General features: G+C 45.0%; 7 protein-coding genes across 7 annotated transcripts; 4 read left to right on the top strand and 3 right to left on the bottom strand.

Annotated features, from left to right (window-relative positions):
• Nucleotides 1–16,674: 16,674 nt before the first annotated feature.
• LOC311321820 (histone H3.2) lies at nucleotides 16,675–17,085 on the bottom strand (the record flags this gene model as incomplete). The annotated part of the gene is made up of 1 exon (XM_084453835.1): nucleotides 16,675–17,085. One exon carries the CDS (start codon nucleotides 17,083–17,085, stop codon nucleotides 16,675–16,677), a length of 411 nt encoding a protein of 136 aa, XP_084309961.1.
• A 271-nt stretch (nucleotides 17,086–17,356) lies between these two features.
• Nucleotides 17,357–17,743, top strand: LOC311321846 (histone H2A-like; the record flags this gene model as incomplete). Its single annotated transcript, XM_084453861.1, has 1 exon — nucleotides 17,357–17,743. One exon carries the CDS (start codon nucleotides 17,357–17,359, stop codon nucleotides 17,741–17,743), a length of 387 nt encoding a protein of 128 aa, XP_084309987.1.
• A 1,283-nt stretch (nucleotides 17,744–19,026) lies between these two features.
• LOC311321803 (histone H1-like) lies at nucleotides 19,027–19,641 on the bottom strand (the record flags this gene model as incomplete). Its single annotated transcript, XM_084453818.1, has 1 exon — nucleotides 19,027–19,641. One exon carries the CDS (start codon nucleotides 19,639–19,641, stop codon nucleotides 19,027–19,029), a length of 615 nt encoding a protein of 204 aa, XP_084309944.1.
• Nucleotides 19,642–22,724: 3,083 nt separating this feature from the next.
• Nucleotides 22,725–23,102, top strand: LOC311321881 (histone H2B-like; the record flags this gene model as incomplete). The annotated part of the gene is made up of 1 exon (XM_084453896.1): nucleotides 22,725–23,102. One exon carries the CDS (start codon nucleotides 22,725–22,727, stop codon nucleotides 23,100–23,102), a length of 378 nt encoding a protein of 125 aa, XP_084310022.1.
• Nucleotides 23,103–24,069: 967 nt separating this feature from the next.
• LOC311321905 (histone H4) lies at nucleotides 24,070–24,381 on the bottom strand (the record flags this gene model as incomplete). The annotated part of the gene is made up of 1 exon (XM_084453919.1): nucleotides 24,070–24,381. The coding sequence occupies one exon, from the start codon at nucleotides 24,379–24,381 to the stop codon at nucleotides 24,070–24,072; it is 312 nt and encodes a 103-aa protein (XP_084310045.1).
• Nucleotides 24,382–36,630: 12,249 nt separating this feature from the next.
• On the top strand, nucleotides 36,631–37,245 carry LOC311321802 (histone H1-like; the record flags this gene model as incomplete). Its single annotated transcript, XM_084453817.1, has 1 exon — nucleotides 36,631–37,245. One exon carries the CDS (start codon nucleotides 36,631–36,633, stop codon nucleotides 37,243–37,245), a length of 615 nt encoding a protein of 204 aa, XP_084309943.1.
• A 1,006-nt stretch (nucleotides 37,246–38,251) lies between these two features.
• Nucleotides 38,252–38,662, top strand: LOC311321582 (histone H3.2-like; the record flags this gene model as incomplete). Its single annotated transcript, XM_084453576.1, has 1 exon — nucleotides 38,252–38,662. The coding sequence occupies one exon, from the start codon at nucleotides 38,252–38,254 to the stop codon at nucleotides 38,660–38,662; it is 411 nt and encodes a 136-aa protein (XP_084309702.1).
• Nucleotides 38,663–60,948: the final 22,286 nt, after the last annotated feature.

The raw sequence follows: 60,948 nt of genomic DNA, 5'->3' as shown, positions 1-60,948 counted from the left end.
AATAAACAACGAAATGAAGAATATAAGGAATTAATGAAATTGTTTGTTGACATTTAATGTAGACATAAGAGCATAGGCGATTTTACCCTCTGAGAGTAGGGGGGGCAACATTTTGACGTGAGAAAAAAACAACAGTTCTGCCGTCTCGTCCCATCTATTTACAAAGAATGCCAGTTGTGAACAGTATGCTAATAAGAAATCCGTATGACAATTCAATATGCACAATGCAGCGAACTTCATCTAGACACCATGAGCATGTCTAGACTTTATGACCGAGCACTAGGCCATACTCAACATCACAACATCAAACTGCAACTGCCTGCTGGTGCTAGCTTCCTCGCCGATGGTGATGTTGCTAGTGCTAGTGCTAGCTTCGATAGACTCTGGAGCACTTCTGCATTCGATTGCACCTGCTGCAGTGTCATTTCGAGTGGTAGCTTCTTCATTAGCATTGGCAGTTTTATTTTATTTTTTATGAAGAAGTGGTCAATTGTTTTTATTGCTCTTTTCTCCATTGTGAGCAGGTTGGCTAGTTGTAGGTTGTTGAGCACTGAGCAGTACAGTCAGATCTCATTTTTTTGCGGTAACAGATCAAACCGGAAATAGTTGAGGTCGACGGACGAGTTGTGCCATTGGTGGATTATGAATATATATATATATTTTTTTTTAAAGGTAGCCTAGTTTAAGTAATAAATACACTTTTAAAATGAATGGTGACCTAACACAAACTGGTACAACCCACAATTATGTATTTAATAATTGTGTTAATTAGTAAAAAAAAAAAAAAAAAACTTCTTTTTTTTTTTAAGAATTTGAGCAGAGTTGGACAGGCCAATCAGGGGGGGCAAGCCCCCCCTACCCCACCTATAAAATCGCCCATGCTGAGACCTGCACCCTCCCTGTGCCAGGGCGAGGGCCACAGCTACTTCACCTGCCCGTCCTCCTACAGTAACCGGGCGAGAGCAGCGGGAGGTGCCGCAGCATCAGAGAACCAGCAGCGACCAACACCAGCAGCAGCAGAGAGGGCAACACTCGGCACCCGGCGAGTTCCCTGATTTGCGGGTCTGTCCATGAACGTGAGGGGAGGAAGGAGGGGCAGAGTGTAGCCTAGCTCCCAGGCAGACAGAAGGTGAGGAAGGCCCACCTCCTTTACAAGCAGCAGCAACTAATTTCCTCAACCAAATGGGAAAGAGAGAGAGAATGTCCCCTGAGGATACTAAAAATAAGAAAAAGAGTAGACAGGAAAAAATAAATAAATAAACAATCCTCCTAAATGATGGGTAAACTTGGATTGTATTTTACTGTGACTGTACACCTTCTTATGAGCCTGAACATCACTACGATCAACCTCAAAAGTATACAGTCAGCAAAGCTTGGACAAAACAAATTACAAGTTCTTAAAAACATAAAAGCTGACATAATCTTTGCTCAGGAACTTTGGCTGCAAACGACAGACGATTTAAGACACGTGAAAGCATGCTGGCTGAATGGATGCTCTGAGTTTTCTGCCGGTGCAGATAGACACGATGGTGAGTGCTTTTCAATACGAAAGATGGAGAGATTATAAAAAAAACGTGAGCTGATACCTGGGCGGCTGCTTGTACTAGACTGTATACTGAAAAAGCAAAGTCTACGGCTAATCAATATATACGCAAGTCAGAAACACAAGGAAAAAACACAATTATTTAAGAGACTCAAAGAGGTCCTGTGTGGACGACTTGATATTATTCTAGCAGGAGACTTCAACACCATCACTGAAGCTAATGACCGAATATCAGCGGTACCTTTTAAGCCTAACAAAGCTAGTAAAACACTCAAAGACATGTGAGGTGCTTAAAATGAAGGATGTTTTAAGAGTTATCGACCCAAACGGGGTCGGCTTTACCCGCTTCAAATCTAGATCTAGATCAAAATGGCTGGAAGCTAAATATTAACTGCCTGAAGGACACAGATGTGCTACACAGCGTGCCGAAAGAAGTCAGGAGAGTTAAGGAGCTGAGAATCATCACTGGCTCAAAGGTAGAGCTATGGGAGGAGATGAAGAGATGCCTTAAAAGACTTTTGATTCTACAGTGTAAACTCTTAAACGGAAAACGAAATATGGACTATGGAGTTAATGAAATTATATGTAGATCTTAAATGTATAAAAAAATGTCTTTTAACAGCACAAGACAAAAGTAAATTGGAGGAAGTGGAGAAAAGGCTTGCAAGCTAGTATAATGAATATTTAAACACGGCTAAAATGAATGCAGGAATAGAGGCAGATGACCCATCAAATATTAACAAAATAATTCAGACATATAAAGAAAGAAAAGATCATAAGAGCATGAAAGCACTGAGAAACAAAGAAGGAAACATTGTTACTGAGGATGAGCACATTAAGAAAGTCCTAGTGGACAACTTTAAGGATGTGTACGGTGCTGTCTACTGCTCCTCTGTGTCCCGAGGCCTTGTGTCCGAGGCTAAGCTGACACCTGTGTGCGAGACCAGAGGCCTCCTGTGCCCCATCACCAGAGAGGAGATCATCACCGCCATCTCACAGTTAAAGAGGGGCAAATCCCCAGGGCCCGATGGCCTCCCTGCAGAACTGTATCAGACATTTGCCAACGAGGTCGCTGACAACTTGGCCTCAGCCTTCAATGAAGGGATCGCAAGCTCACTAATGCATGACAGTTTCTACCAAGGAATCATCTCTCTCATCTTCAAAAAAGGAGATGAAAGTGACATTAACAACTGGAGACAAATAACCCTGACAAACATGGATTATATGATATGTGCTGAAGTTATTATGATAAGAATGTGTACAGTTTTAGACCAACAGACATGTGCAATCAAAGGTCGTAATATGTGTCAAACGGACGAGTCCCATGTGTCAAAAATGATTCTCAAGTGTTCCCCATTCAAATGCAATGGGGATTCCCATTTGTCAAAAGAGTCCCAAATGGACAGCGGAGGATTCCCAAATGTCAAAAGAGTCCCAAATGGACGATTCCCAAATGTAAAAAAGGTACCCCAGTGGACAAGATGCCCAAATGTCAAAAGGATCCCAAATGTCAGTGAATCCCATGTGTTAAAATGATTCCCAAGTGTTCCCCATTCAAATCCAATGGGGATTCCCAAATGACCAAATGATACCCCAATGTCAGATTCCCAAGTGTCAGAAAGATTCCCAAGTGGCCGAGTCCGGTAGTAAAGATTCCCAAGTGTCAGAAAACGGGTTCCGTCTCTGAAATCGTAACCCAAAGGAATAGTAAAGGGAAAATGCATGTTTAGCCCTGTTTTAAGGTTACTTAAGATTGTATACAATGGTTCAGATCAAAACGTTGACCAACGTTCTAGGTGGCGCGCACACACATGGATGGATGGACGGATGGTTGGCTGGATAGATAGATAGATACACAATTTGTATTCTTGCAATTTGTATTCTTGCCTTTTCATCGTGTCATGTGTTGTCAGTTAGTTGATTTTATTGTTATATGTTTCAGATGGAATGTAGCTCTGAGCTAAATCTGATGTATCCATTTTAATGTTCTTGAACATTTTATGTACGTGCACATTGTCCCGTCCAAATAAACTTTTGAATGAATGAATGAAAACTAGCATTTTCGAGAAAGTTGATAATTGTCATATATATATTGTCATACAATGGATGTGGATGGGTATCTTGAAAAATCATTCAAAAACATGTTAAACCCTCGATTTCAAAGTCAGTAGAACTGTGTTGTCGTCAGTAGACAATGGTCAGTAGAACGGCGTCATATCCTACACTCCTACACCTTCATAGAGCTACCCTCCAGGAGAGACTTTGAACTCAGTTTCCACACTGATCGCTCACTGCGGAAATTCCTCTGCCTGTTCGCAGATAGAGCAGACAGGGAATGGAAGGACTTTGAGGCGCACTCCTCCGTCCCAGCTGACATAGTGTCCATCATTGTTAAGTTCTGGACTGCGAGGGTGGCTGACCACGATGTAGAACAGTATCTCCACCGGTATTGTACCATCCTGCGGCCGGTAGAGAAACTGTTAGACAACCTTGGGCTGTGGTTTGGTGTGCGGCGCTACCGTGTCAAACTCAACCGTGACAGTGAGGGGCGGCTCGCGTCCCTGCCAAACTCCATCTCTCTCGGCCCATATAACGGCAAGATTACTTACCCAGGACAGATCCAGCGGTGTTACATTTACACCAGTAGCGCCGGAGGGTGCACAATGCACAGCGAGAGCAGAGGCAGAACCAGAGGCACGTGAGCGCACGCAGAGACACATGCGCAAGGCGAGCGCATCAGCGGCAGCGGAGAGAGACCCAGCGGCAGCGGAGGGAGACCCCGCGGCAGCGGCTGGAGACCAAGCGCCAGTGCAGCAGGACCATCAGCCTCCAGAGGTGGCTGCATCAACCAAGGCGGTAGCAGCACCGACTGCGGCAATGGACGGAGCAGGCGTGATGCCATTGCCTCCATCAATGGAATCATCAGCGGCAGAGCAGCTTCCGGAGGATAACAGCAGCGTTGGAATCCAACCATTACAGGGAACCAACCAGGACAGCCTTCCCAGCCACCCGGTGCCATGCATGGTACCTGACACAGCCAGCCTACACGCTGAGTTGGACAATGCCGTGGCTCGACTGTGCGGCCCAGCAGAGGAAGCCAGTGGACTATGTAGTCAGGAAGCCCAGAAAGAATAGAGATCCCAGGAAGAAGCAAAATTCATGAATAATGTGTAGACTTGGCCTGTATCTAGCTGTAACTATATACCTCATGAGCCTAAACATTGCTACTATCAAGCTCAGAGGTATACTATCAGCAAAGCCTAGGAGAGAGAAGCTAGGGGTCCTCAAAAACATCAAAGCTGATGTCATCTTTGCACAAGAGCTATGGCTCCAAACAACAGACGATGTTAGAAATGTGAAAGCATGTTGGTTGAATGGACACTTCTCCACCGGCACTGATAGATCAGATGGTATAGGCATTTTCTTCAACACAAAAAAAGTGAGCTCATACCTGGTCGCCTGCTAGTATTAGATTGTTTAATGAAAAAGCAAAAACTCAGATTGATGAATGTCTATACAAGTCAGAAGGACAAAGAAAAAGCACAATTATTTGACAGAATCAGAGGTTTTGTGTGGGCAACTTGATATCATTCTAGCAGGAGATTTCAATACCATTACTGAAATCAACGATCGTATCCCAGCGAGACCTTTCAAGCTTAGCCGAGCTAGCAAAATACTTAAAACTACATGTGAAATGTTCAAAATTAAGGATGTTTTTAGAGTTCTCCACCCTAATGGAACTGGTTTCACTCGTTTCAAAGCTATTTACAAAACGAGGATAGACAGGATTTATGTATCTGACAAGTTCAACGTACAAACGCATAGAACAGAGGCCTGGGTCAGCTCTGACCATTTGGCTGTAAGGACCACGGTCAGCCTCCCAAGAGCAGGCCCCCGGCAGAACAGCTGGAAATTAAATGTGCACTGTCTGAAAAACACAAATGTGTTACATAGTGTGAGAAATGAAATTCGAAGAGTCAAAGAATTAAGAGTTCTCACCGGCTCGGCTGTAGAGCTATGGGAGGAGATGAAGAGAAGCCTTAAAAGGCACATCTTCAAAGTAAACTTTTAAATGAAAATCGAAATAAGGAGTATGATTTAATGAAAACATATGTAGATATTACATGTATAAGGAAATGCCTATTGACTGAACATGATGAAAAGAAGCTTGAATATGTTGAGAGAAAGCTTGCAGTTTTTAATGATGAAGTGCATGCAGGAGTAGAAGCTGATGATCCTTCAAACATTAATACAATTATACAGAAATATAAAGAAAGAGTAGACCATAAATGTATTGTTGTGAACGTAGGGAGGTTGTACCAATTACAGACTGATGTCATTCACCTGCTTTCAGCTGTTGCCGCCGACTGAGGTGCCGTTTACACGACAACGATCCCTGCAACTTTTGTTGCGGTGTGGCCTTTCGTTTACATGACAACGGCGTTTTGCGAGCTTGAATCCGCAAACTTTTGACACCGGGTCCCAGAGTGGAATCTTTTAAAATGCCACCGTAATTCTCGCCATGTAAACTGGCAATACGCAATTCTTGCGAAAAAGGTGACGACACGGCCCCACTTCGTGCCTAATAGGCATGCGCTAATAGAAGAATATGAGGGATATAGACTACTTTACTGTTTACAGCTCAGTGCAGCTAGATAATGAAAGAAAACAAATACATATAGGCTTAGATAATACAAATAAAAGGAGGACAAAGGAAATATTAAGCCAATTGATCTAGTGACTAGTGGGTACAAGGATTTGTCTCTAATCATGCCGGTCAATTTTACAGCTAAACCTAGGCCTAACAGCTATAATGGATTGTGAAGATGTGAGCCCATCATTCTTATTGCCGTAGGGCGGGAACAAAAACATATCAAAGAAAAGTCACCAGCGAGAAAAGGCCAAGATTAGAAGGGAAACCTTCAACAGTTAACCGTGGTCACCATGGAGCATCTAATCCAGTTGTGTCATGCCAACCAGCATTTCCTTAATATCGGTGTCGGTCCATATGTCCGGGAACATTTCAATGTCCCGGAAAAACGGGAGAGATTCTGGTCATTTATTTATTTTTACTTGTCGGCCTGTTGGCCTTCTTCAGAATCTATCAGACCAACAGGCCCAAACGTCCAAATAAAATAACTGCATATGGAGCCAGAGTGTGCAACACTTTTCCTTATGTTTTATGACCAGTTCTTCCAGTGATCGGCACCTCACAAGATTACCTTGGTATGCGATACCTTTTTGTTATCTATAAACTTAGGCTTTCATGATTCGCATGCTCTATAGATGTCCAGGACTGCACAAGCACCACTGGACAGCCTTTCACTTTATTTTGTCACCTTACTTTGAATTACGGCTGTAGGCTAGTGTAATGGATTATTAACTGATCTAGTCAAAAAGGATTTACCAAGATTAGCTCAAACAGGTTAAGTCTGGTTTATTGAGAAAACAATACGAGCGCAAAGACTTCCGGACAACTCACATGAGTGCTTCATCCAAAGAAGTGAATTCAAAGCTTGTCATGCGCAGCCTTATATTCAAGCAAAACACAGGTACGGCGCTTTGAGGATGTGATTGGCTAACCCATTGTACGTCATATGAAATGGCAGGCGTGGTCAAGCATACAGACACGTGACATGAGAAAAGGCGACAATCTCTTGGAGACCACGGATGGTTATTCTGGAGTAGACAGATTTCTAGGTGTGTGGACCTCCTGGAGGTCATCCTGTCATGAATTAGGTTAGCACAGCTATGTGAAAAGTTGAGGGAGGTGGTGAATTACAAAAGGAGATGATGAAACTATAATTTCTATGACACTGGTCAGGATGGATAAGATGGGGGAGGACCTTATCAACCCTCCTGGCCAGGACTGATGTGTATAGCTTGTAATCAGTATTAAGGACCGAAATCGGTCTATACGACCCACAATCTAGCTTGTCTTTTCCCTCCTTCGGAATAACAGAGATAGTAGTCTCCCTCCAAGTTGGTGGTATTCTCCCATCCTTTAAAGCAGTGTTAAATGTCCGAAGGAGGGGCGGCACCAACTCAGACCGGAAAGTCTTGTACCATTCTGTAGAATAGCCATCTGAGCCTGGTGACTTATTGGGCTTCAGTCTTGATATGGCATTATTCAATTCTTCTTCCGTTATTTTTGCTATTAATTTTGTATTCTGGTCTTCTGATAGGGTGGGTAGATTAAGGGATTCTAAAAATTATCTAGTCTGTTGTTCATCTTCTAAATTTGGCTGTGTGTATAGTTCTGTATAATAATTTTGAAAGGTCATTTGTATTTATTTTTGCTTATACAGAAGGGTCTTGTTCAGTGGGTCCCTAATTTTGTAGACTGTACTATCCACCTGTTTCTTTTGTAATTTCCTGGCCAGGAGTTTTGAAAATCTCGCTCCTCACTCATAATATTTTTGTTTTGTAAAGATCATCTTTTTTTCAATTTCAGTTGAGTACAGAGTATTTATCTCTTCCCTAATCTCCTTTAATTGAATTTAATTAATTTCTCAATTGCCTTTCTTTTTTCTTATAAGCACAGACAGATATGATAGCTTTTAGCGTGTCACATGATCTCTGGGCCAGTCGCCTCGTTATTATTTATTTCAAGAAATAGCTTTATTTCTTCTTGTATCATAGTTTTAAAGTGTATATCATTTAAGATACTTGAGTTTAGTCTCCATAATGTGTTTCTTGGGTTATTACTGATCTGCAGTGATAACAGGAGAGGGGCGTGATCAGAGAGATCTATATTACCTATTTCACAGTAATGTACTCTATTGCGATCCCTTTTTAAAATAAAAAAGTAGTCAATTCTGGAGTAGACACCGTGTGGATTACAATAATGTTTGTAATCACGTTTTAATTTCCTATGGAGGGGGGTTTGAACTGATTCTTTTGAACAATCGATTTCAGGATTAAGGCGTACATTACAATCCCCCCCCACATAAGTATTCTTGTCGCTCCCGTCATCAGATCAAAAACTGTATCATAAAAAGAGACATCGTTTCACGGGGGGGTGTGTACACATTCAATAACGTTATTTGGACGCCCTCTATCTTCCCTGAAACTAATAAATACCTTCCCTCTTTATCCTTTATTTCTGTGCACTTTTCAAAATGGACCATGCGAGATATCAGAATCGCGACCCCTCTCCTGTGACCCGATTTGTAAGATGAATAATACACTCTCGAAAATCCCATCCTTGTCAATTTTTCATTTTCAGTAGAGTTAAGGTGCGTTTCCTGCAATAATACTATTTGTGCACCATCCTTTTTCATCTTACTAAAAATTTTACTTCTCTTAGCTGGGTTTAAGACCCTATTTACGTTAAATGAAATAATTTTAAGGTTATTGGCCATTATCCCTGAACTGTGGTACGCATATCCAAATTCTCCATGCGCAAATACCAGCACTCAAAGTACATCAAAAAAACTCCCGTGAACATCGAGAGGTAGACATAACAAAATAATAAACACAGTAACAAAATGGTTTGAATCGGACAAACTTTGCTTCCGATAGCGAGGCTCTTTCTAGGTGAGCCTTTGAAGCGCTCGAGATGTCAGAGCGCCTATAAAGGATAACCTGCTCGTTTTAAAAAGCAGGGCCCTTTGAGACGGCTGCCTAGCAGTTGTCATAACTGGTTTCCTCGCGTCCCGACATCGTTACAGCTTATAGTTTACAAAGGAGTCAGCGTCACTGTCAAACTCGGCTCTGTCGTATCCCACCCTTGACAAGGCTATAACCAGAGAAAATCTAAATTATGACAGGTTTATGATCTGTATGACGCCACAATGGAAAAAAAAAGGATTAACTAAGATAAGAGAGACTTATCTGCATTGGTAGGCCCTTTGTGGATTCCATGTAGCTAGCACAATCAGGGCCGCTTGAATTGCCTCAGCTGTTCTCTGATCCGCGACCGTGAGGCTCGTCCAGTTCGTGCTGGCTCTGTCAGTCCCGCTCGAGGCTTCGGTACGTCGGCTGCGGCTTTCTGCTGCCAACTGCCACTCGGATAAGTGTTGAATCTCCCGCTGGTCTGAGCTGGTCGTGGCAGTACGATGTTGACTGAGAAGACGCGTGAAGCCATGTCCCTCGTCGCCTCTGCTGCGCTCTCGTACAGACGAGTGCCATCACTGTAGAAGACTCGTAGTCTCGCCGGGTAGGGTGTCTGGAACTCAACCTTCTTTTCCTTTAGAATGTTCCTCGCTTCAGCATATTCCATACGCCTCTTCAGGATTGTGGGAGGGTAGTCGTGGTCCAGGTAAAATGTAGCAAGTGTCTTTCTTCTGCCACGCTTTACGGATCACCTCTTCCTTCTCTTTATAGCTGGCTAGCTTGGCTACGATAGACCGGGGCTTCGCCTGTGGGCCCGTGGGTTTGGGTCCAAGGCCTCTATGTGCTCTCTCGATTCTCAGCTCCATATCCTGAGGGAAATCAAGCGTCTCTTTCAGTAGGCCTTCCAAGAAGCTGGACATGTTAGTTCCCTCTGCCTCTTCAGGTATGCCGTAAATCCAAATGTTATCTCTACGGGCTCGTGCTTCCTGGTCAATAAGCTTGGACTCCATGTCGGCCTGGCGCTGCGAGAGGCGTTGAATTAGCGTAGATGTTGCCTGTAGGACCGATTCTGCTTCATCAATCCACCCCTCAGCTTCATCTAGTCTGGTGTTCGTTCTGCCCAGTTCTTGTTTGATTTCTGTGAGCTGTTCTTTATTATCCTGTCGAAAATCTTTGAGTTAATTCAGTATGTTTCCTAGGTTCTTCCATATCGTCTCCATTCCCCTCGTGGGCCGGCGAGTTGCTACGGTTCGTTCAAGCATCGTTTTTAACTGTCAGTTCATCGAAGTTATCAGTTGTTGACAAATCTTTTCTCCTTTTAGAGCTTGCCCTGCTTTCCATTCTTTACATAAATAACCTTCCTAAGATTATCATACACATTTACAGGGCGAAATTATAAAATTGTCGGAGAGCGCGGAAATCAAGCTGCCTTCTCCATGCGTGTGGAACCGGAAGTCCTCTTATGATGTGTCTTAAATAAATATGGTTTTCCTCAAGAATTTATTCAAATTATTAAACTATTATATGCAAAATCCCAGGTAGCCGTAAAAGTCAACGGAAGTCTACCTGAGTATATAGACATTCAGAAAGGAGTGAAGCAGGGTTGTCCGCTGAGTGCAGCGCTTTATGTTTTGGCCATCAGCCCTTTACTGAACAGAATAAAAAATGACTACAGAATAGAGGGTGTTTTAGTTTATGACACGAGAGTTAAATTGTCTGCATATGCAGACGACTTGACCGTGTTTTTAAAAAAACAGCAAGAATTGGATGTTGTTAGAGAGCACTTTCACTTCTGCGAGCAAGCTGCAGGAGAAAAACTAAACCATGAGAAAACCAAGTGTGTTTGGATAGGAGAAGAAGAGGAATAGTCAACCCTGACAATGGAGGTGGAAGAGGAAATCAAAATCCTCAGAATATATTTTAACAACAAAGACTGCGCTCAGACAAACTGGGACAGAAAGGAAAAGGAGATCCAGTAAGAGGCAGACAAGTGGAAAGTCAGGGACACTAATTATAAATCAAGAATAGGGATAGTGAAGACCTTTATTATCTCCAAACTGCTTTTCCTAGCGAATATCTTCCCGCCACCTGGGAAAAGTATCTCCAGAATAAATAAAACGTATGTAAAACTGATCTGGGGAAACAACAGAGAGGTCACAAAAAGAAATTTGATGTATAAAAGTGTTGTAAATGGAGGACTTGGTGCTGCCCATGTTGGCAATAAGTTAATGATAGCTTTCTGTAAAAATATAACGAGAGGCATCTCAAGCAGAGCAGCCTGGGTGGGAGATGTGAACTCATGGTAGAAGCGAAGAGGCGGAGACAGAGCAGCGGTACCATTCCCCAAGCGGGGTCATCCCTGTATTCCCCGGGTCCTATGTTCCCCGGGTCCTATGTTCCCCCCAAAAAAGGGTTCTTTGTTCCCCGGGTCCTATGTTCCCCCCCAAGACAACCTTGTTTTTCGCTGGCCGTGCAGGCCGTGGCTGCCTCCTCCTCTATTGCTATGCTGGCCATTTACATCGGCCAGCTGGCTATGGAGAAAACCCCCACCTCTATGGATGAAGACAGGATAGCGGAGATGGCCGAAGCCGCCGGAGCCGTTGCTCAGCTTGTGAGAATCTCCGCCTCCTGTCTGGGTGGAGTGATGGCCATGTCGGTGGTGCAGCAGCGCCACCTATGGCTCTCCCTGACTCGTCTGCGTGAGGAAAACAAAGGTGTCCTCCTCAACTCACCGGTCAGTAGGGAGGGGTTGTTTGGGGTGGCTGTGTCTAACATCCTGGAGCAGTGTCGCAGCCAGGAGCAGGACCGGCTCCTCCTCGCTCGCCACCTCGCTGCTCCGGGGGAGCGCAGTGTGCCGGCACGTCAAGGTTAAACAACCTGCCACGGGGTCCCGCCCCGCTACGGCCCATGGACCGGTTCGCCCGGGCTCCTGGACTGCAGGCGCGGCTCCTCCCCCGCGACCTCCCCCTGCCTACCCCGCCCAGGGTGCCGGGACCAGACCGGCGTCTTCAAGCGCGCCCACCGCTCCGCTTCCGGCTTGGGTTAAGAAGAGACGCACCTATTGATGGTGGTGGTGTGCCCACACCACGCTGTGTTAAGAGCGGTGGTGATCAAGTTTCCCTGTTGAGGAATGAAGTAAATGGTAATGGTAAATGGTAAATGGACTGCACTTATATAGCGCTTTTATCCAAAGCGCTTTACAATGGCCTCTCATTCACCCACTCACACACACATTCACACACCAATGGCGGCAGCTGCTATGCAAGGTGCTAGCCTGCTCATTGGGAGCAATTTGCTGATCAGTGTTCACTTTGCCCAAGGACACTTCGACATGTCCGATGATCATTGTACGACATGCTCTACCTCCTGAGCTACAGCCGCCCCGGGGGGGGGGGGGGTGGGGGGGTGTAGGCATATCACCCACTGCCCATAAAGCAAACACAATGCAACGTTATCCTGGTTGTCATGTACAGTCCGCATCTCCTCCTGTTTCAGCTACTGTAATGTTCTCAGCTAGAGCCGCTGGGTCTTCTGTGAAAGAGTCAGAATTGACCACGGCAGGTCTCGCTGCAGCTAAAAGAACGGCTCGAGCCGCAGTCTTTTCCAGCTAAAGCAGATGTGACTCACGCTGCCCAGCAAGCAAAATACGTGTAATAGAAGTCTAGGCTAAACATATACCAGATATAGCCGGTTTACCTTAGCCCACTTTGAGCCGGATTATTTTTTTTAAAGGAGTAGTAAAGGGAAAATGCATGTTTAGCCCTGTTTTAAGGTTACTTATGATAATATACAATGGTTCAGCTCAAAACATTGACAAAATTAGCACTTTTGAGAAAGCCTGATAATTGCTCTACCACCGTTTAGGTCATACAATGGATGTGGGTGGGTACCTTGAAAAATCATTCAAAAACATGTTAAACTCATTGTGTCGCCTTGGCCCCAGGTAGCTGCGCTGTCCTGCTGGACGCCCATGAGGCCCCCGGGACCAGGTGGGATGCCAGCGAGTGCTCGAGGGGCGGGGTTCCCTGAGAAATATCCCTCTCCAGCCCGAGCATTTGGCTGTCTTTGAAATTGAGAGTTTAACATGTTTTTTGAATGATTTTTCACGGTGCCCACCCACATCCATTGTCTGACCAAAACGGTGGTAGAGCAATCATCACTTTCTCAAACGTGCTAGTTTTCTCAACTTTGTCATCTGAACCATTGTATATGATGATAAGTAACCTTAAAACAGGGCTAAACATGATTTTTTCCTTTACTACTCCTTTAATGCTAAGGGTAATGAGGGATGAGGTGCAGGTGATACAGGATACGGGAAGGTGAGTAGGCAACAACCAAGCAGGAACTGGAACCGGACCACTGGCTCTTCCTTCCCACACTGTGTCGTCAGCTGTCCCTACCCACCCAACCCTACCCATGTTTTACCTTTGGCTCTCCGCTTTTCCCACCTCTGCCTTGCAGCATTCTCTATGAGCCTGTTATGCTAAGTGCTTATTGTGCTTTGTTATATGATTCACTCAAATATCATATTATAGACTACAGTGATAGCTAACACATAATGGCCTACCATGTAGGCAACTTCTCTGTAACTATTTGTGCACTCTCCTGTTAGTCATGTCTCTCTTATGAAGTATCTAACCCATGTTTACTGCTCTGTATAAGTTTAATAGACAAACATTTTCCAGGAGCTTGCTCGATCGTCTCGTTGAGAGAGGTCAGGGAATAATTGTTACGGCTCACTTTTCTGGCCCCCGGGTTAAACTGTTTTTTTTTTTTTGTTGCTTCCCTCTGGAATATGTAGGGGTGGGAACTATGCCCACCCTCCCATTGGTCTCGGTAAAGTGAGTAGCATTTAGGTAACACACACACACACACGTACACACAGACATACACCAGTCCACTTTAGGCCTGGACCTGGGCCCAGTCTCCCTTCCCCTCACCCTAACCTGGATCCGTATCCTTTTCCCACCCCCACCCTACCCCCGACCTCTGCCTCTATCTGGACCCAGGCACACTCACGCTCACACAGACATACACCAGTGTTTACCATGTCTCTCCTATGATCTTTTTAGCCCCTTTTGCTCTGAAAATGTAATTTAATGTAATTTATTGCTCTATAAATGTTCTTAACCGTTGGACAAACATACTCCAGTAGCTTGCTCGATCATCTCGTTGAGAGGGGTCAGGGAAGAATTTTTACAGCTCACTTTTCTCTCCCTGGGTGATACTGTTTTGTTTTTATTGCTTCCCTCTGGAATATGTAGGGGTGGGGCCTATGCCCACCTCCCTTGTTCTCTGTAAAGCGCATTGTGTTGCCTCTGTGTATGAAATACGCTATACAAATAAAGCTTTGATTGATTGATTGCTTGATTGATCATGTCGCCACAATATCTCTCACATGAGGTGTGTTTGGTCCTGTAGGTAAGATGCACTGATAGTTTTTTTTTATATACACTATATGGACAAAAGTATTGGGATGTCTACACATTACACTTAGAGGAGCTTTTATGACATCCCTTTCTAAATTCATAGGCATTCATAAGGAGTTGGTCCCCCGTTTGCAGCTATAACAGCTTTTGTCCATATAGGGTATGATAGGCCATCTTTATAGAATCTCTCCAACCATGTTGCCATTTGTTGTGTGATGTAATTTGATAATGCCCTGCATATGGCATGAATCTGCCTCTAGCAATGTCCTTCTAAATAAATCATTTATTGAGCATTATAAAAAGTAAAGTTTTCTTGCGTCATCTGTATGGTACTTTATGTGAAATGTTAGGTGATGTGAAATGTTAGGTGATGCATGCATTGTTATTCTTATAGGTTGCCCTGGTTTGTAAACGACACACCCTTGTAGCTGAAGTATACTAGCTGCTAAAACCTAATTCTAGCAACCACGTCAACAGACATCTCCTTTAGAGAAGAGCAGTGGTGAACCTGATTTGGCTCCTGTGCTGCATCCCCCCTCTCAGGTCATAGGGGGTACTGCTGGAGCGTAGGCAGGGTGGGCTCTGGGAAAGACTGTTAGAAGCTAAAGACAAATCTCCTCACCTGCCTAAACTATCTATTAGAAACCAACACGAACGAGAAGTCGCTGGGCTGGTAAGTTCCCGTTACAGGAGGGCAGGACTCGGACCCCTGTACAGGGGTACTGCAGAGACAAGTGATTTAACATGTAGTACAGTAGTCCATTTTCCAAATGATTCAAAATATATGTGATTGATATTGGTAGGTTTATCATTTGGTTTGTGTAGCCAATGCACTACAACCCCCATACAAAAGACATGGACCCAATTGAGGCTTTTCTCCTTTTTCAATTAGTGAGGCTGACTAACTACATATTGTGGCCTCTAAATGTGAATCAGGGTGAAATGGGATCCGGAGGGTGAGAGGAAACAAGTAACAATATTGGTGCACTTATCATCCACGTTGGTGTTGGAGGTGTTTACCTAATAGCCTCTGCTCATATCAACTGGAACTGAATATCGGCCCTACTGCTGTTTCTGGACCTTCAGCAGGCAGGCAGTTACTTCATTCATTCCAGGGGGGAAATTGCACTGTTACAACAGCCACATTGAAGCGATATGAAATAGGTTTAGGTCAATATAATATGCAATACAATATATGGGTTCCATGTAAATACACAGGTGAACTGTATGTATGGATTAAAAATGTGTGTGCCACTGGTGTTGTGGTGCTGCAGCTGAACCTACTGGGCTGGGGACTGGGGACCATCAACATCCACCTCCTTCAGCTCCCAATTGACCTGAGGGAACCGTGGAGGGATACAGTACTATCTCACACTGACTGACAGGATGGAGGTCTGTCTTAGCTGTGCTACAATCTGTTCTCAACTATCCAAATGAGAAGACATACGGGTTGCCAAAAGACAGGTAAAGACAGGCACCACAGTCAAAAGATATAGAGTTGATGGAAATCCATATCTGTACCAGAATGTAATTTAGAACTATAGCCACTAGAGGGAGCTAAAGGGCTTTTTTGTTAGTTGTGACTGTTTTTTCCCGCTTTGTGGTATTGTTTAGGTATGATACTTAAATAGTCCACCTGTAACATACCACAAAGCAGGAGGAAAAAGAAACAAGACAAAAAAAACATGATAGTTTTCCCATCACGTTAAAATAGATTGAACGGCTATTCACTTGTTTAAACCACCTCATACACTAAACAAAGCATGTTACTAGTGTTTGAATAAACCATTTTGAAACTATGTTCATACTTTCTCTGAGGCTGTAATCAAATGCTGGAAGGGACTAAAGTCTGACTTTCATTCCGTTCCAAGTTCTCTTCGTGGATGCCAAAAAAGGCGGTACAGGCTGAAATCCATGGCTGGGCGTAAGTTCAATGTACAAAAAGAATTGCATTGTATACGTGGATGTCACGACGGTGGTGAATGGACAGTGTAGTAGAATTAGCAGTCCAAACTACTCCTATTAGGACACACTAGAATGTGCAGGTAACAATAGGAACACATTGGCTTTATTATTAGAAATAATGAGGTGGCTCTTAAAAGAGCCTTTGGGGGATGTTGAAATGATAAAGCAACTCAGACCATTTTAGGCGCGTTCTCCGCGAATGCGGCGGGCCAACTGGATGTCCTTGGGCATGATGGTCACCCTCTTCGCGTGAATGGCGCACAGGTTGGTGTCCTCGAAGAGGCCGACCAGGTATGCCTCGCTGGCCTCCTGCAGTGCCATCACAGCAGAGCTCTGGAAGCGCAAGTCGGTCTTGAAGTCTTGAGCAATTTCCCTCACCAGGCGCTGGAAGGGCAACTTACGAATCAACAGCTCGGTTGACTTCTGGTAACGACGGATCTCTCTCAGGGCTACTGTGCCGGGCCTGTAACGATGAGGCTTCTTCACACCGCCGGTGGCGGGTGCGCTCTTACGAGCCGCCTTTGTGGCGAGCTGCTTCCTCGGGGCTTTGCCACCGGTGGATTTGCGGGCGGTCTGCTTGGTTCTGGCCATGATCTCAGCTTTCTTCTCCGTGAGTCGTAGTTAAAGCTTTCAAGAACGTAATGTGCCTTTTTTATAACGCCAGCTGCCGTGCGCTGATTGGACAGCCTCTCTGGGCTACTTCATTGGCTGGCTATCGCCTCCTCTCCCCATTGGCTATTAACACGGAGACTGGGATTGGATAAAGCGACAAAAGCAAAAGGGCGCCACTTTACGGAAGGTATAAAAATCCGACCGCCGTTGTATCACACCACTGAGTTACTAAACTACTTCTATACTGAAAATGAGCGGAAGGGGGAAAACAGGAGGCAAAGCAAGGGCAAAGGCCAAGACCCGATCATCTCGCGCCGGTCTCCAGTTCCCAGTGGGTCGTGTTCACAGACTCCTCCGTAAGGGCAACTATGCCCAGCGTGTGGGAGCCGGTGCACCGGTCTACCTGGCCGCTGTGCTCGAGTACCTGACTGCTGAAATCCTGGAATTGGCCGGCAACGCTGCCCGCGACAACAAGAAGACTCGTATCATCCCCCGTCACCTCCAGCTGGCTGTCCGCAACGACGAGGAGCTCAACAAACTTCTCGGAGGCGTGACGATCGCCCAGGGCGGCGTGCTGCCCAACATCCAGGCAGTGCTTCTCCCCAAGAAGACCGAGAAGGCTGTCAAAGCCAAGTGAAGTCGCCACTGACGTGAATTCTCCCAATAATCCCAAAGGCTCTTTTAAGAGCCACCCACTTCTATCCTTAAAAGCGCAAAGTGTATTTCCATTGTCCTCTGGAATGCGTTTCCATCATCCTCGTGTTCTCCGTTACTTGCGACTACGTGGGCCACCTCCCGAGTTGAGGCACATTCGCCCACATGAGACTCCTGCAAGAAGGAGTCTCGCTTGAAATCTAGCTAATTCAGTCTGATTTGAAGTTGTTGAAGACGTGTTTGGATTGTTAGTTAAAGTTATTCGACGGACGTTGCCGGCTGCAGGTTTTACAGCATGTTATACCGTTATTTGGCATAGTTGTATTACTCTCGACTTATCTTGTGATAGTTTTAATTTAAAACGTGTTTAATTGAAACGCTTCGTGTTGCCTGTGTATGAAGTGTGCTGCATGAATGACCTAGTTTGTCCTCCCTAATAAATAGACGTCCCTGTATAAATGGCTTGATCTCCTCGTAGACTTATACAATAATGGACAGAAAAGAGCACCAGGGCTATTAACCTACTCACTCCTTTCCCTGGTTTCATGCACACCATCAAACTACAATGATTCTGTTTGATCTGTAAAGACCAACAAATTTTAAAAAAAGATTACCTACCGCTGTGCCACTTAACCCCAACTCAAAACATTGTACGTCGCTTTAGACTTAGAGAGAATGCATGCATGCCTATGGGCGTTTCTCAAAATACAGTTTTACTAATTATTTTAGTTTGTAATTTCAATAATGTATAACCCTACAAAGTAGGCCTACGTATCACGTTGAAGCGAGTCGGGACGGAATTTGGCCACAATGCAAAGGGTCACAGCATGGCGGCGATCAGCTCTGATCATCGACTGCGCAGTCCTGATCCCTACGAACGCGCCCACGGCCTGCGCTGCTCCGCCGCTCTCTCACTACTCCTCTCATTTCAGGCGCCAAAAAGACAATGTTGAATAAACTACGCGTCGATCTGATCCCAGTGCACGCCAGTTGACCATGAACATGCATCAGAAAATGAGTTTTACCCTACAGTTGAAATTCATAGCCTCCCATTACCAGTGCTGTGGAAGTGTATTATAATGAAACACCAGCGTGTACAGCACGTTTTCAGTACCATTAGATTAAGTGCTTTATATCGGAATTATTACTGTTGGCAGTGCGCCCGCGTGAATTCGGTGGCCATACATGGAGATGCGCTTTTATGGAGTTGGTTGGGTGGCTCTTAAAAGAGCCTTTGTAATAGTAAAGAGGACAGAAAAAAGACGTTTACTTCTTCTTGGGGGCTGCCTTCTTCGCCTTGGCAGCCCTGGGCTTGGCAGCTTTGGGCTTGACGGCCTTCTTGGGGCTCTTGGCTGGGGCTTTTTTGGGTGTCGCGGGCTTCTTGGCCTTTTTGGGGCTCTTTGCCACCTTCTTAGCTGCGGGCTTCTTGGCTTTCTTGGGAGATTTCTTGGCAGCTGCAGGCTTCTTAGCCACGACCTTTTTGGGCTTCTTCGCTGCAGCGGGCTTCTTGGCGGCTACCTTCTTGACCTTCGGGGCGGCGGGCTTCTTAGCTGGCTTCTTTACCTTCGCCTCGGCTGCTTTGTTGATCTTGAAAGAACCGGAGGCGCCAGTTCCTTTGGTCTGTACCAAAGTGCCCTTGGTGACGAGGCTCTTGACGGCGATCTTGACGCGGGAGTTGTTCTTCTCCACGTCGTAGCCGCCGGCAGCCAGTGCCTTCTTGACCGCTGCCAGGGAGACACCGCTCCTCTCCTTGGAGGCGGAAACAGCCGTGACGATCAGCTCGGCGACGCTGGGTCCCACTTTCTTGGGCTTGGCTGCTGCCTTCTTCTTGGGTGCCTTGGCCGGTGCGGCGGCTGCGGGAGCTGGGGCGACTTCTGCCATATCTATCTTGAGTTTGCTCTGCGGCATCACACACGTACTGTATGTCGGTCCTGCTGACTGTGAGTCCTCGACGCTGCGAGGGGTTGGCCTTAAACGCGCCATGAGAACCGTGTGGACTCAGCTCCACCACCGAGGAGCTCTCGGTTACCAAAATGATGTTCCTCCTGTGTTTTCTCCTGGTGTATAAAGGGCTAAAAATCAAAGTTGGAGTGGAGCACAAGTCCGAAAGCGAATGTGACAGCGAGCAGCCTATTTGTCGTTCGAAATAAAGTTGTTTGGGTGGCGGCGGCCTCGTCTGTTTATTCGCTACCGGGTAAAAACACCGCCGTTGATCTCTCGGATGGAGCCGTGCGCACTAGGTTTCCAGTGGCATTTGACTCCTAAAATGTCTAAAAGTGCATGCGATTATGGACAGAAATCGTTGCCCAGTGAGCCAAGTTGTCTGGCAAGGGGCTAAAATGATTTAGGGTACACAGAAGTGGTGCCGATGTTTTTAAACGGGGTCTCTTTTGGGGTGCGTAAAGCACAGCATTGAAACTGGGGCGGAGACCTGGTCCCTATCTTGCTGGTGTCTGCCCGTGTGTATAGGCTACCTTTCGCCCTCCCTGGGTGATTCACATTTGGATTCCCAGCAGAATGACTCCGCCTGGTCTTTTTGGACTGTCTGTCGCCTATTACACCCCTCGTCTGGGGCAATGTCCTCGTTTGGTTGGTAGCCTATGCAGTGAAGTGACCTGAGGCGCACCTGCTGCGTTACATAGGATTGCAAAAAGTGACAAGCAACCATCACAACACACACGCGTCGTTTTCTTTTTACTGAATTTGATGACCTTGCTATAAAAATGTCTGAATCGCATCTTGAGTGGCTAGGCTATTGTGCCATGAGAATTATAGAGAACGCAGGAGCCCAGTCGCCTAGCCGATCCTATCGCAGCCCATGTAGTGAAGGTAGGCCTATAGCCTACATGGAAGGACATGTAGGCGCTTATTGTTGAGTGATATGAGCAATTAGCTCTTTCTGGGCTGTGTGATTTGGGATTCTGAACGAGACTACCTGATGTGAATAGGCGTAGTCGAGGCAGAATGAAATAAATTTTGCTTAATTTCTAGAAATGTTTATCTCAAGCAAGATTGTGTTCTTGAGCACAGTATTTACACCTACAGGGAATAACAAGATAAGTGACTAAGCGCGAACTGCTAAGAATCAATCTCCTATAGCCTACCATGTTAGACTATTGCTAACAACATGAGTAGAAACTCGAGAATCCAGAGGCGATCAACAGAAGGTGTTTGCTTCAACAAGAGCATACAGTCTCATACAGAGAATACAGTCTCAGTGAGTGTCCTGCAGGAGAGATGCCCTTCGCACATAGGCCTAACAGTTGTATAATATATCTGTTTCTATCAGTTGTCACAGGCTGCTTCTATCAGTTGTCACAGGTGGCTTTTCAGATTGATGGTTCATCTTATTATAAGTTAGGGCAGTGCCTTCTGTCCAATACAGTTGATTCAGCTGTCTGGTGCCGATTTACACCTTATTGGGACCACTTTCTGTGGGCCACGGTCATCCCTCCCTGTCCACTCTTCAAAGACTGTTCATTACAAACTTTAGTTTTAATATCCTTTGTTCAAGTCCTAATGTATATGCCTGTCATATGGTCCCTCAATTCCTAGTCCTTACGCACTAGGCTACCTTAGCACCCTAGTCTGGTGTCCAGCTTCTGATTTGCACACACAGGGCCTACTCTGCCAGTGTTGACTCGTCCATCATTGAGATACACAGAGTGCATAGGCTATAGTTAATTTCTAAGGCATGTGAAGACTACTTAAACCTTCTAAATTCACCACTGTAGCCTATAGGCAGCTGCAAATAAATCGCTACACTCAGTCAAGCAGATACAGCTATCTACGATGCAATAGTGAATGATGTCTACTGTGGAATAGTTTTATTTTCTAGGCTATGCAGCCAATTTTGAGATTTATGACTGCGAACAAGTCATTAAAAGAATATGGGGAACACGCCTGTCAGAACAACTGGCTGCTGATATCAGTGAGGAGGGAAAGCGGTGAGAGCGACAGTGTGCAGTGGAGTTCTTATGGAAATACCCCAAAATGCCCAATGGCAACATGGTGCCCTGGGCTCAATGCTGACAGGACTTTTAGGGGGCTGGAATTTCAGAGGAAACAAGGGAGGCCAAAAACAACCTGGCGAAGAACTGTGAGCTCGGAACTTAAAATGCCTACCTAACTTGGGACAAGGTACAACATGCTGCACAGGACAGGACCAGATGGAAGCAGAGAGTCACAGCCTTATGTTCCTCAACCAACCAAGAGGATTAAAAGTAAGTTGAGTAAGGAATAACAATCCAACTGCAGACCGTGTCCTTTTGTTAGTGTGACCATATCTAGGCTACCTAGCAACCTGCTTTGGTGTCCTTGTGGACATATCAGGGTTTGTCGTTTGCCAGATTTTGAGAAAGCCGTCCTGTGATGTGTCATGCTAGGTTCAACACTGACCTGAGAATCAACTAGGCTAAGGGCTTCAAAATTCACAAAACTCATCTCCAATGATGTATTTCAACTCAACAATGTATTTTAAATTCAACGGAGTCATTATTAATCATTGACTTTATTTTCTGCAAATGCCATCAATTTGCTTACAAAGACTTCACGCGCCACTCGCCCATTATATGCCAATGGGTGGAAGGTGCAAACAAATGTGGGTGGGAGGTGTAAACAAAATGCTTCAACAATGGATGACCATGGAGAAAATGTCCATATGTGTGTCTCAAATAATTAATTTTCTCCATAGGGATTTTGGACTACAGTCCACAATGTTGGCACTGCTACATCCAATAAAGTGACGTCAGACCACACGCCCCACAGCAGGGAAAGTGGGCTGGGGGCGAGGGAGTTCCTGAGCATGCGCGGTCAATTTGGTTCGTTGGGGAAACGAGGACGTCAGAGTTCAACGCAGACAATGACGGGAGCCTTGCCTAAACATTTGCATACTCCCCCTACATATACCGGGTGACTACACGCCGCTTTTGATTCTTTCCTGAGAAGAAACGACAATTAGAAAAATGCCCGAACCGGCTGCTAACTCCGCGCCCAAGAAGGGTTCTAAGAAAGCCGTCTCCAAGACCGCTGTCAAAGGCGGCAAGAAGCGCAGAAAGTCGAGGAAGGAGAGCTACGCTATCTACGTGTACAAAGTCCTGAAGCAGGTGCACCCCGACACCGGCATTTCCTCCAAGGCCATGGGGATCATGAATTCCTTTGTGAACGATATCTTCGAGCGCATTGCCGGAGAGTCCTCTCGCCTGGCGCACTACAACAAGCGTAGAACCATCACCTCCAGGGAGATCCAGACCGCCGTGCGCCTGCTGCTCCCCGGTGAGCTGGCCAAGCACGCCGTGTCCGAGGGCACCAAGGCAGTGACCAAGTACACCAGCTCCAAGTAAAGGGGTGGCTTTTCACGTTTCCAATCTACCCAAAGGCTCTTTTAAGAGCCACCCACATATTCTATAAAATAATGCAATTCCATGGTGGTAGAGACTAGATTTGTATGTTTAATGTTCGTATACATTGTATGCTCGGGATGCGTGCTGTAATTAATTGATCCCCGAGTGGGTAATTTGTTGACTATCTCTGGGGATCAATGCAGTGGTCTCCAATCCTGGGGCATTGCGCGCCTTTTCTTATTCTTCTAAGCCCCCCGGAAACGTTAGAGTAAACGGATCGCAGGCTTGGTCGACGGCGAGGATATTTGCGATTGATATAGTGTAGCTACGAGTTAGCCCCGTCGGTAGCCGATCACGAAATATGACTAAGTAGACTGATTCTAGCCTATTAGTAGCCCATTACGGTGGGTGACAGTTGAGTGGGATTCAACCCTCTTCTACAGGAAAACAATGCCAGCAGTGTTGGGGGGAGCAGCGATTCTTGCATTGCCTCGCAGCCAGACTCGACGCGAAAACAAATATTTCACAATAGAAACTGGACTTCCAAACCGTCCGGGACGATTTGAGTGGGAGACCTAGGCTAGGCTACTTGCCCTGCGGACTACAACAAGCTACAATTCGTTGTAACACTTCCAGTCGGAATAACGGCGAAAACGTCTTTCCCGCTTAGTAACTCACCTAGCGGTTACTCGTTCTTTAATTGTTCACCTAGTTCAATAACGGCACTCGTCTGATTTTATTCTAACGCTGCCGCTCGTGAGCTGTAATTGGGTACAGCACTTAGAATATCTTCTTACAGTTCAATATTTAATCTGGAGCTTTTATATAAAATGTATTGTTCATTCACTATGAGCATCAATTATGCATGACCTGAGCATTCGACAGAGACATGGCTTTTTAACTGTAGATGTGGGTGGCTCTTAAAAGAGCCGTTGGGTCGGTATGCCACAAATTATCCAGAAAACGCTTATCCGCCGAAGCCGTACAGGGTGCGTCCCTGGCGCTTCAGAGCGTAGACCACATCCATGGCGGTGACGGTCTTTCTCTTGGCGTGCTCGGTGTAGGTCACGGCATCACGGATGACGTTCTCCAGGAACACCTTCAGCACACCGCGGGTTTCTTCGTAGATCAGGCCAGAAATACGCTTCACGCCACCACGACGAGCCAGACGACGGATCGCAGGCTTGGTGATGCCCTGGATGTTGTCACGAAGAACCTTGCGATGGCGTTTGGCGCCTCCCTTTCCGAGTCCTTTTCCTCCCTTACCGCGGCCTGACATTTTTAATACTTCGTCTATCAAGTAGTTCGCTTGACTGCTGCATTCCAGAAGTGTAGCTTGTTTATTATGTCGTGAATGCGGATGTGATTGAACACAGTGGGCGCATTTTTCTGCCTGGGTGGAGCCCCACTAGATAGAACCTCCTACCTCAGCCCAACCCTTCAAGCAGCACGTCCTCAACCAGGCCAGGTCCAGCCTGGCCTATGTGCGTGGCTGGCTTGTTTTTGTTAAGGACGGGTAGGACGGAAGCTAGTCATGCCACTTAAATAGCTGTGAATTGAAATGACATGAAGTAATGTCTGATAAATGAAGATAGGTCTTGTCGCCTGGACACATCAGTTCCAATACTAATCCAGCACAATAAGAGTGGGATAGCCAGTTACCTCACAATAACTAGCAGCAGCATATAACATTAATGGTAGTGGTCAGTGGCTAAAGAAGTTACACTGATGATTCCTGTAACGTTAACTATTTTGCTGCAATTGGTTCAACTTCTGTTTCTGGACAAAGGTAAGGGATAAACCCAGATAACACAAGGCTAGCGGACCTACAGCGTGAACCAATGAACGAGTTGGCGGACCTCAGGCGGAATATAACACAAGGCTTGCGGACCTACAGCGGGTACCCAAAGGATGAGCTGGCTGCCTTGAAAATGCATGTTTATCATAGTTTTTAAGCAGAGGCCCATAAACCTCCATTATAAAGGGGGTGCGCACACAGAGGAAAAAGGAGCTAGCTTACTACTGCACGGATCGGTTAAATGTTGGTGTGTACGGTTCATTAGGACTTGAACAAAGGATATTAAAACTAAAGTTTGTAATGAACAGTCTTTGAAGAGTGGACAGGGAGGGATGACCGTGGCCCACAGAAAGTGGCCCCAATAAGGTGTAAATCGGCACCAGACAGCTGAATCAACAGTATTGGACAGAAGGCACTGCCCTAACTTATAATAAAATGAACCATCAATCTGAAAAGCCACCTGTGACAACTGATAGATGCAGCCTGTGACAACTGATAGAAACAGATATATTATACAACTGTTAGGCCTATGTGCGAATGGCATCTCTCCTGCAGGACACTCACTGAGACTGTATTCTCTGTATGAGACTGTATGCTCTTGTTGAAGCAAACACCTTCTGTTGATTGCCTCTGGATTCTCGAGTTTCTACTCATGTTGTTAGCAATACACTGTAAATACTAACATTCAATTTAATCAGAAATAGTAAGTGGCTTTAACTTAGTTTTGATCAATCTTTCAAGAACACTTACTTAATATGAGTTACCAGTAATATGGGATCGAAAATACAAACCAACTAAGTAATTTTAAATTCAGGTCACTAACAAAACACTAGTACAACACTTGGGCATGCGCAGTAGCTTCTCTGATATTCACGCGCTCGACCATTTTCAACAAGCCACATTTTGGAGGGATTGGATCGGAGGTTCACACAGTTGCAGCTGCGTTCCTGTGACACGCTACACATTGATTTTGGTAAGTAAGCGTTTAAAACGGATTGATTTATTGTTAATTGAGCACAAGTTTGAGTTTTGTTCGAAATAGACTAAGGCTGTGTGTCCACTGGCGAGCTGTGTGTAGCTGAACAGCACCAAGATTACAGCTGCTTAGAGAGCGGGAGTTTAGAGTTGGCTAGGCTAACGTTACCGATGTGTTACAGCTAACCCTATGTTAGCAACTAGCATCGTGTTTTGCAGACTGTAGATCAACTAGCTAAATTAAGATGGCTAGCTTATATTAGCTAGGGCTAACGTTAGCTGTCTATGCATGTAAAGTAAGTTAGGCTACCTAACTGGCTACCTAACTGGTGTAACGTTAGCATCTAGCTAACCACCTCGTATTAGCACTAGCCTGGCTAGATTCACAAGGCACAAAATGCACATTTCGTTCTGAGTAATTATTTGAACTGTTCCGATTAAAAACTGACCATGTAAATGAACGTCTATAATCCATATGATTTATTAAGTGCCCTTGTGGGTTTACTGTTTTTTCCTGTCTAGTTACATGTATTTAATTATTATTAATTATGTTGATTTGCTCAATCATCTTTTCCAAGGCATTTTCAGTGACATTGAGAACTCATGAGATTTCCAGAAATAGAGCAGCTACATTATTTGTATATATAATGATGTAGCTGCTCTCTATATATTTAAGACTACATTGAGGTCTTTTAAAATTATTACTATTGTCTAATGTTTACATGTACATTACATAACACGTACATGTATTACATTTAGTCATTTATCCCAGTGTGCTTTGCTGTACACCACGGTGGGCGCCAGAGGCGACTGAGGATCCACAACCTGGGTCTGAATTGCAGCAGTCAGCTGTCCGAACTCTACAAGAGCTGCAAGACGGACGCGCTCACGAGCTACTTCGGGTACTTCAGCCAAATCAGGTACACACACACACACACACACACACAGACACACACACAGACAGACACACACACACATACAATTATTACCATTGTCTAATGTTTACATGTACACTACATAACATGTACATGTATTACATTTAGTCATTTATCCCAGTGTGCTTTGCTGTACACCACGGTGGGCGCCAGAGGCGACTGAGGATCCACAACCTGGGTCTGAATTGCAGCAGTCAGCTGTCCGAACTCTACAAGAGCTGCGAGACGGACGCGCTCACGAGCTACTTCGGGTACTTCAGCCAAATCACGTACACACACAGACACACACACACACACAGAAACAGACACACTCACACCCAACACAGCTGCTATATCGCTGCTCTCTATATATTGACAACTCCATTGAGCTATCTTTTAAAATTATTACTATTGTCTGTTTACATTTTTATTGCATAACATTTACATACATTACATTTAGTCATTTAACAATTTCTTGGATTGGGGAAATGTTGGGAAAATGTTTAATTCTATTCCTATTATAATTGAGAGATAACATTGTGCTTGTTGCTAAAATGATCCTTTCTCCTTTCCTAGATTTTGTCAAGGAGACCAAATCCTTGAATGCAGTGGACCTGTAAGTACTGCACTTTTTGTGCAGATAAGAGAGGCTATTTGCTAAAGCATTACCGCCTGAAACATGGGTCCCACGCTCATACATCAGCTATGCCATGCCTTCATAGGGAATGTCCGTGTACATTTAAAACGTTTAATTCACTCAAAGTACATCTAGCAAAATGTCACACTCAGAAAGATCCAGAGAAAGTAGGTCGACTTGTATTTCAGTGTCAGCTGTGTGACTTTGTGGAGCCTTGCATTGGGAACGACTTTTTTACACATTTGCGAAGACATTTAAAGCTAAATCAAATAGTTGATTGTCCACATCTAGACTGTCACTTTCGGAGCAATGTTTATTCCACCTTTAATGCGCACAGAAGCAAAGAGCATCAAAATGAGAGTCGATTCAAACCCGAAATTGTTTCTGTAATTAGAGACGGTGTACTTTCTGAACCTTCTGGTAATTTGGATGTTCAACCTGTAAATGATGTTGCTGAAGCTGATGTTGAGTTGGAGGTTCCTGAGGTTGGTGAAGATGTAGATGACTTGGAAAGGCAGTTAAAACATAATGTAGCTGCCCTATTTCTGAAAATGTCATCAATTCTCAATGTCACTGAAAATGCATTGCAAGAGATGATTGAGCAAATCAACCAAATGCATTTGCTGTCACTGCCCTTGTTGAAATCTTCAGTTCAAGGAATAATACAGCAGCATTGTGGAGATGTGAATGACTCTTTAGCCAGTGAGATAGTTAAAGCAGTTACTGAGAGAAATGTATTCCTCAAATACACTACTTCTGGAGGCTCACTATCAACTGCTAGCAAGCGTGCATCATTCATTTTAAGGGAGTTCTCTGTAGTAATGCCTGAGGAGCGTCTCCTAAAAAACAAGGAAACCTTTGTGTATGTTCCCATTCTCAAAATGCTTCAGACGTTGCTTAACAATGGTGAGGTTTTAGACAAAGCTATGTCAGCAGAGACAAACGCGTCAGAGGGATACAGGTGTCACAGGGATGGTTCCCTATTCAAAGAGAATTCTCTTTTGTCAGAGGAAGAATTCAGAATTTCTCTATTCTTGTACATCGATGACTTTGAGGTGTCAAACCCTCTAGGTACATCAAGAAAGAAGCACAAGCTATGTGCCATCTACTGGGTGCTGGGCAATCTCCACCCAAAATATCGTTCCACGCTTCACGCCATTCAACTTGCACTCCTTTGCAAGGTTGATGCCATTAAAGAATTTGGCTATGATGAAATTCTTCGTCCTCTTGTTCAGGACCTTGTCGCTCTTGAGCGTCAAGGTGTGTATATTGAGCCGTTAGGAGCTAGCATTAAAGGCACTGTATCATTTGTTGCTGCTGACAATCTTGCTGCTCATTCTTTGGGAGGATTCTTTGAAAGTTTCACAGTGAGTCACATGTGTCGCTTTTGTATGGCTACGCGGGAAGAAATACAACACAAAGAAGTGCAGTCAGGTGCATTCCAACCAAGAACCAAAGAAAGCCATGATCATCATGTGCAAGAGGTATTGCAGGATGCAGCCATGGCTCAGCAGTATGGCGTAAAAAGAAGCTGCTTGTTGAGTGATAGCTTGGAACACTTTCATGTTGTTGGTGGTTTCCCTCCAGACCTTTTACATGATCTCTTGGAGGGCGTGGTTCCTTTTGAGTTGGCCTTGTGTTTAAAGGCACTGATAGCAAAAGGATACTTCTCAATTCTTCAGCTGAATATGGCCATCAAACAGTTTCCTTACTCGTTTTCTGACAAAACGAATCAACCTCAGGGAATCGGAAAAAACTTTGCCTCCAAGGAAACAATTGGGGGTAATGGCCATGAAAATTGGGCACTTCTTAGACTGCTACCTCTCTTGATAGGCCATCTCGTCCCAGAGGGCGATGAGCATTGGGAGGTGTTGATGCACTTAAAAGATGTAGTGGAGTTGTCTGTGTCCTCAGGCTTTACTGAGGAGTCTGTGTACTTTCTGCAGTGCAAAATTTCTGAACACAGAGGTGCATTTCAAAGACTGTTCCCTAACAAAAGACTAAAACCTAAGCACCACTACGTGGAACATTACCCTGGGCTAATTCAAATGTTTGGACCTCTGTCTCATGTGTGGACAATGCGCTTTGAAGGAAAGCATAAATTCTTCAAAAAAGCTGTCCGTCACACCAACAATTTCAAGAACATAGCCCTCTCTTTAGCTGTGAGGCATCAGAAAATGATAGCATTCCATCTAGCTGCCACATCCTTTTTTAAGCCATCCATCCAGCTTACCAAAGTGAAGTCTGTGATGGTTTCTGTGTTTCCTGAAAATGTCCAGAACTCACTCCATGAACTGAATGCCCGACAAAGCACAGTCCTTGTGGCGTCTTCTGTATGCTTAGACAACATTAAGTACAGTGTGGACATGGTGGTTTCTGTTGGTTCTTGTTCTGGGCTCCCAGATTTCAGAATGATAACAAAGATTGTGGTGATCAACTCTAACATTGTGTTTGTCTGCAGACTAATGACAGCATGGTACGACGAACATCTAAGGGCATACGAACTGTGTAGGGGTCATATATCCACATACTTGGTCACCCACTTGACCGAACTGAATGACCTTTTCCCCTTGTCAGTCTACAGCATTAGGGGCAGGCAGCTAGTTACACTGAAAGGATATATCTTGTGCTAACTGATCTCATCTCATTAATTCTTTTCTGTTTTTCCGTTTTTTTTCCACCCTTCAGAATGGCTCAAAGATTCTTAATGCGAGTCATCGTTAGCCAAGATGACATCCGTAAGGTCATTCTCACTGAAAGACCAGGCAATTTGGAGGAACTAAAAAGCCGGTTGAACGACAAACTACAACTTCAATATGATTACGATCTGCAGTATGAGGATGCTGAATTTAACGCTCTGTGTAATTTAACTGACGTGACAGAGTTGTACGACAAGGTGACACTGAAAATAATCCCTGTCGTCACACTGAATCTAACACCCCTTACATCACCTGTGTTGTCATCGGTTTCTGATAGTGAGGCTGACACAGAGATATTATCACCACCTGGATCACCCAGTGCAAGGCAACAATGGCCAGAGATGTTTGCCATCCCAAATTTTTCTGTCGACGTGAATTTCAGATTGAGGCAAGCAGACCTTGCCTATTTAAAAGATGCTACTCTTCTGAACCCATCACGCGACATGAAACACGATATACTTGAGAAAATTGCAGAAACAGTGTATTCATATAAGGCATACCCTTCAGATAAGGAATTTGATGATGTGGCAAAGGCTTTAATCGGGAAACATCCCAGCCTTACTGAGCCTGGGTCACAGCCAGGCTGGTATGGGTGGAAAAATAGCCTAAAATTTAAGATGGCCAACTATCGTACAAAGTTAAGAAAAGCTGGATGTGAAGATGTCACAGTCAATGGTGGCAAGAGGAGCAGCATCAATCCAGGGGGCGAGCATCCATCCAAAAACATCAAGCGGCCGAAACGAGGCGAGGCTAATTACCTGCCTAACTTGCCAGAAGGACAGACTGAAGCAAGCCTAGAAAAGATCAGAAATGATCTAGTGGAAGAAATGAAAAAGAAAAAACCGAATGGGATTGTCATAATGACAAAGATGAATGAGACATTCTCAACACGACGACGGGAGATCGTCAGAGATAAGCCTGCGGTACGTAGCATGGTGGAACGATGGCCGGCGCTCTTCATAGAAGGCGAGGTAAGCTTCTATTTATTCTATTTCAAAGTAGAATGAATCTGTATAGTGGTGAGAACATTTTAAGGCTCAACTACGTCTAATGTTATGGAGTGGATCAAACTCCTTTTAATGTACTTTTCCCTTGCTTCCCCCACCCCACATATTTTCCAGGTGTGTGGTGAGTTCCTGAGGGTAGCAAGCAAGAACCTGGAGGCAGACTTCTTCGCTGGGCTGGACCAGTTTGTGCCACGTGCTTTGCAGCTCTTCAAAGAAAAAAAAGGGGCCATTGGACAGAAGTTGACGGAACTAATGCAGGACTTCAACCATGTTGTAAGTAATTTAATACAATATTTCTTATTTTGCCTAGGGTGTTTTCAGTGTCCCACAGTCTGGATCCCATTGGTTTTAGTCATTTCCATAGAAAAGTTAAGGGCAGTCATAGGCATAGTCGTTGCCCTCCTTTTCTTTGTTGAAGCATGGGATGTGAAGTTATTGTCTAGAGACAGACTGGCAGCATTTTGAGGGATTCTGTAAAATTCAAGCAGACTTAAAGTGGAAATCTAGTGTGAATTGACCCATAGCCCTGTCGTTCAAGCTCACCACATGTAGCCCTTTGGAAAAAGAACAAGACAATTTGGGACAACACAGGCCAAGTTATAGACAGGCAGCTTAAAGCAGACCGAATGGAGAACGTGATGCCCTATTAGGTCAGTTTCAGCTGCCTGTCCATATCTTTGTCTATATTGTGCCAAATGTTCTCATACTTCTTTTTATTTTTATTTTTTTTACTATGGGCTGCATGTGGTGAGCTTCAACAACAGGGCTATGGGTCAATTTGCACTGGATATCACCTTTAAGCAGACTTGAACAAGTTTTGCTTTTGTCTTGAATGTCTCAACCTTTATTGTCTTTGTATGATTAGGCATCAGAGGTGACGGCCCAGCGCGCCCTTGTCCTGAAAGGAATTCCTGTCTTACTCGGGGACAAGTCCAATGAGTTCTACAAGACAGCCTGTGTAAGTATTTTCACAGAAGAAAAAACAACTCTTGATCTGAATTTGTTTAACAACCTGTATTTATTGAAAATGGTCATATCTACTTATGAATATAAAAGTTATTCCTTCAAAATCATTTTGTTGCAAAGAATTACCGCTTATTCTCTGGGGCTGGGGAGGGTATGAGATGGCCCTTTGGACATTTTGTAAAATAGTTTAAGGATATACAGTACAGTTGCACAAGCAATCATTTAACTAACTGACTAAATTTTACTGATTTAAAAGAGTTTTCTCCTCAGTTTCTTAAATTTTTTCAAAAGTAGGACAACTCCAGACATGTTCAACCAGTCCAGCCCTGTTCTACAAGGTCACTGAGTGCTGTCATTGGGAAAAAGAACAACATTTGGTGCATCATAGAGTGAATAGGACGCTGCCAGCTAAAGCTAACCTGAAAGTGAAACGTAAGTTAACTTGCCCCCAGAGTTTGGCCTTATTGGTCTATGCTGTACCACATTTCCTCATTCTTTTTGCCTGTGATTGCACTAAGTGACCTAAAATAACAGGGCTATTGGTTGAACATGTCTGGAGTTGTCCTACTTTTCATGGCTTTGGTTTTGAATTCTGCTCTGTTTTGGCTCATGTATCAACAGTATGTCTATATGGAGAGTGAGGCATATGCCGAAAAGTACACCTTGCCTATAGTGAAATGTTTCTGTGATAATGTTGGACTATTTCACTTCCTTTGGCACAAAGTTTGCAGTATGTGGAGGGAAAGATGGACTCATTTCGATACAGATGAGGTCACAACTATTTGTTAGTAGCATCTAGGGGTGTCGCGGTATACCGGTTTTGCGGTAATCGCGGCGTTAAAAACATAGTAATACCTCATAAATAATACAGCCACGATATACCGTGTTTAGCTACAACAATGGCATTTAGCCCTTGGTTTAGCTATAATCTTTGAGTTCTCCGGTTCTTCCGCGCTCAGTAAACAAAAGTTTGTCGCAGACATGATGTCATAAACCCAAGTGTACTCCTCACATACATACCGCTCGCAGGCGCAAGAAAAACAATGTCCTGACTATGTGAGCTAGGTAGCCAAAACTAAGTAATGCTAGCTGACATTGACATTAGCATAGCTTGGATTGTGATAGTGAATGGATGTGTTACACACCGATGCTAGCCGATTCGCTAACGATGCTAGCTGGCTGTATGCTAGCTGGCGGGTGATCCAACCGTCAAAATGACAAATAAAAAGCATTTGCCGTCTTTCATAAGCGCTTAACACCAAGTAATATTGTACATTAAAGATAACATAACGAAAACATTCTTCCAAATACGTAATTGTTTATTTGGTATTTGATTGCAATAGCTCAGCGGGCTAAAGAAGGCTAATACCGGTAACAGTGCAGCATTAAGGTGTCGACTAGGAACAATGACCTAGTTTATTTTAGTTCCTAGTTTATTTAAGTTCCTATTTTAGTAGCTAAGCTTGGTTAGCGATAGTGTGAATGACCATTCAAACTGCATTCCGCTCCAGCTTGAAGCCTGATAAGTTGCACATGCTTGTCTTCCTGCACAATAACTTACCATAGACAAACTAACACACACACACACACACACATATATGCTCTCTTTCTCTTTCTCTCTCTCTTTCACTAACATGTTGATTGTTTCAGTATTTAGTTAAGACAGTCATGAAGAATGCACTGTAATACATTGTTTTGAAGAGACATTGGACCAAATAAAGTTAACGATGTACTTTAAGTGATTGCATTATTTTTTTAATGATATCGTGATAATATCGTTATCGTGATATTTTTTGCCACGATAATCGTATTGAGAAAAATTGATATCGTGACAGCCCTAGTAGCATCACATGGTGCATTTTGATCACCCTTAACTGTTCTCAGTTAATTCAGTCACCTGTACTTCAATGTAGAGTATCAAACCCGAAGACTTGCTAACATAATTTGCTAACATAATTTGCTTGTGCATATGTGTGTCTTCACAGCGTGCTGAGATAGAAGAGGTCATCGCCTCCGTGCCTGTGGGAGTTCTCTCCATTCTTCGAGAGACTGGTGAATATCCTCCCGTGTCCCATGCAATCGTTCTGGAGGGCAGTGTTGTCATGCACGACATTCGAGACCTGCCCCTGGCTGTTTGCCTTCTATTTGGCCTCACCTACGCTCTACATCTTGATTACCCAAAATGTATGTCCAGTACCCTGCGATTCATTCAGTCTGTTGTTCTAGGATTGGGACCTTCCACCCTCCCACCAAAGTTGCTTACTCTGAAAAATGACCTACTGAGATAGATTTTGGACAAGTAAAAATGTTTTTGTATTGTTTCAACCATTTTCAAGGAATTCAGAGAACAGTCATACTGCTACCTCTGTACAGTATATTGTGTTTTACTTTGAAGTTTAACAGTGAACGGATATTGCACTTTGTGTGTTGTGTGTATCACACGAGGTACCTCACCTTTATTTTTTTTAATGAATCCATGCAATGTTTTGTTAATGGCAGTGGTTCTACTCTGATAAATGACCTACTGAGAGATTTAAAACATGTTTTTGTATTGTTTTAACAATTTTCAAGGAATTTAGAGAACGGTCATACTGCTACCTCTTTATATTCAGGGAAAGCCCACTCTTTTGTTTTACTTTGAAGTTGCGAGCAGATATTGCGTTTTGTGTGTTGTTTATCACACGAGAAATAACTTGAATCATTGTCCAGTTTGCACACAGCCGTTTTGTACTTTTGCAAAGTGTGAAGTGTTTCACAATAAAAAAAAGAAATGCTGTGATGTATCTAAAACAACCCTTTTCTAATTTTATTCTTTTAGATGATTTAAATGTAGATTTGCTACTGTATAGTTATTTTAGTGTAAAGGTAGTCTGTAAACTGAAGAAGAAAACAAGTTGTACTGTTTGGTTATGGATATTGAATTAAGTAGTGCTCACTTAATACATGTGAGCTATTTAAGTATTAAGTAATTTAAGTATTATTTACTCACAATGAACAAGCTGCATTCACACAAAAAAGAAGTAGTACTTAGTAATTAAAATAAAGTAGTGCTCACTTAAAAAATAAAGTACTACTTACTCAGAATAAACAAGCTGCGTTCACTTTAAAAAAATAAGTAGTACTTACTCAGAATAAACAAGCTGTGTTCACTTAAAAAAATGAAGCTTATTTAGTATTATTAACTCAGAATAATTAAGCTGCACTAATTTACCATTACTAAGTTCATTGAACTTACTTTTTTCAAGGCAACGAGTTTCCATACATTTTTTAAGTAAGGTCAACTAGTTAGATTTTACAGTGTAGTCTAACATGGTAGGCTATAGGAGATTGATTCTTAGCAGTTCCCGCTTAGTCACTTATCTTGTTATTCCCTGTAGGCGTAAATACTGTGCTCAAGAACACAATCTTGCTTGAGATAAACATTTCTAGAAATTAAGCCAAATTTATTTCATTCTGCCTCGACCACGCCTATTCACATCAGGTAGGCTCGTTCAGAATCCCAGAATCACACAGCCCAGAAAGAGCTAATTGCTCATATCACTCAACAATAAGCGCCTACATGTCCTTCCATGTAGGCTATAGGCCTATCTTCACTACATGGGCTGCGATAGGATCGTCTAGGCGAGTGGGCTCCTGCGTTCTCTATAATTCTCATGGCACAATAGCCCACTCAAGATGCGATTCAGACATTTTTATAGCAAGGTCATCAAATTCAGTAAAAAGAAAACGACGCGTGTGTGTTGTGATGGTTGCTTGTCACTTTTTGCAATCCTATGTAACGCAGCCGGTGCGCCTCAGGTCACTTCACTGCATTGGCTACAAACCAAACGAGGACATTGCCCCAGACGAGGGGTGTAATAGGCGACAGACAGTCCAAAAAGACCATTCGGAGTCATTCTGCTGGGAATCCAAATGTGAAGCACCCAGGGAGGGCGAAAGGTAGCCTATACACACGGGCAGACACCAGCTTGATAGGGACCAGGTCTCCGCCCCAGTTTCAACGCTGTGCTTTACGCAGCCCAAAAGAGACCCCGTTTAAAAACATCGGCACCACTTCTGTGTACCCTAAATCATTTTAGCCCCTTGCCAGACAACTTGGCTCACTGGGCAACGATTTCTGTCCATAATCGCATGCACTTTTAGACATTTTAGGAGTCAAACGCCACTGGAAACCTAGTGCGCACGGCTCCATCCGAGAGATGAACGGCGGTGTTTTTACCCGGTCGCGAATAAACAGACGAGGCCGCCGCCTCCCAAACAACTTTATTTCGAACGACAAATAGGCTGCTCGCTGTCACATTCGCTTTCGGACTTGTGCTCCACTCCAACTTTGATTTTTAGCCCTTTATACACCAGGAGAAAACACAGGAGGAACATCATTTTGGTAACCGAGAGCTCCTCGGTGGTGGAGCTGAGTCCACACGGTTCTCATGGCGCGTTTAAGGCCAACCCCTCGCAGCGTCGAGGACTCACAGTCAGCAGGACCGACATACAGTACGTGTGTGATACCGCAGAGCAAACTCAAGATAGACATGGCAGAAGTCGCCCCAGCTCCTGCCGCCGCCGCTCCAGCCAAGGCACCCAAGAAGAAGGCAGCAGCCAAGCCCAAGAAAGTGGGACCCAGCGTCGGCGACCTGATCGTCACGGCTGTTTCCGCCTCCAAGGAGAGGAGCGGTGTCTCCCTGGCAGCGCTCAAGAAGGCACTGGCTGCCGGCGGCTACGACGTGGAGAAGAACAACTCCCGCGTCAAGATCGCCGTCAAGAGCCTCGTCACCAAGGGCACTTTGGTACAGACCAAAGGAACTGGCGCCTCCGGTTCCTTCAAGATCAACAAAGCAGCCGAGGCGAAGGTAAAGAAGCCAGCTAAGAAGCCCGCCGCCCCGAAGGTCAAGAAGGTAGCAGCCAAGAAGCCCGCTGCAGCCAAGAAGCCCAAAAAGGTCGTGGCTAAGAAGCCTGCAGCCGCCAAGAAATCTCCCAAGAAAGCCAAGAAGCCCGCAGCTAAGAAGGTGGCAAAGAGCCCCAAAAAGGCCAAGAAGCCCGCGACACCCAAAAAAGCCCCAGCCAAGAGCCCCAAGAAGGCCGTCAAGCCCAAAGCTGCCAAGCCCAGGGCTGCCAAGGCGAAGAAGGCTGCCCCCAAGAAGAAGTAAACGTCTGCTTTCTGTCCTCTTTACTATTACAAAGGCTCTTTTAAGAGCCACCCAACCAACTCCATAAAAGCGCATCTCCATGTATGGCCACCGAATTCACGCGGGCGCACGTCCAACCGTAATAATTCCGATATTATAAAACACTTAATTGCGAGACAAAATCTAATGGCACTGAAAACGTGTTGTAGGCCTACACACGCTGGTGTTTCATTATAATACACTTCCACAGCACTGATAATGGGAGGCTATGAATTTCAACTGTAGGGTAAAAAACTATTGTATTATCTGATGCATGTGCATGGTCAACTGGCGTGCACAGGGATCAGATCGACGCGTAGTTTATTCAACATATGTCTTTTTGGCGCTCGACATGAGAGTAGTGGCGGACCAGCGCAGGCCGTGGGCTCGTTCGTAAAGATCAGGACTGCGCAGTCAATGATCAGAGCTGATCGCCGCCATGCTGTGACCCTTGCATTGTGGCTAAATTTCGTCCATTATTGTATAAGTCTACGAGGAGATCAAGCCATTTATACAAGGACGTCTAATTAGGTAGGACAAACAGGCATGACAAACTAGGTCATTCATGCAGCACACTTCATCCACAAAGGCAACACGAAGCGTTTCAATTAAACAGGTTTTAAATTAAAACAATGACAAGTCAAGAGTAATACAACTATGCTCAATAACGAATATTTTAAAGCAATCCAAAAACATGTCTGCAATACCTTCAAACCAGACTGAATTAGCTAAATTTCAAGCATCAAGCTCTTGTAGGCGAATGTGCCTCAAATCGGGAGGGAGAACAATGTAAATACACGTTTCACTTTTAAGAATAGAAGTGGGTGGCTCTTAAAAGAGCCTTTGGGATTATTGGGAGAATGCTCGTTAGTGGCGACTTCACTTGGCTTTGACAGCCTTCTCGGTCTTCGTGGGGAGAAGCACTGCCTGGATGTTGGGCAGCACGCAAGAAGAAGCACTTCAACTCGCGAAGAAGACATCTGAAATCATGGCCAGAACCAAGCAGACCGCCCGCAAATCCACCGGTGGCAAAGCCCCGAGGAAGCAGCTCGCCACCAAGGCGGCTCGTAAGAGCGCACCCGCCACCGGCGGTGTGAAGAAGCTTCATCGTTACAGGCCCGGCACAGTAGCCCTGAGAGAGATCCGTCGTTACCAGAAGTCTACCGAGCTGTTGATCCGCAAGTTGCCCTTCCAGCGCCTGGTGAGGGAAATCGCTCAAGACTTCAAGACCGACTTGCGCTTCCAGAGCTCTGCTGTGATGGCCCTGCAGGAGGCCAGCGAGGCATACCTGGTCGGCCTCTTCGAGGACACCAACCTGTGCGCCATTCACGCCAAGAGGGTGACCATCATGCCCAAGGACATCCAGTTGGCCCGCCGCATTCGCGGAGAACGCGCCTAAAATGGTCTGAGTTGCTTTATCATTTCAACATCCCCCAAAGGCTCTTTTAAGAGCCACCTCATTATCTCTAATAATAAAGCCAATGTGTTCCTATTGCAACCTGCACAGTCTAGTGCGTCCTAATGGGGGTAGTTTGGACTGTTAGTTCTACTACGCTGTCCATTCACCACCATCATGACATCCACGTATACAATGCAATTATTTGTGTGCATTGACCTTACGCCCAGCCATGGATTTCGGCTTGTACCGCCTTTTTTGACACCCAAGAAGAGAACTTGGAACGGAATGAAAGTCAGACTTTAGTCCCTTCCAGCATTTGATTACAGCCTCAGAGAAAGTATGAACATAGTTTAAAAATGGTTTATTCAAACACTAGTAACATGCTTTGTTTAGCGTATGAGGTGGTTTAAACAAGTGAATAGCCGTTCAATCTATTTAAACGTGATGGGAAAACCACAGCAAAGTGAGATTAAGGTTGTTTTTTTGTCTCGTTTCTTTTTCCTCCTGCGTTGTGGTATGTTACAGGTGGACTATTTAAGTGTACCATACCTAAACAATACCACAAAGCGGGAAAAAACAGTCACAACAAGCAACAAAAAAGCCTTTTAGCTCCCTCTAGTGGCTATAGTTATAAATTACATTCTGATGGATTTCCATCAACTCTATATCTTTTGACTGTGGTGCCTGTCTTTACCTGTCTTTTGGCAACCCCTATGTCTTCTCCTCATTTGGATAGTTGAGAACAGATTGTAGCACAGCTAAGACAGACCTCCATCCTGTCAGTCACAGTGTGAAATAGTACTGTATCCCTCCACGGTTCCCTCAGGTCAAATGGGAGCTGAAGGAGGTGGATGTTGATGGTCCCCAGTCCCCAGCCCAGTAGGTTCAGCTGCAGCACCATAACACCAGTGGCACACACATTTTTAATCCATACATACAGTTCACCTGTGTATTTACATGGAACCCATATATTGTATTGCATATTATATCGACCTAAACCTATTTCATATCGCTTCAATGTGGCTGTTGTAACAGTGCAATTTCCCCCCTGGAATTAATGAAGTAAATATTTCCTGGAAAATGTTTGTCTATTAAACTTATACAGAGCAGTAAACATGGGCTAGATACTTCATAAGAGAGACATGACTAACAGGAGAGTGCACAAATAGTTACAGAGAAGTTGCCTACATGGTAGGCCATTATGTGTTAGCTATCACTGTAGTCTATAATATGATATTTGAGTGAATCATATAACAAAGCACAATAAGCACTTAGCATAACAGGCTCATAGAGAATGCCGCAAGGCAGAGGTGGGGAAACAGAAAGCGGAGAGCCAAAGGTAAAACATGGGTAGGGTTGGGTGGGTAGGGACAGCTGACGACACAGTGTGGGAAGGAGGAGCCAGTGGTCCGGTTCCAGTTCCTGCTTGGTTGTTGCCTACTAACCTTCCCGTATCCTGTATCACCTGCACCTCATCCCTCATTACCCTTAGCATTAAAGGAGTAGTAAAGGGAAAAATCATGTTTAGCCCTGTTTTAAGGTTACTTATGATCATATACAATGGTTCAGATGAAAAAGTTGAGAAAACTAGCACGTTTGAGAAAGTGATGATTGCTCTACCACCGTTTTGGTCAGACAATGGATGTGGGTGGGCACCGTGAAAAATAATTAAAAAAACATGTTAAACTCTCAATTTCAAAGACAGCCAAATGGTCGGGCTGGAGAGGGATATTTCTCAGGGAACCCCGCCCCTCGAGCACTCGCTGGCATCCCACCTGGTCCCGGGGGCCTCATGGGCGTCCAGCAGGACAGCGCAGCTACCTGGGGCCAAGGCGACACAATGAGTTTAACATGTTTTTGAATGATTTTTCAAGGTGCCCACCCACATCCATTGTATGACCTAAACGGTGGTAGAGCAATTATCAGACTTTCTCAAAAGTGCTAGTTTTGTCAATGTTTTGATCTGAACAATTGTATATGATCATAAGTAACCTTAAAACAGGGCTAAACATGCATTTTCCCTTTACTACTCCTTTAAAAAAAATAATCCGGCTCAAAGTGGGCTAAGCTAAACCGGCTATATCTGGTATATGTTTAGCCTAGACTTCTATTAGACGTATTTTGCTTGCTGGGCAGCGTGAGTCACATCTGCTTTAGCAGGAAAAGACTGCGGCTCGAGCCGGTCTTTTAGCTGCAGCGAGACCTGCCGTGGTCAATTCTGACTCTTTCACAGAAGACCCAGCGGCTCTAGCTGAGAACATTACAGTAGCTGAAACAGGAGGAGATGCGGACTGTACATGACAACCAGGATAACGTTGCATTGTGTTTGCTTTATGGGCAGTGGGTGATATGCCTACACCCCCCCCCCGGGGCGGCTGTAGCTCAGGAGGTAGAGCATGTCGTACAATGATCATCGGACATGTCGAAGTGTCCTTGGGCAAAGTGAACACTGAACAGCAAATTGCTCCCAATGAGCAGGCTAGCACCTTGCATAGCAGCTGCCGCCATTGGTGTGTGAATGTGTGTGTGAGTGGGTGAATGAGAGGCCATTGTAAAGCGCTTTGGATAAAAGTGCTATATAAGTGCAGTCCATTTACCATTTACCATTTACCATTACCATTTACTTCATTCCTCAACAGGGAAACTTGCTCACCACCGCTCTTAACACAGCGTGGTGTGGGCACACCACCACCATCAATAGGTGCGTCTCTTCTTAACCCAAGCCGGAAGCGGAGGGCGCGCTTGAAGACGCCGGTCCGGTCCCGGCACCCTGGGCGGGGTAGGCAGGGGGAGGTCGCGGGGGAGGAGCCGCGCCCGCAGTCCAGGAGCCCGGGCGAACCGGTCCATGGGCCGTAGCGGGGCGGGACCCCGTGGCAGGTTGTTTAACCTTGACGTGCCGGCACACTGCGCTCCCCCGGAGCAGCAAGGTGGCGAGCGAGGAGGAGCCGTTCCTGCTCCTGGCTGCGACACTGCTCCAGGATGTTAGACACAGCCGCCCCAAACAACCCCTCCCTACTGACCGGTGAGTTGAGGAGGATACCTTTGTTTTCCTCACGCAGACGAGTCAGGGAGAGCCATAGGTGGCGCTGCTGCACCACCGACATGGCCATCACTCCACCCAGACAGGAGGCCGAGATTCTCACAAGCTGAGCAACGGCTCCGGCCATCTCCGCTCTCCTGTCTTCATCCATAGAGGTGGGGGTTTTCTCCATAGCCAGCTGGCCGATGTAAATGGACAGCATAGCAATAGAGGAGGAGGCAGCCACGGCCTGCACGGCCAGCGAAAAACAAGGTTGTCTTGGGGGGGAACATAGAACCCTTTTTTGGGGGTTTTACATACGTTTTATTTATTCTGGAGATACTTTTCCCAGGTGGCGGGAAGATATTCGCTAGGAAAAGCAGTTTGGAGATAATAAAGGTCTTCACTATCCCTATTCTTGATGTATAATTAGTGTCCCTGACTTTCCACTTGTCTGCCTCTTACTGGATCTCCTTTTCCTTTCTGTCCCAGTTTGTCTGAGCGCAGTCTTTGTTGTTAAAATATATTCCGAGGATTTTGATTTCCTCTTCCACCTCCATTGTCAGGGTTGACTTTTCCTCTTCTTCTCCTATCCAAACACACTTGGTTTTCTCATGGTTTAGTTTTTCTCCTGCAGCTTGCTCGCAGAAGTGAAAGTGCTCTCTAACAACAACAACAACATCCAATTCTTGCTGTTTTTTTTAAAACACGGTCAAGTCGTCTGCATATGCAGACAACTTAACTCTAGTGTCATAAACTAAAACACCCTCTATTCTGTAGTCATTTTTTATTCTGTTCAGTAAAGGGCTGATGGCCAAAACATAAAGCGCTGCACTCAGCAGACAACCCTGCTTCACTCCTTTCTGAATGTCTATATACTCAGGTAGACTTCCGTTGACTTTTACGGCTACCTGGGATTTTGCATATAATAGTTTAATAATTTGAATAAATTCTTGAGGAAAACCATATTTATTTAAGACACATCATAAGAGGACTTCCGGTTCCAGAAGGCAGCTTGATTTCCGCGTTCTCCGACAATTTTATAATGTAAATGTGTATGATAATCTTAGGAAGGTTATTTATGTAAAGAATGGAAAGCAGGGCAAGCTCTAAACGGAGAAAAGATTTGTCAACAACTGATAACTTCGATGAACTGACAGTGGAAAACTATGCTAACATGAACCGTAGCAACTCGCCGGCCCACGAGGGGAATGGAGACGATATGGAAGAACCTATGAAACATACTGAATGAACTCAAAGATTTTCAACAGGATAATAAAGAACAGCTCACAGAAATCAAACAAGAACTGGGCAGAACGAACACCAGACTAGATGAAGCTGAGGGGTGGATTGATGAAGCAGAATCGGTCCTACAGGCAACATCGACGCTAATTCAACGCCTCTCGCAGCGCCAGGCCGACATGGAGTCCAAGCTTATTGACCAGGAAGCACGAGCCCGTAGAGATAACATTCGGATTTACGGCAAACCTGAAGAGGCAGAGGGAACTAACATGTCCAGCTTCTTGGAAGGCCTACTGAAAGAGACGCTTGATTTCCCTCAGGATATGGAGCTGAGAATCGAGAGAGCACATAGAGCCCTTGGACCCACACCCACGGGCCCACAGGCGAAGCCCCGGTCTATCGTAGCCAAGCTGGCCAGCTATAAAGTGAAGGAAGAGGTGATCCGTAAAGCGTGGCAGAAGAAAGACACATGCTACAACAATACCCGCTTTTACCTGGACCACGATTACCCTCCCACAATCCTGAAGAGGCGTATGGAATATACTGAAGCGAGGAACATTCTAAAGGAAAAGAAGGTTTAGTTCCAGACACCCTACCCGGCGAGACTACGAGTCTTCTACAGTGATGGCACTCGTCTGTACGAGAGCGCAGCAGAGGCGACGAGGGACATGACTTCACGCGTCTTCTCAGTCAACATCGTACTGCCACGACCAGCTCAGACCTGCGGGAGATTCAACACTTATCCGAGTGGCAGTTGGCAGCAGACAGCCGCAGCCGACGTACCGAAGCCTCGAGCGGGACTGACAGAGCCAGCATGAACTGGACGAGCCTCACGGTCGCGGATCAGAGAACAGCTCAGGCAATTCAAGCGGCCCTGATTGTGCTAGCTACATGGAATCCACAAAGGGCCTACCAATGCAGATAAGTCTATCTCATCTTAGTTAATCCTTTTTATTTTCAGTGTGGCGTCATACAGATCATAAACCTGTCATAATTTAGATTTTCTCTGGTTATAGCCTTGTCAAGGGTGGGATATGACAGAGCCGAGTTTGACAGTGACACTGACTCCTTTGTGAACTATAAGCTGTAACGATGTCGGGACGCGAGGAAACCAGTTATGACAACTGCTAGGCAGCCGTCTCAAAGGGCCCTGCTTTTTAAAACGAGCAGGTTATCCTTTATAGGCGCTCTGACATCTCGAGCGCTTCAAAGGCTCACCTAGAAAGAGCCTCACTATCGGAAGCAAAGTTTGTCCGATTCAAACCATTTTGTTACTGTGTTTATTATTTTGTTATGTCTACCTCTCGATGTTCACGGGAGTTTTTTGGATGTACTTTGAGTGCTGGTATTTGCGCATGGAGAATTTGGATATGCGTACCACAGTTCAGGGATAATGGCCAATAACCTTAAAATTATTTCATTTAACGTAAATGGGGTCTTAAACCCGGCTAAGAGAAGTAAAATTTTGAGTAAGATGAAAAAGGATGGTGCACAAATAGTATTATTGCAGGAAACGCACCTTAACTCTACTGAACATGAAAAATTGACAAGGATGGGATTTTCGAGAGTGTATTATTCATCTTACAAATCGGGTCACAGGAGAGGGGTCGCGATTCTGATATCTCGCATGGTCCTATTTGAAAAGTGCACAGAAATAAAGGATAAAGAGGGAAGGTATTTATTAGTTTCAGGGAAGATAGAGGGCGTCCAAATAACGTTATTGAATGTGTACATCCCCCCGTAGGAAGAACCTATGAAACATACTGAATGAACTCAAAGATTTTCAACAGGATAATAAAGAACAGCTCACAGAAATCAAACAAGAACTGGGCAGAACGAACACCAGACTAGATGAAGCTGAGGGGTGGATTGATGAAGCAGAATCGGTCCTACAGGCAACATCGACGCTAATTCAACGCCTCTCGCAGCGCCAGGCCGACATGGAGTCCAAGCTTATTGACCAGGAAGCACGAGCCCGTAGAGATAACATTCGGATTTACGGCAAACCTGAAGAGGCAGAGGGAACTAACATGTCCAGCTTCTTGGAAGGCCTACTGAAAGAGACGCTTGATTTCCCTCAGGATATGGAGCTGAGAATCGAGAGAGCACATAGAGCCCTTGGACCCACACCCACGGGCCCACAGGCGAAGCCCCGGTCTATCGTAGCCAAGCTGGCCAGCTATAAAGTGAAGGAAGAGGTGATCCGTAAAGCGTGGCAGAAGAAAGACACATGCTACAACAATACCCGCTTTTACCTGGACCACGATTACCCTCCCACAATCCTGAAGAGGCGTATGGAATATACTGAAGCGAGGAACATTCTAAAGGAAAAGAAGGTTTAGTTCCAGACACCCTACCCGGCGAGACTACGAGTCTTCTACAGTGATGGCACTCGTCTGTACGAGAGCGCAGCAGAGGCGACGAGGGACATGACTTCACGCGTCTTCTCAGTCAACATCGTACTGCCACGACCAGCTCAGACCTGCGGGAGATTCAACACTTATCCGAGTGGCAGTTGGCAGCAGACAGCCGCAGCCGACGTACCGAAGCCTCGAGCGGGACTGACAGAGCCAGCATGAACTGGACGAGCCTCACGGTCGCGGATCAGAGAACAGCTCAGGCAATTCAAGCGGCCCTGATTGTGCTAGCTACATGGAATCCACAAAGGGCCTACCAATGCAGATAAGTCTATCTCATCTTAGTTAATCCTTTTTATTTTCAGTGTGGCGTCATACAGATCATAAACCTGTCATAATTTAGATTTTCTCTGGTTATAGCCTTGTCAAGGGTGGGATATGACAGAGCCGAGTTTGACAGTGACACTGACTCCTTTGTGAACTATAAGCTGTAACGATGTCGGGACGCGAGGAAACCAGTTATGACAACTGCTAGGCAGCCGTCTCAAAGGGCCCTGCTTTTTAAAACGAGCAGGTTATCCTTTATAGGCGCTCTGACATCTCGAGCGCTTCAAAGGCTCACCTAGAAAGAGCCTCACTATCGGAAGCAAAGTTTGTCCGATTCAAACCATTTTGTTACTGTGTTTATTATTTTGTTATGTCTACCTCTCGATGTTCACGGGAGTTTTTTGGATGTACTTTGAGTGCTGGTATTTGCGCATGGAGAATTTGGATATGCGTACCACAGTTCAGGGATAATGGCCAATAACCTTAAAATTATTTCATTTAACGTAAATGGGGTCTTAAACCCGGCTAAGAGAAGTAAAATTTTGAGTAAGATGAAAAAGGATGGTGCACAAATAGTATTATTGCAGGAAACGCACCTTAACTCTACTGAACATGAAAAATTGACAAGGATGGGATTTTCGAGAGTGTATTATTCATCTTACAAATCGGGTCACAGGAGAGGGGTCGCGATTCTGATATCTCGCATGGTCCTATTTGAAAAGTGCACAGAAATAAAGGATAAAGAGGGAAGGTATTTATTAGTTTCAGGGAAGATAGAGGGCGTCCAAATAACGTTATTGAATGTGTACATCCCCCCGTGAAGCGATGTCTCTTTTTATGATACAGTTTTTGATCTGATGACGGGAGCGACAAGAATACTTATATGTGGGGGGGGGGGGGGGGTGGAATGTACGCCTTAATCCTGAAATCGATTGTTCAAAAGAATCAGTTCAAACCCCCCTCCATAGGAAATTAAAACGTGATTACACACATTATTCTAATCCACACAGTGTCTACTCCAGAATTGACTACTTTTTTATTTTCAAAAGGGATCGCCATAGAGTACATTACTGTGAAATAGGTAATATAGATCTCTCTGATCACGCCCCTATCCTGTTATCACTGCAGATCAGTAATAACCCAAGAAACACATTATGGAGACTAAACTCAAGTATCTTAAATGATATACACTTTAAAACTATGATACAAGAAGAAATAAAGCTATTTCTTGAAATAAATAATAACGAGGCGACTGGCCCAGAGATCATGTGACACGCTAAAAGCTGTTTTTAGGGGGAGAATCATATCTGTCTGTGCTTATAAGAAAAAAGAAAGGCAATTGAGAAATTAATTAAATTAAATTAAAGGAGATTAGGGAAGAGATAAATACTCTGTACTCAACTGAAATTGAAAAAAGATGATCTTTACAAAACAAAAATATTATGAGTGAGGAGCGAGATTTTTAAAACTCCTGGCCAGGAAATTACAAAAGAAACAGGTGGATAGTACAGTCTACAAAATTAGGGACCCACTGAACAAGACCCTTCTGTATAAGCAAAAAGAAATACAAATGACCTTTCAAAATTATTATACAGAACTATACACACAGCCAAATTTAGAAGATGAACAACAGACTAGATAATTTTTTGAATCCCTTAATCTACCCACCCTATCACAAGACCAGAATACAAAATTAATAGCAAACATAACGAATAATTGAATAATGCCATATCAAGACTGAAGCCCAATAAGTCACCAGGCTCAGATGGCTATTCTACAGAATGGTACAAGACTTTCCGGTCTGAGTTGGTGCCGCCCCTCCTTCGGACATTTAACACTGCTTTAAAGGATGGGAGAATACCACCAACTTGGAGGGAGGCTACTATCTCTGTTATTCCGAAGGAGGGAAAAGACAAGCTAGATTGTGGGTCGTATAGACCGATTTCGGTCCTTAATACTGATTACAAGCTATACACATCAGTCCTGGCCAGGAGGGTTGATAAGGTCCTCCCCCATCTTATCCATCCTGACCAGTGTCATAGAAATTATAGTTTCATCATCTCCTTTTGTAATTCACCACCTCCCTCAACTTTTCACATAGCTGTGCTAACCTAATTCATGACAGGATGACCTCCAGGAGGTCCACACACCTAGAAATCTGTCTACTCCAGAATAACCATCCTTTGTCTCCAAGAGATTGCCGCCTTTTCTCATGTCACGTGTCTGTATTCTTGACCACGCGTGCCATTTCATATGACGTACAATGGGTTAGCCAATCACATCCTCAAAGCGCCGTACCTGTCTTTTGCTTGAATATAAGGCCGCGCATGACAAGCTTTGAATTCACTTCTTTGGATGAAGCACTCATGTGAGTTGTCTGGAAGTCCTTGCGCTCGTATTGTTTTCTCAATAAACCAGACTTAACCTGTTTGAGCTAATCTTGGTAAATCCTTTTTGACTAGATCAGTTAATAATCCATTACACTAGCCTACAGCCGTAATTCAAAGTAAGGTGACACAATAAAGTGAAAGGCTGTCCAGTGGCGCTTGTGCAGTCCCGGACATCTATAGAGCATGCGAATCATGAAAGCCTAAGCTTATAGATAACAAAAAGGTATCGCATACCAAGGTAATCTTGTGAGGTGCCGATCACTGGAAGAACTGGTCATAAAACATAAGGAAAAGTGTTGCACACTCTGGCTCCATATGCAGTTATTTTATTTGGACGTTTGGGCCTGTTGGTCTGATAGATTCTGAAGAAGGCCAACAGGCCGACTAGTAAAAATAAATAAATGACCAGAATCTCTCCCGTTTGTCCGGGACATTGAAATGTTCCCGGACATATGGACCGACACCGATATTAAGGAAATGCTGGTTGGCATGACACAACTGGATTAGATGCTCCATGGTGACCACGGTTAACTGTTGAAGGTTTCCCTTCTAATCTTGGCCTTTTCTCGCTGGTGACTTTTCTTTGATATTTTTTTGTTCCCGCCCTACGGCAATAAGAATGATGGGCTCACATCTTCACAATCCATTATAGCTGTTAGGCCTAGGTTTAGCTGTAAAATTGACCGGCATGATTAGAGACAAATCCTTTTACTCACTTGTCACTAGATCAATTGGCTTAATATTTAATTTGGCTTAATATTTAAATTATTTATTTGTATTATCTAAGCCTATATGTATTTGTTTTCTTTCATTATCTAGCTGCACTGAGCTGTGAACAGTAAAGTAGTCTATATCCCTCATATTCTTCTATTCGCACATGCGTATTAGGCACGAAGTGGGGCCGTGTCGTCACCTTTTTCGCAAGAATTGCGTATTGCCAGTTTACATGGCGAGAATTACGGTGGCATTTTAAAAGATTCCACTCTGGGACCCGGTGTCAAAAGTTTGCGGATTCAAGCCCGCAAAACGCCGTTGTCATGTAAACGAAAGGCCACACCGCAACAGAAGTTGCAGGGATCGTTGTCGTGTAAACGGCACCTCAGTCGGCAGCAACAGCTGAAAGCTGTAATTGGTACACCCTCCCTACGTTCACAACAATACATTTATGGTCTACTCTTTCTTTATATTTCTGTATAATTGTATTAATGTTTGAAGGGCCATCAGCTTCTACTCCTGCATGCACTTGTAGTTGCTTAAAAAAGAAAGTATTTGCCAAAGCCTGGGTTCGCTTAAAAAGATGTTCAGTCAGGTTTATTAAGAAACAATACGGTTGCAAACGGACTTCAATAGTAAAACACAGCGTGATTCTATCAGAGAAGTGAAAGTCAGATCGCCAAACTGCTCCTTATATTGCTTCAAACCAACGAGGTAGTAGGTGTCATTTGATTGGCTGAGTCGGATATCACCCAGTGGGCGGGGGATGAAAACTCACTTTGAATATACTTTGAATATAGACAAAGGTCTGAGTCAGGGCAGGAAGGACAAGGTGTGGCCTTTCTGACTTGAACAAAGAAGGGATGAAGAGCGAGGCAGAGGAGTCTGTTTACAATTACAAAAGGGAGGGTTGGGTCTTTATAATCATAAAGGGAGATTGAAACCTAGGGGTTTTCAGGGGACTTGATGAATAGAAAGGATATGCATCTGAATAGTCTTGAGACTGTGTGTTAAATTCCATGACAACTCCCTCATCTGTGGCTGAACAGCCACATAAAAGATATACATCAGATAAAAATAAGCATAATCAAAAAAAAAAAAATAAAAAAAAAAATAAACACAAATTTCAAAAACTCTATGCTATACATGTGGAAAAGAAGTAATTTCTCCACTAGGTGGAGCAAGAACAAAAATGCAAATTACGCTTTAAAACTCCTTGTTACAGAAATTTGACAGGAAACAAGGTAAAATAAAAACATGTATAGTCTAAGAGTGGACAACCATTCACCAAAAACCCTTGATTTAAATTTTGAATAAGGCAAAAAGATAAAATGGTTAGCAGTGTAAGGAGGGCAAAAAACCTCTTGGTCAATTTAGAGGAAAAACCCAAAACTTATTTATCAACTCATGTTTCAACCATTGCAACTCTTGTAAACAAATATGATATTTTTTCAAGATAATTATAAAGTTCATTCACTCTTGTTGTGAATAATCGCATGTAATTTCTTCTGGATCGTAGCTTCCATGTTTGCGTTTCTGAATGTTCAATGTAGGTTCCAGTGTGTGCGGTTAGAGGTGCAGTCATTGCTGTTGAGCTTGTCCACGTTGTCATAACAACCACGAGAAGGAGGTGACCGGCAAGGTCAGTCTCCGATTGCTCATCAGAGGAGAGGGCAGTGTGGCGGTGACCGTCAAGGTCACTCTCCGATTGCTCATCAGAGGAGAGGACAGTGTGGTGGTGACCGCTTTGCCCTTGAGATCTCTGGTTTCGGCTGCATGGACCGTCCTCTCAGCTACTTTTGACAGCTATTCCACACAGGCCAGAATGCCATGGTCCTGATTGTTCCATCTTTGACGGGTAGGTTCACCCCGCTACATCTCTCTGACGGGTAGGTTCACCCCGCTACATCTCTTTGACGGGTAGGTTCACCCCGCTACATCTCTTTGACGGGTAGGTTCACCCCGCTACATCTCTTTGACGGGTAGGTTCATCCCGCAACATCTACTTCTCTTCCATGTTTTCTGGCCTGTTCTCAGGCTGCTCATTTGCTCCTGGTAGTCTCTTGTCTCCCCATTTGGCAGGTCTACATAGAGCGGTCAGCCAGCGAGCTCTCGGAGGGTGAGGAGGGAGTCCCTGTCCTGGTTCAGCAGGGTGAAGGTGCGGTGGGACACCACACAGCCAGGGCGAGTGCTGAACCCGGTCCACACGGTACTGCTCCACGTAGGGCCGGCCCGGGTCGTGCTGCTGGAGGGCCACCTCGGCGCTCCCGGTCCCCCAGTACAGGCTGATGAAGTGCTCCGTCTGTGGATCCACAGATGAGAGAGACAAACAGAGACAAAACAGAAGAGCAAAAGAAGAGAGTCCTCTGGTCTGGTCTCCCTGTTCCCTTCTTTGGTCAGGAACGGTTATCAGCAGTCTGTAGGAGATACTCAGAAATATGGTTAAGCGCAAGCTCCTGCTTTGGGGAAAAAATGTTGTTATTCTGTCAGGAAAACTTAAACAGGGTGACTGTTCAAGTGTCATTTAGAGCCAGTCTGCAGTAGCCTATAGTGACATCAAGGGCAGTGTTAGAATGACTTCAACACGCCCAGTCCTCAGTCATGATCAAGGCAATTGGATTTGGCTCTAGCATTTCTCTCGCGATTTTATGAAAATAAAATAAAATAACCACATTCTTGTCTCAACAAAACAACACCCCCTAAGGGTGAAAGCAAAAATTTCCTGAAGTCAGGATAAAAATAGAGATGGGGCAAAGAAAATGACACTAAAATGAACTGGCTTCATTTACAATTAACTAATCAAAAAACTCCATCAAAGCTTCATTTGTATAGCTAAAATTTGTATATCTAAACCCTCCCTCTTCTGCATTTGAGGACAGAGTATTTGGGCACTGCTTCGGACAAAATGGTCTCTTCTCCGTTTCATACTTATCTGTCGCTCACAGTGAGTAGGTGACATGGCGTTGGTCTGCATCTCACGAACCCCAGATCGCCCATCTGTAGGGAAACAGGCCAGTAACCTCCATCTCCACCTCCGGTGTCCTGTGCCCGTCTCCTGGTTCGGCATTCACCCATCACTCCCGGAACGACAGTTGTCTGTAAAAAACCACTCAGAAAAAAAACACTCAGGCCCGATGAATGTGCCTCAAACTATAAACATGAGATATTTAACATAACCATTTAAAAATATATAAATTGGGTTAGGAGATGCTGTATGCAGATTAAGACACTGACAAATATGAACCTTCTGTTCCTTTTTCAAAGCTGTTCTATCTGACGGTCCCTCCTGGCCTAGTCATGACTGTTATGGGTTGTTCACTCCAGCAGGTGGCGCCGAATCCCAGGTTGCAGGATTCTCCCTTTCAATTTGCCTGCGGTAGCTGTGACATTCTCTAATCCAGTGACCAATTTTACCACGATGAAAACACGCGTCAGTTCTGTCTCTGTTTTCGTTTCCCTCCCTCGGTTTCTTCCTGTAGCTTATTCTGTTACTATGCCTGCTATTTCTGTTCATGTGACGACCCTGTGGTCGTTGTTCCCTCTCTGATCTCTCGGACTGGTTTTCTATCTGTTCCAGTTGAGCGGCTTGTAACTTCGCTGTACCTAATTTAAGTTCTTTCGCCTCCCTTTGTTCAATGTGAACGCGAAGCCGCTCCGCATACCGGAAATGGTCAACAACTTCCTCGAGCGAAGTTGACTCCCAGGTGTGGCAACACATCCTAACTTGGTCAGACAAAGAGGAGAGAGAGTTATTCATCAACTGTTGTTTTAGAATTTTCTTATAATCGGCATTCTCTTTGTCCATGCCACTGTGTGACGCAAAGACTGATTCCAGTCTTTCCCAAAATTTCTCGAACTGCTCATCGGTTTGTTGTTTACAGTATGTGATACGGTCCCAATCCATTTTCTTTGGGAAACGAGTTTTGATTCTGTTCAACAGCGCAGCATTTTGGTTAGCGAAATCGGCATGAGAAAAAGGCAATGTAATGTCAAACGGATGTTTCACATCCACCCATTTTAGCCCAAGGCATTGTCTCATGATCATGGCGATTTCCTCTGCGTGAGGCTCATACATACGAACTAAACTGTTAAAAAGAGTTTCAAACTCGTCAATATCTTTGGTTGGATCGGGCAACGTTTTAGCAACATCACGAAGTTCGTCTGAACGCCACGGTCTGTACACCCTGATTTCAGGGGTCCAGGCCTCGTGGCCATCTGCATCATCTGTTTGAGACGGTCGGGGATTAGGGTTCGGGCATCGTACCATTGGGGCTAGGAGTTGCGGTTCCTCCAGACTATTACTAGCTATTTGTAGTTGTTCCAAATTTAACTTAGCCTCAACTATGGCTCTAGCCAATTCTTTCTTCCTGTCCTGCTCTTGCTTTGTGTGACATCTAGTCGACAGAGCTATAGAATGGACGGGAGAAGAGGGTGGTCCTGGAGGTACGCTCCGGTCGGGGGAAAGGGGCGCATTTAATTCGTATTGCGGAGGCGCCTGCATGTGAGGTGCAGAGGCAATACTGGGAGGGGATACGGCAGAGAGAGAAGGGACGTGGCTAATAATGGCTGGGGCATTGTTAGGAGGTGTGATCACGGCGCAACGAGTCGAGGGACAGAAGTCTAGGTCAGAGTGATTCACTGGGGGAAGCGGCGGAGACGCCGTTGGCTGTATAGTTTCACTGTATCTTTTCTCTGACTTCAAAAACCCTTCCCGCGCTACTGACTCCCAAATTTTAAACGCTGCCCAATCGATAGCATTTCCACTTTTCTTACCCAACTTTGTCTTCTCAAATGCTTGCAGTTGAACTCTAATGTTGGCCAAAGCTTTAACGCTAAGAGTACCAGATGGAGACGGAAAACTGCTATGTTTAGCCCAGAGCTGAATTTGCCAACAGGCACTGGCAGAATATTTTAGCGCAACAATTTTAGCCGGACCAGACAATTTGAGAATATCAAGTGGCGAGCTAGTAACGGCACCCATTTTGCACCAAAATCGCTTACGGAAAAACAAACCAAAAAAAAACACTCTCCTACACTCCTTCGTAACACGGAGATGAACGTCTCTCAGACTACTCACTAGCAGTTACGATTTACGGCCCTTAAAAACAGTGTCGGCAAAAAATAAACAGTACTGTTACCTGAGAAAAAAATATATATATACAGCGCTTAAACAAACACATACAAGACAGAGCTGAAGTTCAAACAGTAAACATAGCAGACTAACAATCCCGTGCACATACAATAAAGAAGACAGCAAACTCGCACGGGGACGCAAAAACAAAGACCGACCAAAAGACGACCAAAAATGACGTACATACGACTAACACAAAACAAAGAACGACCAACAGACGACCAAACGACGACTTAACACACAAACATGAAACAAAGGCCCACGTTTACAACAACCTCGGCTGCACTAGCAATTTGGTCCAGGCTAAACCAGATGTCTAGATCCTACCAAATATGTACAGCCACTTGGTGAAAACTAACGCTCGTTAGGTTTACCAAGTCACCCAGGAACAAATGGGAAAACGTTTCTCCAAGAAACGCGGATTGGAAACACCAATCACTCCCTGTAGCTACTATCTCGTTGGTAATCGTTCTTCAACGAACATCAACAATCACTTCGAAGCTAGTTGGCAATCGTGCTAACACGAACATCAACAACGGGGCTTAAGCTAGTTGGTATCGTTCTTGAAACGAAACATCAACCATGCTCTTCCTACCCTCGGTAGGACTAAATACCCACGCTGGGGTTTTCTGTTTTCAATAATCTAGACCAACAAGCTGAACCGAAACCAAGGCAAATAACAAGCATAAAAGGATTTTTCAACGTACCGTGAGTTTTGCCGAGTGGAACCAACGGCGGACCTCTCCGAACCAGTGCGCATAGACGCAAAGAGAGAAGTTCCAGAGCGGCTACCGCTTCCGCACGTCTGCGTCCCTCGGTTCCACTCCAGGCGAACCTCACCGCAGTCGATCCCATCCCCGTCGCCAATTGTACTTGCTTAAAAAAGAAAGTATTTGCCAAAGCCTGGGTTCGCTTAAAAAGATGTTCAGTCAGGTTTATTAAGAAACAATACGGTTGCAAACGGACTTCAATAGTAAAACACAGCGTGATTCTATCAGAGAAGTGAAAGTCAGATCGCCAAACTGCTCCTTATATTGCTTCAAACCAACGAGGTAGTAGGTGTCATTTGATTGGCTGAGTCGGATATCACCCAGTGGGCGGGGGATGAAAACTCACTTTGAATATACTTTGAATATAGACAAAGGTCTGAGTCAGGGCAGGAAGGACAAGGTGTGGCCTTTCTGACTTGAACAAAGAAGGGATGAAGAGCGAGGCAGAGGAGTCTGTTTACAATTACAAAAGGGAGGGTTGGGTCTTTATAATCATAAAGGGAGATTGAAACCTAGGGGTTTTCAGGGGACTTGATGAATAGAAAGGATATGCATCTGAATAGTCTTGAGACTGTGTGTTAAATTCCATGACACACTTCATCATTAAAAACTGCAAGCTTTCTCTCAACATATTCAAGCTTCTTTTCATCATGTTCAGTCAATAGGCATTTCCTTATACATGTAATATCTACATATGTTTTCATTAAATCATACTCCTTATTTCGATTTTCATTTAAAAGTTTACTTTGAAGATGTACCTTTTAAGGCTTCTCTTCATCTCCTCCCATAGCTCTACAGCCGAGCCTGTGAGAACTCTTAATTATTTGACTCTTCGAATTTCATTTCTCACACTATGTAACACATTTGTGTTTTTCAGACAGTGCACATTTAATTTCCAGCTGTTCTGCCGGGGGCCTGCTCTTGGGAGGCTGACCGTGGTCCTTACAGCCAAATGGTCAGAGCTGACCCAGGCCTCTGTTCTATGCGTTTGTACGTTGAACTTGTCAGATACATAAATCCTGTCTATCCTCGTTTTGTAAATAGCTTCGAAACGAGTGAAACCAGTTCCATTAGGGTGGAGAACTCTAAAAACATCCTTAATTTTGAACATTTCACATGTAGTTTTAAGTATTTTGCTAGTTCGGCTAAGCTTGAAAGGTCTCGCTGGAATACGATCGTTGATTTCAGTAATGGTATTGAAATCTCCTGCTAGAATGATATCAAGTTGCCCACACAAAACCTCTTTGATTCTGTCAAATAATTGTGCTTTTTCTTTGTCCTTCTGACTTGTATAGACTTTGATCAATCTGAGTTTTTGCTTTTTCATTAAACAATCTAATACTAACAGGCGACCAGGTATGAGCTCACGTTTTTTGTGTTGAAGAAAATGCCTATACCATCTGATCTATCAGTGCCGGTGGAGAAGTGTCCATTCAACCAACATGCTTTCACATTTCTAACATCGTCTGTTGTTTGGAGCCATAGCTCTTGTGCAAAGATGACATCAGCTTTGATGTTTTTGAGGACCCCTAGCTTCTCTCTCCTAGGCTTTGCTGATAGTATACCTCTGAGCTTGATAGTAGCAATGTTTAGGCTCATGAGGTATATAGTTACAGCTAGATACAGGCCAAGTCTACACATTATTCATGAATTTTGCTTCTTCCTGGGATCTCTATTCTTTCTGGGCTTCCTGACTACATAGTCCACTGGCTTCCTCTGCTGGGCCGCACAGTAGAGCCACGGCATTGTCCAACTGATGCATGGCACCGGGTGGCTGGGAAGGCTGTCCTGGTTGGTTCCCTGTAATGGTTGGATTCCAACGCTGCTGTTATCCTCCGGAAGCTGCTCTGCCGCTGATGATTCCATTGATGGAGGCAATGGCATCACGCCTGCTCCGTCCATTGCCGCCGTCGGTGCTGCTGCCGCCTTGGTTGATGCAGCCACCTCTGGAGGCTGATGGTCCTGCTGCACTGGCGCTGGGTCTCCAGCCGCTGCCGCGGGGTCTCCCTCCGCTGCCGCTGGGTCTCTCTCCGCTGCCGCTGATGCGCTCGCCTTGCGCATGTGTCTCTGCGTGCGCTCACGAGCCTCTGGTTCTGCCTCTGCTCTCGCTGTGCATTGTGCACCCTCCGGCGCTACTGGTGTTGGTTTTGTCGGGGCCAGGCGCTGTCCGCTCCCAGGAGCTGATTTTGTTGATCGCTGCTGGTTCTCTGCTGCTGCTGCGGCGCCTCCTGGGCAGTTTGGCAGGGACGCGAGACGCCCCTCACTGTCACGGTTGAGTTTGACACGGTAGCGCCGCACACCAAACCACAGCCCAAGGTTGTCTAACAGTTTCTCTACCGGCCGCAGGATGGTACAATACCGGTGGAGATACTGTTCTACATCGTGGTCAGCCACCCTCGCAGTCCAGAACTTAACAATGATGGACACCTTGTCAGCTGGGACGGAGGAGTGCGCCTCAAAGTCCTTCCATTCCCTGTCTGCTCTATCTGCGAACAGGCAGAGGAATTTCCGCAGTGAGCGATCAGTGTGGAAACTGAGTTCAAAGTCTCTCCTGGAGGGTAGCTCTATGAAGGTGTAGGAGTGTAGGATATGACGCCGTTCTACTGACCATTGTCTACTGACGACAACACAGTTCTACTGACCATTGTCTACTGACCACAAAACAGTTGTGATATTGGGGGACACATCTCCCATCAGGTTGGAATGTGAGATCTTGATAAGAGATGCTCAGAGACGCACTCTGTGCTCCCCCATCCCCCTTTGCAACAGGCCAGCCACATTCCACCTCCACAGACATTCACACAGTGAGACAAACGAAATTCCATTATTTGCCTTGTTTCTTTAATAAAGTGAAATTGCTCCATCTCCACCAAATTGCTCCAGCTCCATTCATGCAAACACAGAACAACAAAATGCCAGAATGCCAACTAACACCTAGTTGAGTTTCTTGTCTTTGAAATCGAGGGTTTAACATGTTTTTGAATGATTTTTCAAGATGCCCATCCACATCCATTGTATGACAATATATATATGACAATTATCAACTTTCTCGAAAATGCTAGTTTTCATTCATTCATTCAAAAGTTTATTTGGACGGGACAATGTGCACGTACATAAAATGTCCAAGAACATTAAAATGGATACACCAGATTTAGCTCAGAGCTACATTCCATCTGAAACATATAACAATAAAATCAACTAACTGACAACACATGACATGATGAAAAGGCAAGAATACAAATTGTCTATCTATCTATCTATCTATCTATCTATCTATCTATCTATCTATCTATCTATCTATCTATCTATCTATCTATCTATCTATCTATCTATCTATCTATCTATCTATCTATCTATCTATCTATCCGTCCATCCATCCATGTGTGTGCGCGCCACCTATAACGTTGGTCAACGTTTTGATCTGAACCATTGTATATGATCTTAAGTAACCTTAAAACAGGGCTAAACATGCATTTTCCCTTTACCACCATCAGGAAGTGGCGTACAGCCGCCACGTGGCCCCATGTTAAAAAACTGTGGCGGCTGTACACTTTTCGAGGGCTGTACGTTCCGCTTCCGCCGGCCGCCGGGGCCCGCCAAAAATAGGCGGGCGGTCTCTAAAAAGCCGCCCGGGTCCCCGGCTCGCGCCGGCGCCCCCCGTCGGCGGCCCGGACCGACGCCCGGCGACCCTCCGAACGGACCCCGGGTTTTACGGGGTTTTACCGCGCTCCGGGGGCGATCCCGGCCCGTTCCACAAGAGGGCGACCATCCCTGCGGAGCCTGTGAGCGTTGTACGCCCGCGGTTTCGGGCGTTCCTGTGGCGGCCGTACAGAACGTACCGCCGACACGGGCTCGAGCGCAAACTGTGCGCGTTGTACACGCATGTACAGCCCAGGCACTTTTCACTCAAAAGCGGGGTCCCCGATCACGTGACCTCTCGGGACGCCGTTTTTGGGCGGGGCCGCGCCAAATTGGAACCGCGCACCCTCCGGAGGGTGCCGATGAGGCCTGCGGTGCCCGAAAGCGTCTCAGGCCGGTTTTGAGTTTGACCCCCACCAATCGGGCTGACCTCCGGTCAGGGCGGAGGCCCGCCCGTGGCCGAACGGCGTGCCGAGTTTCGGACCGATCAGAGAGCTCGATCTTCAAAGTTGTCCGATCGGCACGAAATCCGGCGAGCGTGATCGGGCCCTCGGGGCCTAAGGGCCCTCTGTACGTCGGACCGATCGGAGCATCCCATATGGGCCAATCAGAGAACGGGATATTCAGATCGGTCTGTTCGGCACGAAATCCGGTGAGCGTGATCGTCACCTCGAGGCCTATGGGCCGTACGGGTTTCGGACCGATCGGACCGCTCAATTTCTTTTAATACGCTACAGTAATATTTGGCTGTACACCGACATGTGGGGGCTGTACGCGGCTGTTTCTCATGAACGGTCGGGAGTAGGAGGCTGATCTCAGAGTATGTTCAAGGCACCCTTTGGTACTGTAGGACCACCGATTTATAGCCTCCTAGCCCCCACCGCTTTGGAGAAATTTGGCGTGTACAGCCGCCTTACATTCCTATGGCTGTTGTACACATCATCTTTTTAATTTTTAAAGGTGTTGTCAAAGCACTAGAGGCCTCAAAATCGGGTCAGTGGGTCATGAGTGAGTGCCCTTCGAGACTGTACAGAAAAATGTCAGCTAACCCCTCTAGAAAAAGAAAAATCACATGTCTCCAAATTTGCCCCAGGACACTGTCAGGCTCTAAGAGTACAACACCCTTCTGTGCAAGAATTGATCATTTTGATCCAAAATGAAAACCGCTTAATCTTGGGGGCTGACGCTGAAATATGTTGATCCTTGGACACTCTAGAGCAATCTAAGTTTTGATTCATATCTGTGGGATGTTTGTAGGCCGTACGGGAAAGGCGTACAGTGCCAATAGGTTTATATGGCAGCTGTACATTCCTTTATTTCCACACTTTACAGAGAGCTAGGAGGCTGATATTCCAGTATGTTAGTGTCAACACTTGGTACTTTAACACCACCGAGCTATAGCCTCCTATCCCCCACCAGTTTGGAGAAACAGGCGTGTACAGCCGCCATAGGTCGGTGTACAACAGCAATAGGTTTACATGGTAAAATTAAAATTGCTCGGATTGGCTGGAAACTCTGCACAGTAACAGTACACCATGGAGACATGAACATACTGCCATATCAACCTCCTAGCCCCCACCACTTTGGAGAAATGTGGCGTGTACCGCCGCCATAGGTCGGTGTACAACCGCAATAGGTTTACATGATAAAATTAAAATTGCTCGGATTGGCTCGAAACCTATGCACAGTAACAGTACACCATGGAGACATGAACATACTGCAATATCAGCCTCCTAGACCAAGAATCTTTGGAGATATTGACCCATACACAGTTTAAAGGTGACAATTCAACTTCATCCAATCCTTCCGGTATTTGGAGGGCTTGTACCTCATGGCAAGGGGATGCTGATGTTATATTATGAGCCTCCTACCCCAAGACACTTTGGAGATATTGCCCCATAAAAAGCTTAAAGGTGAAGTTGGCGAAAATTCAACTTCATCCAATCCTTCCGATATTTGGAGGGCTTGTACCTTATGGCCAGGGGATGGTGAGGTTACATTATGAGCCTTCTAGCTCAAAGCACTTTGGAGAAAATGGCATGTACAGTCGCCACATGTCAGTGTACAACTGCAATAGGTTAACATAGGAGTATCAGGTATCTCAGCACCTGAAGTTTGTAGAGCTTCACAGATGGTTTCATTTGAAAGCTAGCCTAAGAATTAGTGGGGTAGGTGGTGGTTCTGAGTAGCTACCAACTTCTGTACTGGAGATATAGCCTATCTGGAAAACGGTTATATTTTTGGTTATAACCATTTTCCAGAAAATGGGCAAAATTAACGGAACGTCGTAGAGCTTCACGGATGGTTTCATTTGAAAGCTAGCCTATGAATTAATGGGGGTAGGTGGTGGTTGGGAGAGGCTATGACCTTGCACTTTGGAGATATTGGCCTGGACACTTGCCATGCAAACCTATTGCTGTTGTACACCAACCTATGGCAGCTGTACACACCTGTTTCTCCAACATGGATGGGGCTAGGAGGCTGATACTGTAGTATGTTCATGGCACCCATGGGTAGTCTAAGATCACCAAGTGGCAGCCTTCTAGCCCCATCCATGTCGGAGAAACAGGTGTGTACAGTCGCCACATGTCAGTGTACAACTCCAATAGGTTTGCATGGCAAGTGTCCAGGCCAATATCTCCAAATTGACAGGGGCTAGGAGGCTGATATGGCAGTATGTTCATGTCTCCATGGTGT

This window comes from Borostomias antarcticus, assembly GCF_949987555.1.
Source record: "Borostomias antarcticus genome assembly, chromosome: 19".
Taxonomy (NCBI): Eukaryota; Metazoa; Chordata; class Actinopteri; order Stomiiformes; family Stomiidae; genus Borostomias; species Borostomias antarcticus.
The sequence above is the reverse complement of the archived record's forward strand: the minus strand, read 5'-3'. Positions and strand labels throughout refer to the sequence as shown.